We start from the raw sequence: 71263 nt of genomic DNA, 5'->3' as shown, positions 1-71263 counted from the left end.
GGCCACCAAACAGTGACCATGACCTTTGTTTCGTGCATGTTTGGCTTTGGAAAGTGCTTGGGAGCTTCTTCTTGGTCTAACCACTGAGGTGGTCATCACTGTTTATCATATAAAATACACTTTTTGGTTGAATCAAGAAATGGCTCATTATTGCATAGACTAAGAGAAGACGATACTTCAAAATGACAATTTTTAACCTTTTTGCTCAGCTCATGAGGCACCCACTTGTCGAACTTTTTCACCTTTCCCATTTGCTTCAAATGCTGAATGACGGCAGAATAGTTCACATGCTGAATTATTTGGCAAATTCTCGAGCCATTGTAGGAAGATCAGTTTCAATGACTGCTTTCAATTGGTTGTGGTCAGCTTCCAATGGCCTGCCTCTAGGGTCCTCATCTTCAAGCCTCGTCTCCTATGCAAGTCTTCCTGAACCACCAGTGCACTGTACGCTCCTTAGCAGTTCCTGCGCCAAATGCATTACTGATGCTGCGAGTTGTCTCTGTTGCTTTATGATCCACTTTGAACTCAAATAAGAAAACCACTTGAATTTGCTTTTTGTCTAACATCATTTCCATAGCCTAAAATAAATATAAAATAAACAGCAAGTAATAAGTCATTAGCAAAAAAAATAAAATAAAATAAAGTGAGGAATGCACATTAAAATAATGTATAACATAACCACATTTATTTAAGAATGTATTCCGCCGGGCGCGGCGGCTCAAGCCTGTAATCCCAGCACTTTGGGAGGCCGAGGCGGGTGGATCACGAGGTCGAGAGATCGAGACCATCCTAGTCAACATGGTGAAACCCCGTCTCTACCAAAAATACAAAAAATTAGCTGGGCATGGTGGTGCGTGCCTGTAATCCCAGCTACTCAGGAGGCTGAGGCAGGAGAATTGCCTGACCCCAGGAGGCGGAGGTTGCGGTAAGCCGAGATCGCGCCATTGCACTCCAGCCTGGGTAACAAGGGCGAAACTCCTTCTCAAAAAAAAAAAAAAAAAAAAAAAAAAGAATGTATTCCAATATCAAACAGCAAATTTTAACAATGCAAAAATCAGAATTACTTTTGCACCAACCTAATAGCATGGATCTGAACCCAGGTCTAGCTGAAAAACCATACTTTAACCACTGCACTTAGGATATCTAGGTGACACTATGGTGTCCAACAATGACTGGAAAGCAAAGCACTGGACTCTCAAAACTCATCTACATCACAGACTTTGCCCTTGGAAGCTCCCACACTAACAAGCAAGACCACCCCTTTTTATTTTATTTTATTTTATTTTATTTATTTATTTATTTTTATTTTTTTATTTTTTATTTTTTTTATTGCATTTTAGGTTTTGGGGTACATGTGATGAACATGCAAGATTGTTTTTTTACTAATTAACGATAACAGTTTCCAACTTCCTTGTCTTTACAGTTTCCTCTCTTTTTCCTTCAGCAAAAAGGATCTTCCAATGAAGGTTTATAGGGAGCAAGAGTCTTCAACCCACTCACCTACTCTGGTAAAACTTCCAGTTTGAGATGACTTTGAAGAAGGGTCTACCCTTTAGACCACAGAGGAAGCCAGTGCTCTTGAATGGAGAAGGGCCACATGAACTGACAGGTCCCTAGGAGGAGGCAGCATGGAACACAGACCACGTGGGCTTCTAGCACACAGAGCTCTGATTATGGTTTAGTGCCCCAGTTGTACATGAGAACGGAGAGACCAGGATCACCAAACACTTGAGAACACATCTACCATTACAATTTGAGACCAAAACATCATGGTGATATTACCATATTGTGGAAATTGAAGTGGATAGGATTGAATTGTGTAGGGAAGCTCAGCTATGAGAAAGCTAAAAAATACTCTTCCTCCATAGAAACAAGTCAACAGAGAATGTATAACTGCCAACAACAAGAAATAGCAGTCAGTAAAAGCATATTTTTAAAAACAAGGACACAAAATTAGAAGAAAAAACTAAAATATTTGCAAGTGGCTGCCTCTGGAGAGTGGGATCAGAAGTGGGAAGGAGTCTGGCAGGAGCCTTGAGTTTTTATTGTGAGCCTTCATAGAGTATTTGATATTTATATTTACCTTCAAGCTTTTCCTTAATTAATGTAAAAATGAATCTACAAGCAAAAATGAGTAGCACGGAATGATGTCAGCAAAATGCTGGCTTGAAAGCTCCAAGCCCTTGCTCCCCCACAAAAGTATTGAAAGAGAAAAACAGAATCCATGCATGCTAACTTTTTAGGAACTCAGGCAAACAGTGATCAAAGATTTACTGCAATATACCAGGTGCCCAACTAAGAAAAAGCTACCTTCAAAATCACAGGAAAGTTTTGTGGTGTTTTTACACACCCTTTCCTAAATACTTTCACAGCATATTGGCAGTTCTGGCTTTGAGCAATGACCCAGTTCCAAGTGGTTGTCTAAGAACTAGAAGGAGTAGTATAGGTCTTACTTGCACATTTCTGTCTGTGTCTGTTCTAACCTGGCTGGAAGACACCCAAAAGACTAGCTCCCTCTACCCTATCTCAAATAGCTCAGTCAGAACACATGTAGAAAAAGTGGTGGGCACTTCTTGCAAATGTCATGACAAACCTACAGAGGACCAAAAAAAAAAAAAAGAAAAAATGAAAAAATGAAAAATAGAAACCCATAGATGCCTGAGGCAAGAGAGTTTGGGTGAATACACAGTAGACATTAAAGACCCTAAGGAGAAGCTAGGTGTGACTCTTTGGGGATTAGGATGTTTATAATAAGCTATATACACAGGGGAATTTAGAAATTCATGCACATGCCCAGGCAAGGTGTGTGCTCAGAGAAGTCCACACTTTAAGCTTTCCATAGACTTAGAGCAAGTCTAGCTAAGTTGTGAAGGAGTGCCCCAGAGCAAAACCAATCTGCAAAGACAGGGAAATGTGGTTGTTCTTTCTGTTAAATTTTTTTAGTGGTTTTCCTTCTGTCTTAGCTCCTGGCATTCAAAATAATCTGTCAAAACATCACCTGAACATGAACTACAGAAAAAGAAATTCCAGTGGTCTTACGTAACTAGGAATGGTCTTTCAATAATAGTTTGAAAAATTTTCAAAATGAACAAACTGCTACAGGATTCTACAATTAAAAAACAAAAAAATTAAAAAACCTCATTAACCTATGAGAAAGTGGGGGTAAACATAATTATTTAGAGTTATTACATTATAATAATCAAACACCCAACTTTCAACAACAAAAACCAAGTGAAAAAGACAAGACTTAAAAAGAAACAGGGAAACATAGCACATTCAAAGAAACCAAATAAATTGATAAAAACCACCACACAAGGAAGTCAATACTTTAAACATACTGGACAAAGACTTAAAACATCTATCTTAGATATGCTCAAAGAAGTGAGGAAAAACAAGAGTAAAGAAATAAAAAGGCAAGGCATGGTAGCTTATACCTATAATCCTGGCACTTTGGAAGATCAAGATGGGAGAATCTGATTGTAGGAGTTTGAGACCAGCCTGGGAAACATAATGAAAAAAAAGACAAAACTGGGTTTGGTGGTGCATCCCTTTAGCCCAAGACACTTGGGAGGCTGAGGTGGGAGGATTTCTTGAGCCTGGGAGGTTGAGGCTGGAGTGAACTATGATCATGCCACTGCACTTCACCCCAAAAGACAGAATGAGACTTTGTGTGAACCAACAAACAAACAAAAAATAAAGAAAAAAGAAGTAAAGGAAATCAAGAATTATTGATTTGTTTAAATAATTGAAATAAAAAAGCTATTAACAAAGAATTCTATATTCTGCAACACTATCTTCCAAAAATAAAGAATGTATTTGAGGCATTAACAAATTAACAAAAGCTGAGGGACTTCATTACTACTTGCCTTATAAGAAATGCTAAAGGGGATCTTTTAGGTGAAAATTCAAGGGCACTAGACAATGGCTTGAAGCCATATAAACATAGATTTCTGGTAAAAATAAATACATGAGCAAATATAAAAGTCAGTAATATTGTAATCTTGGTTTACAAAACCCTACTAATTTCTATAGAATTTAAAAGACAAATGTACAAAAATTACTATAAATCTGTTATTGGGCATATAAAACATTGATAAAGAAGGACGCAAAGCTGTACATGGGCACAAAGCTGTACTCAAGACTGCTGTTTACAATTAAAGTTAAAGTTGGTAGCAATTCAAATTATATAATTATAACTCTAGTATGTTACAGGTAATCACATGTAATAAAAAGGAAATATCTGTAATACAATATGCACAAAAGGAAATAAGAAAGATATCAAAATGTGTCATTGCAAGAAATCAACTAAACACAACTGAAGACAGAAATAGAGAAAATGAGGAACAGAAAATCTAGAGAATACAAAGAGAACAAATATAAAATGACAGAAGTAAGTTCTTCCCTATCAGTAATTAATGATCCAACTACATACGGTCAAGAGACTTATTTCAGATTGAAAAGCACAAATATGTTGAAAATTAAAGGATAGAAAAAGACACCACATGCAAATGAAGACCAAAAGAGAGTGAGGATGGTCACACTAATATTAGACAAAATGGAATTTGATTTTAAAAAACTGGCATAAGAGACAAAGAAGGACTTATATTAATAAAAGGGCCAATTCACTAAGAAGATGAAACAACCATAAACAGATCTGTACCAAAAATCAGAGCTCTGAAATTTATTAAACAAACATTGGCACAATTTAAGAGACAAATAGAAAGATCTACATTAATAGTTGGAGACTTCAGTACCCTGTTTTATTCATGTAAAGAATTAGAATGTAAGGAAAAAGAGAAATAAGAAAATAGAGGACTTGAACATCTCTTTTAACTAAGTGTACATAACACATATATAGAAAACTTTCTGCTCAAAGTTAGCAGAATACATGATTTTCTCAAGTGCACATAGAATATTCTCCAGGATAGAGCACGTTAGGTTACAAAACAAGTCTTTAAAAATCTAGAAAGATTTAAATCATACAGAGTATCTTTTCCAGTCGCAATGGAATAAACTAGAAATCAATACTAGAGGGAAAACTAAAAAAATCACCAGTGTGAGAAAATTAAACAAAATACTCTCAAATAAACAATAGGACAAAGAAGAAATCTCAATGCATTTTCATTAGAAAATACAAATACTTCTTGGTGTACAATGGGGGTACATCCCATTAAGCCCACTGTTAAGTCAAAAAGTCATTAGTTGAACAATCATAAGTCAGGGACAGTCTGTACCTTGAGATTAATTACTATGAAAACACAACATACTAAAACTTATGGGATGCAAAAAAAGCAGTGCCAAGAGGCAAATTTATAGCTCCAAATGAATAAGATAGAAAGCTCTTTAATCAATAAACTGATCTTACATCTTATAAAACTAGAAAACCAAAAGAAAATTATACCCTAAGATAGAAAAAGAAAAAAAAAAGATGATAGCAGAGATAAATGAAAAAGAGAGCAGAAAAACAGAATATCAGTGAAATCATAAGTTTGTTTCTTTGGAAAGATCAACAATATTGACAAGTTTCTATCCTGGATGACTTAGAATTAAAGAAAGATTACTCTAATTACTAAAATAAGAAAATGAGAGTGGGACTATGACTACCAATTTAACAGAAATAAAACAGATTATAAGGACATGCAATGAACATCTGTATACCAACAAATGGAATTAAATAGATGAAATGGGATAATTCCTAGAAACACACAGCCTATCAAAACTGAATTATGTTCTTTATGAATTTGGGTGCTCTTATGAGTCTGGGTGCTCATAAAGAATATTTCACTCTTTATGAATATGGGTGCACTTGAACATGATTCTGTTTTGATAGAATGTGTGTCTCTAGGAATTATCCCACTTCATCTATTTAATTCTATTTGTTGGTGTACAGATGTTCATAGTATATTCTTATAATCTTTTTTATTACTGTTAAATTGGTAGTCATATCCTCACTCTCATTTTCAGAAATAAGACTACACATCTATAACCATCTGATCATCAAAGAGACTGTGAAAAACAAGCAATAGGGAATAAATTCCTTATTTAATAGATGGTGCTGGGCAAACTGGCTGACCATATGCAGAAAATTGAAACTGGATTCCTTTCTTACACCTTATACAAAAATTAATTCAAGATGAATTAAATACTTAAATGTAAAACTCAAAACTCTAGAAGAAAGTCTAGACGATACCATCCAGACATAGGCATGGACAAAGATTTCATGACGAAAAGAGCCAAAGCAATTGCACCAAAAGAAAAATGTGACCAAAGAAACTATAATCAGACTGAACAGACGACCTATGAAATGGGAGAAAATTTTTGCAATCTAGCCATCTTACAAACTTCTAAAATCCAGAGTCTACAAGGAACTTAAACAAATTTACAAGAAAAAAAAACCAACTCCATTAAAAAGTGGGCAAAGGACATGAACAGACACTTCTCAAGAGAAGACATTGATGTAGCCAACAAACATATGAAAAAAAAGTTCATCATCATTGATCATTAGAGAAATGCAAATCAAAACCACAATGAAATACCATCACACCAGTCAGAATGGTGATATTAAAAAGTCAAAAGACAACAGATGCTGGCGAGGTTGCAGAGAAAAAGAAATGCTTTTACACTGTTGGTGGGAGTGTAAATTAGTTCAACCACTGTGGAAGACAGTGTGGTGATTCCTCAAACACCTAGAGGCAGAAATACCATTTGACCCAGCAATCACATTACTAGGTGTATGACCAAAGATATAGAAATCATTCTACTTTAAAGATCCATGAATGTGTATGTTCCTTACAACAGTATTCATGATAACGAAAACATGAAGTCAACCTAAATTTCATCAATGATAGAATGGAAAAAGAAAATGTGGTATATATACACCATGTAATACTATGTAGCCATGAAAAAGAATGAGATTATGTGACTTCCAGGGACATGAATGGAGTTGAAACTATTATCCTTAGCAAACTAATGCAGGAACAGGAAACCAAACACCACATGTTCTCACTCATGAGGGGGTGCTGAATGATGAGAACACATGGACACATGAGGGTGAACAACACACACTGGGGCCTGTTGCAGGTGTGAGGGAAGGGACAGCATCAGGAATAATAGCTCATGGATGTGGGATTACTATCTAGGTGATGGGATAATCTGTGCAGCAAACTACCACAGCCCACATTTACCTATGTAACAAACCTGCACATCCTGCATGTGTACCCAGAACTTAAAGTAAAAGTTAATGAAAAAAAATTTTTTTTGGCCGGGCGCGGTGGCTCAAGCCTGTAATCCCAGCACTTTGGGAGGCCGAGGTGGGTGGATCACAAGGTCGAGAGATCGAGACCATCCTGGTCAACATGGTGAAACCCCGTCTCTACTAAAAATACAAAAAGTTAGCTGGGCGTGGTGGTGCATGCCTGTAATCCCAGCTACTCAGGAGGCTGAGGCAGGAGAATTGCCTGAGCCCAGGAGGCGGAGGTTGCGGTGAGCCGAGATCGTGCCATTGCACTCCAGCCTGGGTAACAAGAGCGAAACTCCGTCTCAAAAAAAAAAAAAAAAAAAATTTTTAAACTCATGAATAAACAGAAAATCAGAACAGTCCTGTAATAGTAAGAAGATTGAATCAGTAATAAAAAACTCTCAACAAAGAAAAGTCCAGAACCAGATGGCTTCACTGATAAATTCTACCAAATATGTAAAGAAAAATCCTTTGCAAACTCTCACAAAAAACTGTAGGTGATGGAACACTTCTAAACAAAATCTACAAAGGCCAGCATTACACTGATACAAAAGCCAGACAAAGACATTGTGAGAAAAGAAAATTATAGACCAAATCCCTTATGAATATTAGCGCAAACATCCTCAACAAAATACTGCAAACTGAATTCCACAGTTTATTAAAAGATTTGTATATCCTCAACAAATGAGATTTATTTCCGTAATTTTAAAATGATTCCGAATTTAAAAATTCAGTGTTATACACCTCATTAGTAGAATAAAGAAAGCTGCATGATCTCGATTGATAACAGTATTTGATAAAATTCAATACTTGTTTTGATTATAGCACTGAAATTAAGAACAGAGAAAAGTCCTTCAACACGAAAAAAAATATGTGAAAACACACAGCTAAAATAGTCAATGGTGAAAGATTGAAAATGTTTCACCTAAGATCAAGACCAATACAGGGATGTCCATTTGCATTGTGTCCATTCAACACAGTATGGAAATTTAAGCCAGAAAATAAAAATAAAAGGCATCTAAATTGCAAAAAAGAGACAAAATTGTCTCTTGTTATGAATGATATAGTCTTACATGTAAAAATCCTAAAGATTCCACAAAAAATTATTAGAGGTAATAAACACATTTAGTAAAGTTGCAAGATAGACAACTAACATGCAACATTAGTTGTATTTCTATAGACTAACAAAAAATCAAGGGAAATTCAGATAACAATTCTACTTACAATAGCATCACACAAATAAAATACTTAGGAATAAATTAAATGAAGGAGGCAAAACCAGGTGTACTGAGAACTACAAACCATGGTTAAAATAATTTAAAGATAGAAATAAATTGAGACATTTTATATTTAAAGATTAGAAGACTTAATATTGCTAGACTGACAATACTAGCCAAAGACATATAGAGATTCGGTGTAATTTTTACCAAAATCCCAACAGCATTTTTGTTGCAGAAATAGAAAAATCCATATGAAATTCACATGGAATCTCAAGAGATTACAAATACTACCCCAGCTCCCCCACGCCCCAAATATTCAAAAGGAGAAAATAGAGTACTTGTATTTTCTGATTCAATATTTAGTACAAAGCTACAGCAATCAAACATTGTGGTACTGGATTAAAGACAGATATATAGGCCAATGAAGAGTATAGAAAGCCCAGAAAGAAACCTTTATGTATATGGTTGATTGATTTTTAAAAATGTTGCCAAGACCGTGTAATCTGGACAAGGACAGTAGTTTCAACAAATGGTCTGTAAAAACTGGATGTCCACATGCAAAAGAATGAAATTGCACCCTTACTACACGCAATTACAGAAAGTAACTCAAAATGGACCAAAATCTCAATATATGAGATAAAACTACTAAAATCTTAGTAGAGAACATAGGAGAGCACCTTTATAACATTTGATTTGTTAATGATTTTTTGAATATGATACCAAATGCACAGATAATGAAAGAAAGAAGACAAAAACTGAACTTTGTCCATGCCAATTACATTTTTATGCATCGAAGAATACTATCAAAAAGTGAAAAGACAGTCCACAGGATGGAAAAGGATATTTGCAAATTAAGTATCTGATAAGAGATTAATATCTGTAATATATAAAGAACTACAAGTCAACAATCAAAATAAAAAAAGTGCAACAAAAACTAGACAAAGGACCTAAGTAAGTAGACATTTCTCCAAAGAAGATATACAAATTTCCAATAAGCACATGAAAAGATGTTCAACATCACTAGTTATTAGGGAAATGACAATGAAAACCAAAAGGAGATATAACTTCACATCCATTGGGATGGCTATTATCAAAAAAGAGAAAATAACAAGTGTGGGAGAGACTGTAGAAAACTTGGACCCATTGTGCATTGTTGCTAAGAGTGTAAAATGGTGCATCCACCGTGGTAAACAGCTTGGCAGTTGCTCAGAAAGTTAAACATAGAATTACCATATGATCTATCAATTGCACTCGTAAGTATGTATATACCCAAAAGAAGTGACAGCATAAACCTAAACAGATGTGTGTATGCCAATATTCATAGCAGCATTATTCACAATAGCTGGATGGTAGAAGCAACCTAAATATTCATCAGTAGATGAATGGGTAAACAAAATGTGGCACATCTGCATACAGAGAAACGTTATTCAGCCATAAAAAGGGATGACATTTGGTAGATGGTATAACATGTATATACCTTGAAAACCTTTTGCTAAATGAAATAGGTCAGACAGAAAAAGACAAATATTGTATGTTTGTATGAATCTATTGTATAATTCTACTTACATGAGATACCTACAATGGGCAAATTCATACATACAGGAAACAAAATAGGTATTACCAGGGGTTGGAGGAGGGAGAAGTGGGGAGTAATTGTTTAGTGAGTAGACAGTTTCAGTATTTGAGGATGAGAAAATTCTGGAGATGAATGGTGGTGATGGGTGCAAAACTGAATATACTTAATATCACAGAATTATACACTTAAAACTAATTAAAACAAGTTTGTGTTCTATATATGTTGCATATATTTTATCGCAATTAATAGCTTTAAAATCCTAATAGCATGGATCGTGGATCAGGCAGACACAAATTAGAAGACCCAAGTTTGAGTCTGCTGAGTGTGTCATGCTACTTAACCTCTCTGAGCTACTTCCTCCTCTTTCCAGGGATAAACATAGTCCCCACCCCTACTTCATGGCTAGCGGTAAAGATAAGCGGGACACAGGGACTGGTGCAGGGGACCCCACAGCGCAGGCCCCGGTGTACTGTCACTAGGTCAGCCTGAAATCAGAGACCCACACTGAAGGAAGTGAGCAAAGAAGCCAGCAGGTGAGGAAGGTGTAAAGACCGAGGACTTGTCAGCATGGAACAGGAAACGTTCCTGGGGAACACAACAGTATTAAGCAGAAAAACAAAACGAAACCAAAAGGAAACTTGCTGCATTGCTAAGAGGACAATGGAGCCTATTTATTATAGATGAAGTAATTTTGGGGGAAGTATAAAAATGGTGCTTTATGCAAGGAAGTATTACCCGAAATTCAGTTTTCCCCAAAAAAGTGGGATGGGTCAGGAGGTTGTGTTCCCCAGGTCACTGGGTTGTGTGAGCAGAGATAAGGGATCTCTGCCCCAAGCAGGATGGGAAGAAACTGGACTTGACCAGCTCTGAGGCCCTCAGAGTGTCCAGGTTCTAATCACTCTGAGCTGTGAATCCTGAAACTCAGCAAACAAAGCAGAGCAGAGGGAACACGATTCAAGCCAAACCCACAGCTTCCCCACCCCATCTTACCATCACCTGCATTTACTGAGGTCGAACTACAAAAGCCCTCTGGGGCCACCACGCAGCTAGAGGATCCAGTGAGCTGCTGGAATCCTGAGCAGTTTGGGAAGAGGCCCCTGGATTCTTGTGGGCAGCAACATCTGGTGCAAGGGCAGCCTGGGGCAGGCTGATGTGTGGGGCAGGCTGATGTGTGGGGCAGTCAGCCAGCACCTGCCGCCCAGTGCCGGAGGCCGGGAGCGCCGGAGAATGGAAGGACAGCAGGGCTCAGCCAGGACCAGGGGCCCATTCTGCCCTGACCCCATGCACAGGCTGGAATGTTCTGTACCTCCCCACCTAGCACATAAGCATGGCTGGGTCCTTGGGCTCTGGATGTGCTCAGCACCTTGCTTGGCACAAGGTAAGCACTGAATATGATCTCACATTCCCTACCTGTGTCCAGAGATCTTACCCATCCATCCCAGGCCTGAGTTGAGCCCTCACTGGGGTCTCCAGCAGAACACTAGGGGAGTGGGCAGGGGACATGTAACAGGGAGCCGCTGAGAGGACCCTCTGGCCCCTCACTGCCACTCTGGAAGAACAGACTCAACAAGGCTGCCAGCCCCCCATGATGTCCATCTGTTATCCAAGTCCAACCCAGATGCCCAAGAGGGAAATAACCACCCCTAAGGATCAAGGGGCAAGACCTGTCCAGGGCATCTTGGAAGTCCTTAAGATGAACATGGAGGAGGAACTTCCCTGTCAGCAAGGAGGAAGTCTCCTTCATAGCTGGGTTTGTTTAGGAACTGGTGGGTTGGAGTCTGTGTTCTCCAACATCAGCATACAGCAGCGATGAGAAAAATCAGAAGGAGTTCAACATGTGATCCTGGAAACAGCTCAGTACAGGAAGCCTGAGTCTTGTCCCACCACCTGCCTCTGGGTAATTCTCCAACTTCCAGGAGTCAGCCCTGACCAGGAAGCCAGACAGAAAAATACCTGAGCTATTCACAGTCCAGGATTGTAGTGAGGTTGCTGGGAGTGCAGGGGAAGGGTTTTGGAGACCAGAAAGGGCTTCAGCGTTCTCCTGCAGATTGCACCACTGATACTGGTGAATAAGCACAGAGTATATTCCCACCCAGCAGGAGGAACTGGAGAGGGAAGCAATACAATTTCTCCAAGGCTCAACACTGGCCCTTTTCCTTCTTTGAGAGCCAGAAGGTGCCTAATGCACAACCTAGCTTTCCCAGGGCCACCCCAAGACAGACCAAACTTCCTAAAAGTGCAAAGACTGTCACATGGCTCTCCAAGTTGTAGAAGTGCTTATATGACAGTATTCTAGAATCTTCTCCTTGTGGCCTTCGCCATGGATTGCACTCTGGTCTTGGTAGTCTTGGAAGTTTATGAAGATTGGTGCAGGTGGTGGCGGAAGTTTCTCCAGCCAGGGTTGTCGAAGCTTCCCCAAATAAGTAGCCGAGAAGGCAGCAGCAACTGCAGGAAGCGTGCCCAGAAGGGCTCACTGTGGCAGGAGCTCCCCATTTCCTGGCTACTCCTGTGACCCAACCTCACTCTTGGGTCCCTGTGCCAGGGCCCGGGTAGGCTGAGCACAGGCTACCTCTGGCCACCTTCTCTGCTGCCTCCCTCTGTGCCCAGGGGCCACAACCCTCCTCCTCTGTCAGCAGCACACACTGAGGCCCTCCACCTGGAAACTGCCCAGGTCGCAGGGACTGGAGTCAGCAGCTGGCTCTGGGAGACCTGCCTCCAGTTACCTGCCTGGCCCTTTCCCTATGCTGGGGACAGAATTTCTTTATGACTGCCAGAAGGGTGACAAGGTAACTCTGTGACCTGCAGCTCTGCCCAATGCCCTGCATGTTGGCAACACCAGGGGGAGTCATAGGACCTATGGAGGGTCTGGAAGACAAAACCTCTGTTTCCCTTACAACAGCCCTCACAGTGTCCCTTAAAACCCAAATTCTGCCTTTTTGTTGTTGTTGTTGACTGGAAGAGTTAGCCCAAGTGACTTAGGTGTGGGTGAGAAGGTCAAGAACTGGGAGGCCAGAGTGTTGGCAGTGAGAGGTCATTTGTGTGATACTGAAGCCCCCCAGGTGATGGCAGACATGGAAAGAGGTAGAAACTGCAGTGTTAGCAGTGTCCTTTGAATGAGGAACATTCTCATTCTCTACTGCTGTGCACCAGACCATCCCACACTTAGGGACACAGAACAAAGCTCATTTTATTATGCTTACAGGTTCCGAGGATCAGGCACTCAGGGCAGAGTCAGGAGGGCTCCATGTGTCTGGAGCACCCAGCGGGAAGGCTTGAACAGCCCAATATTACTTGAATGATTGGGCACTGGAATTATCTAGAGGCTTCTCCACTCACAAGTGTGGTTCCTGGGCAGGAAGACTCAAAAACTGGGCTCAGCTGGGACCATGAATGGAGGCCTTGCCTGTGGCCTCCCCATGTGACCTGGGCTTCCTCCCAGCATGGCAGCTTCAGGGTGCTTGGGCTTTAACAGGTGGCTCAAAGTTCCAATGGTAAGTATTTTCAGTGAGCAAGGCAGAAATTGTACAGCCTTTTACGGCATCACCTTGGGAATCACACAGCACCACTTCCACTGTATGCTATTAGTCCAAGCAGTCACAGCTGCCAAGAGTCAATGGGAGGGAACACAGGACCCAGCTCTAGGGCAGGAGTGGGAATGAGTTCACACCCCAGTGTCAAAGCTGCTGTATGACCAAGGCTTAAATGGCAGAGAGGGTATAGTGTGTGAAAAAATATGGGCACAACCAAGTGGTATTCAAACAGGACTCAGAAGTTAGATTGTTACTATAAAACATTTTTAGAAATACTGTAATCAATTTTATTTTCTCCATTTTTGTATGCACAAGAATGGCATATAATTTTTGAAAATTTATAGCAAGTGTATGATATGGTCTGGCTTTGTGTTCCTACCCAAATCTCACTTTGAATTATAATTCAAATTGTAATCCCTGCGTGCTGGGGGAGGGACCTCATGGCAAGTGATTGAATCATGAGGGTGGTGTGCTGTTCTCGTGATAGTGAGTGAGTTCTCATGAGATCTGATGGTTTTGTGAGGGTCTTTCCCCCACCTCCCTCTGCGCTTTTCTCATTCTTCTCCTTCCTGCCATCAAGTGAAGAAGGACATGCTTGCTTCCCCTTTTGCCATGACTGTGAGTTTCCTGAGGCCTCACCATCCATGCTTAACTGTGAGTCAATTAAGCCTCTTTCCTTTATAAATTGCCCAGTCTCAAGCAGTTCTTTACAGCAGCATGAGAATGGACTAATACAATAAATTGGTACCTGGTAGTGGGGTTGCTGCTGTAAATATACCAAAAAAATGTGGAAACAGCTTTGGAACTGGGTTGCAGGCAGAGGTTGGAACAGTTTGGAGGGCTCAGAAGAAGATGGGCCGGATGATGTGGAAAAGTTTTGAACTTCCTAGAGACTTGTTGAATCGCTTTGACCAAAATGCTGATAGTGGTATGGACAATGAAGTTCAGGCTTAGGTGGTCTCAGATGGAGATGAGGAACTTATTGGGAACTAGGATAAAGGTGACTCTTGCTATGTTTTGACAAAGAGGTTGTTAAAACCTCTTTGGCATTTTGCCCTTGCCCTGGCTATCTGTGGAACTTTGAACTTGAGAGAGATGATTTAGGGTATCTAGTGGAAAAAATTTCTAAGCAACAAAGTGTTCAAGAGAAAGCAGAGCATAAAAGTTCAGAAAATTTGCAGCCTTAAGATGTGATAGAAACGAAAAACCCGTTTTCTGGGGAGAAATTCAAGCCTGCTGCAGAAATTTGCATACATAATGAGGAGATGAATGTTAATCAACAGGACAATGGGGAAAGTGTCTCCAGGGCATCTCAGAGACCTACAGCAGCCCCTCTCATCACAGGCCCAGAGGCTTCCGAGAAAAAAATGCTTTTGTGGGCCAGGCCCATTGGCCTGCATAGAGGCTCCTCTATGCAGCCTCGGGACATGGTGCGCTGTGTCTCAGCTGCTTCAGCTCCTGCCATGGCTAAAAAGGGCCAAAGTACAGCTTGGGCCATTGTTTCAGCAGGTTCAAGCCCCAAGCATTGGCAGCTTGCACATGTTGTTGGGTCTGTGGGTACACAGAATTCAAGAATTGAGGTTTGGGGCCAGGCATGGTGGCTCACGCTTATAATCCCAGAACTTTGGGAGGCCAAAGATGGCAGATCACCTGAGGTCAGGAGTTCAAGACCAGCCTGGACAACATGGTGAAACCCTGTCTGTACTAAAAATACAAAAATTAACCTGGCATGGTGGTGGGTGCCTGTAATCCCAGCTACTTGGGAGGCTGAAGCAAAGGAATCACTTGAACCCAGGAGGTAGAGGTTACAGTGAACTGAGTTCGTGTCACTGCACTCCAGCCTGGGTGACAGAGTGAGACTGTGTGTCAGGAAAAAGAAAGAATTGAGGTGTGGGATTCTCTGCCTAGAGATTTGAGAGGGTGTATGGAAACACCTGGATGCCCAGGCAGAAGTTTGCTGCAAGGGCAGAGCCCTCATGGAGAACTTCTGCTAGGGCAGTGCTGAAGGGAAATGTGGGGTTAGAGCTCCCACACTGAGTCCCCACTGGGCACTACTTAGTGGAACTGTGAGGAGGGGACCACTGCCCTTCAGACTCAAGAATGGTAGATCCACGGACAGTTTGGATTGTGTGCCTGGAACAACCATAGGGACTCAATGCCAACCTGTGAAAGCAGCTGGGAGAAGAGCCGTACTCTGAAAAGTCACAGAGCCAGAGCTGCCCAAGGCTGTGGGAGCCCACCTTTTGCATCAGCACCACCTGGGTGTAAGACATGGAGTCAAAGGAGGTCACTTTGGAACTTTTAAGGTTTAATGACTGCCCTATTGGGTTTCAAACCTGCATGCGGCCTGTAGTCCCTTTGTTTAGGTCAATTTCTCCCGTTTGGAATGGGTGTGTTTACCCAATGCCTGCTCTTGCACTGTATCTAGGAAATAACTAACTTCCTTTTGATTTTACAGGTTCATAGGTGGAAAGCACTTCCTTTGTCTCAGATGAGACTTTGAACTTGGACTTTTGGGTTAATGCTGGAATGAGTTAAGACTTTGGTGGACTGTTGGAAAGGCAGGACTATGTTTTGAAATACGAGGACATAAGATTTGGGAGGAGCCAGAGGTGGAATGATATGGTCGGCTTCTGTTTCCCCACCCAAATCTCAACTTGTAGTCTTTATTGGAATCCCCGCGTGTAGGGGGAGGGACTTAGTGAGAAGTGATTGAATCAAGCAGTGGTTGCCCCCTGCTGTTCTCATGATAGTGAGTGAATTTTCAGGAGGTCTAATGGTTTTGTGAGGGTCTTTTACCCTCTTCACTCTGCTCTTCTCTAATTCTTCTCCTTCCTGACACCATGTGAAGAAGGACCTGTTTGCTTCCCTTTCCACCATGATTGTTGTGGGGCACGTTGGGAGCCCAATGTAAGGCTAAGTGCCCCACAGGGTCGTGGGTTGAGCCTTATGCTGTGCTGAGGTGCAGGATCCGAGAAATAAAGAGACAGGACACAGAAGTACAAAGAAAAAGCAGCTGGGCTCAGGGCGCCACGCCACCTGTAAGCAGAGACAGGCGAGGCTGGCTGGTGAGGCGGTGAAGCCCCAAATGTCCAGAAGCGTGAGTATTTATTGTGTATAGGTTAGAGGGCAGGGCAGTGAGTGAAATCATCTTTAAGGATAGTGATAGAGTCGTGAGCAATAAAACATTGGGTCCACCCCCACTAGGTCACCTAGGCCAGGAGGTGGACAGCGTGCAGCAAGGGGCCCGTTCCCATGAAGGCGAGGACCCGGTTCCCACGAAGGCAAGGGCCAGGTGCAGTAAGGGGGTATAGTGTGCAATACATCTATCTATGGGAAACTACTTCTAAGAAAATTTATCGGAGGATGCTTAAATCACATAGCAGTGACAGAGCTGTCAAGGTTACCGCCACCTTCTGGCAGCTTCCAATGGCTTCTATGGGAAGATGCTTTTCAAGCAGCACAGTAGCAAGAGCTGATAAAGTTCACAGTCACCAAGGTGGATTGCCGTTCTGAGGGCAGCCTTCCACAAGAACTGGAGCAAGGTCCTACAACTCCTTTATCAGGAGTGGCTCTCACTCCAAGCCTGCCATACAGCGGGTATCTTTACGATACTGAACGCTGCTGCCTGGGCCATGGATTCTTGTCCTGGTATAACTGTCTTCCCTTAAACCATGCTCTGCATTGTGTTTGCTCTAGGCATTCCTCCGATTATAAGCTGCTTATTCCTTAATTCATGCTCTGTACTGTGTCCACTCTAGGCATTCCTCCAATTATGAACTAAGATATCATTATAGGTATATATGTAAGGAAATATTCTTTAGGCACTCATACGATCAACTACTATATGATTATATCTAGAGGATATATAAAGGAAGCCTACAAGCCCTATTTCTATAAACTAATATATGATTATGTAAAGGATTACATAAAAGGAAATAGCTGAGTAGTAACACTATAAAGTGAGATATTCCTCAAACCCTAACTGTGCCAGGGCTCTGCTTAGCTCTCATTCCTCGGTGCCCATATGGGGGGGTTACCCACAATTGTAAGTTTCCTGAGGTCTTCCCAGGCATGCTGAACTGTGAATCAATTAAAACCTCTTTTCTGTATAAATTACCCAGTCTCAGGCAGTTCTTTGTAGCAGTGTGAGAATGGACTGATAATATATACTTTATATTACTTAAAAATTACAAGTGATGAGAAGCATTGAGTTGGTTCGTTGTCAGTTCCCCCCTCCCCTTTTGGAGTTGTATTTAGTGTAATAGAATATCTTAAATTAGTGGTGTTTTATAATTAATAAAATTGGGTGTACTTCTCCACCCAATTAGGATTCTCTTGCTTCATGCCTTTCATGGAACTTGTTATTGTTATATTTTAATATTTATGCCTAATGATTAAATATCTCTCTGTGGTCTTAATTTGCATTTTCTAATTACTCTAGAGACTTATCCGTTCACATGATTTTGGTCATTCACGGTTCCTCTCTGAAGTGCCTATTCACGGCTGTGTCCATTCTTTGCTTTGAGTGTTCCTCTCTTTCACACTATTTTATTAAAAGTCTTCACATATCCTGGATACTAATCCTTTATCAATTGCTACAAATATCTTCTTTCAATGTGTGGCTTGCTTTTTCACTCCGTCTATTGTTTTTTAATCAAAGCCTGAGTTCTTAATTGTAACGCACTTGAACTGTCATTTTCCACCCTGACCCCCTTCCACCCTCCAGGGGCAGTTAAGTTCCCTGACACCTTCGCGTTCAGGGGTCGCCGAGCCCGCCTTCCCCGCTGAGCGCTACGCGGTCAGAACTGGAGCCTAGAGAGCAGAGGTGGCCAGGCACTCCGGGGAGGAGCTGGGTGATTCCAGTGCTGGGGAGGTTCTGCTCTAGGGGCCGCCAGGCTACGAGGGGGAAAAGGGCCAGGAGGCCGCAGGGGTCCTCGGTGCAGACGGGAGCCGCAGGCACCGGGCACAGCCCCCGCCCGCATCGCCGAGGCCCCGCGGGCCCAGTAGCTGGAGGTCGGGGCGCCCAGGACTGGGTGGCGGCGGCGGGAGCGGGTGATACCGCCAAAGGACGCCCTAGCTCTCCCGCAGGCGCCGGAGCGGGGTTCAACCGGAGCCAGACGGGGGCGCCTCCGCGGGGCCGAGCCCGGGGAGGGCCGGGTCGCCCAGCGGATAAGACCGAGTTTTCTCCCGCTATTGCGGGTTCTCGGATCCGCTGCGCCCGCCCCCGCCAGGGCCGCCCACTCGCAAGCCCCGCCCCGAAGGCTGGAGCTTCCCTGGGGGTTGGAGACGCTGAGGCCACGCCCCGAAGGCGGGAGCGGCTGTGGGGCGGTACCTGGCCACCCTCAGGGCTCCAGCGCCAAGTTCAGAGCCGCGCGCTGGGCTCTGGGCCCGGAGGAGGCTGTGCTGCACCAGCGCCCCGTGCCCCACTTCTCCGGAGAGCCCAGGTGAGGCGCCCCCTCCTGTCTGCAGGGACGGAGCCGCGAGCGGGCGCGGGCGGCGGGGTCCATCTCACTTCCACTGCATTAAGGACGGGGCTGTTGAGTCCTGCCTTTGACTGTGGGGTCCTTTCTTTCCCTCTGCCGCCAGCTTCCTCCAGCTCTCTCCCACGTCCTCTCCGAGTCCCAACCCCGTTTCTGTTCCCTTTCTTTTTTCCCACTTTTTCTCCTCTATCTCCTCTTTATTGTCTTCCTGTTTTCATTTCCTTCTCTCTCTCTCTCTCTCTCTCTCTCTCTCTCTCTCCCTCTCTATCTCTATCTCTCTCTCCCCCTTCTCTCTCCCGCCCCCCGCCCCGCTTCCCTCTCTTTCTTTATTCTTCTCCCCCACCTTCTCCCTCTCCCCGTTGGTTTTTCAGCACTCAAGAATTCTGCCTATGATTTTTTTTTTTTTTTTTTTTTTTTTTTTTTTCTGCTCGGTGACTTTCAGGCTGCAGTTCTTTTTATCCCTCCCTCTGTCCCTCCCTGGGTTTATCCTGTATTGCTCTTTTATTCTCAGCCCAGACTCGGGCTGGGCAGTAGGGTAAGAACCATGCATTGGCCCCAGATCCTTTCTCCAACAGATTATATCCAAAGATTGGGGCATGTAACCTGTTCATTGCTTTCCTGGGGGGAAAAATACCAATGGTCTCATTATAATGAGTTTTTAGAATGAGCTGAAAGAGCATACCTGGTTTTAGAGACAAGGGGTTGACTGAATCCTTTCCTGAATCTTTGCCTTTACTAATAGACACAGACAGCACAGCAGGAAGCTAAGCCTTACGGAAGCGTTTAGGGGACGTTCCCACCCATACCTGCCTTCTGGGCAGGGTGTGCAGTGCCAGGTGCAGGGGAGGAAAGGGACAGTATTCAGAGCAGAGTTGTGGGAAGACAGTGGGAGGCCAGGACTTTGCACTTGAAACATTTGAGGGAGCTTGGAAATAAGAAATTAACAGTAAATCTCTAAAATACGTAGTTGCCAATGCCACTGATGTGAAGAAATGAAGTTACTTAATTACTCCTGAGGGAGACATTAGACATTTTATGGCAGTAATTATGGCATTTTGAAATTAATGATTTTATGTACATTAGGTAGGAGGGCCAAGGGGAAGGTATTTCATGTTAGTGTCAAAGATTGTTGTAGATGCAGAAGTGATGAACTCTAGAAAATCAAGCCTCATTCATTTTTGAGGAAAAACAGAACTACATCGAGACGATTTTTCATTTCTTGATTAAAAACGTAAACTTGTCAGAGAGATGTGATTTAATTTTTAATATTTTATAACACATATATTTATATGTGCAAATACACACCAATACATAATATATATACACTAAGTTATAAAAGAGCCATTATTTGTTGCTAAAGATCTGAATACCAATCAAAGCATGAAGCTTTTGCTTCTTGGAAATAATTTAACCTGATATTGTAGCTTATTATGATCTTTAATGAAAATTCAACTAATTTAACTTTTGATTGATACAGAAATGGAAATTCCATCATAGATAAATCACAAAGAATTAAACAGAAATTAAATTTGATGAAGGAACACATTGCAGTATGTTCAGTGAAAAAATTTGCATATGCTAGATTCGAAGAATTTTGGACAAATTTGTAGGTATGTGCATGAAACTGTGATTTGTGAGGCTTTTTTTTTTTTTTTCTAGCTTAAAAAGTTAAATTGTCTGCTGGGCATGGTGGCTTGTGCCTGTAGTCCCAGCACTTTGGATCATGAGGCCAGGAGTTCGAAACCAGTCTGGCCAACATAATGAAACCCCATCTTTAGTAAAAATACAAAACAAAACAAAAATTAGTCAGGTGTGGTGTTGTGTGCCTGTAATCCCAGATACTTGGGAGGCTGAGGCAGGAGAATCACATGAACCTGGGAGGCAGAGGTTGCAGTGAGCTGAGATCCCGCCATTGCACTCCAGCCTGGGTGACAGTGCGAGACTCCATCTCAAAAAAAAAAAAAAAAAAAGTTAAATTGTCTTTTATATTTAATCCCTGATCCCCAGTGTATGAGGATTCTGGGGGGAGGGATAATAGGCCTTCCAAATGATTTAGAATCATCATGTCTGCTTTGCATGTCAGATTTCTTTTCAGACATCCAAGAGGTGGCAACTTTTGTTTGAAACAGATATTCACACCCATTATTTAAAAAATAAGACAAGTTTCAATACTTTTAAACTTATTTTTATTCATTAGTGGTCTGTGTCTCTGTAAGAATGTCACTGTGTTTTTATCCTTAGAAGATGCTATTGCTGGAATCTGGGAAGGTCAGAAGGAGCAGCCTAAGTAAAATCATGGACTTTTTTCCTGAAGGCTGCCAGTGAAATTGGGACCACCCTCTCAGGCTCCACCTTTATTCTCTAGTTGTATTAGGAAGAGAGCTGCCGTTCCTTGTGCTCTTGCTACCTGGCATGCACAGAGCCCTGCTGAGTCCTGTCCGCCAGCCCCTGAAGTGAAGATCGCCGTTCTTGCTTTACTTATGAAGAAACAGAGGCCCAGAGTGCTTGTCCCAGGTCAGGCAGGTAGTGAGTGGCAGGGCTGACTGGAACACAAGTTGTGCTCTGGAGCCTGAGTGACCAGGGCTAATTCAGTCCCATTATGTGACTTCCATGTTGCTGCAGCCTCGGCACATATAATATCTAAAATATCACTCCACACGGCACCAGCCATTGCTTATCGGCATTGTTTGGCAGAACGCAGCTCCCTGTTCTACGTCCTGGCCATCTTCAGCACATTCATGGCCGGCTCTCAATCCACACAGCAGGGCCCCTTGAAGCACTGAATGTGCCCTCTGCTGTCACTGGTCCCGCTTCTGCACAGTCTCAGGCATCTGAGTGGGTGATGGGATCACATCCACTCCATGAGGGTCCACGTGGCCAAGTTATGTTGTCCTAGGGCCGCCCTCCCTGCTGCCATGCGGGTGGCCGTGTCCTCAGTCTCCTGCACTTGGCTTTGCTGGAATGCAGCAGGTGTTGCTGCTTGAGGGGTCCAGGCATAACCGGCCACAGAGCCTGTAAGGGCTGGCCAGGAAGTGCTCCAGCCAGCCTCTGGGAAAGCCTGGATCACCTTCAGTGTTGAATTTCCTCAGTGTGCCAGAGCCAGGAGGATGCCTGGAGACAGGTGTATTCCCTTTCTTAGGAAACCCCAGGACCTCACAATCCAAATGCAGAAAAGGCCGGTAGATGATTGTCCCTGGAATATTCCAAAAGGATCTGGGGAGCTTCTCCAGAGACTAGGGACACCAAAGGATTGGAAGACGAGGTGTTTTCTGCTCTTGTGTGTTTTAGCTGAAGAGAAAGGCAGATCCAGCAAAGCACTGCATGGGGGTGGGGGTACATGGTGTCTCTGAATAAGATCTGGTGCCTGACCTGCTGCTCAGAACAGCTGGAGGCTGGCCAGTTGGCTTGGGGCAGGAAGTGCCTTCAGACATCTCAGGAAAAAGAGGTCATCCAGCTGTTTGCCAAGAGTTTTTTGCTCTGTAGGTAGAGTGGGAAGGAGAACAGTGCCCAGGCTGCTTTTTCATTCATTAACCACTGTTGTGTGCTGGTCCCTGAGAGCTCAGGAGTAACGGGAAGGCCGCCATGGGGTGGACTCTGTCCATTTGCACTCAGTGTGATAAGAACTGATCTCTCTTACGTTTACTGAGCCAGGCTGCTTGGCATTTTCTCTGCATCAAACCTTCTAATCTTTCCAACAACCTGGTGAAGAGAGCACCAAGGTGATCCCCTTTGCAGATCAGAAGACAGAGGCATGGAGAGGATCCATACCTTGCCCAAGGCCACGGGTTGGATAGAGCAGAGCTGGATTGGAGTCCAGGCCTCTGACCCTGGAGCCTGTGCACTTAATGTCTGTTTTGGATGGAAGGCTTGAAGGTTACATGAGATAACCTGGTTAAGGTATAGACAGACAAGTAATGTGGGAGAATGTGGCCAGTGGTTCCAAAATGAGGGAGTGATCGGTGTACAGTCAGGGCCCAGGGGATGGGTAATAAACCGAGAATCACAAGCTCTTAACACCATGGGGTTGTGAGGCTTCATCTCCCAGGATTCAACACCTGCTGAGCTCGGTAATAGGGGACCCTGATTGGTGACCCAAATGGGTCAGGAGCCTTGGGGAGATATGTTCTGTGTTGGTGGGGAGGGCCAGCATAGTAAGATCCCCTGTAGACTTGGAGAGCTCAGTTTCAGTAAGTTTCGAAGATCATCACTCATTCCCCATGATGCGAGAGCTCTGAAAGCAGTGGGAGAGTCCTGAAATTAAATCTGTTTTTTTCAAGTAGGAAGGACATCAGTGGCAATGAGAGACATCTGTGTGGCTCAGAAAGATGTCTTGCTGAGGTCAGAGGGATGAGGGCCAAGGAGGACAAGAGGAGCCCTCCCCAGGACACTCACAATGACAGAGTGAAGAGGACCACTAAAGAGTGTCAGGGGGTGAGAGCCCGGGCATGCACTGAGCCTACTGAGGAGAGCTGACGACCACAAAGCATCTTTTCATATCATGTTCGGAGCAAGGAGAACAAGGGCTGTGTAGATCCATCGCCGTCTGGGGCAGCTGGTGTCTGTAAAGGGGAGGAAGGCGCAGCTCCACTGTGCCCACAGCGGTCTGGATGGAGGAGGGTCTGCAGGTGCGAAGGGCGTAGGTGGGTCCCCGGAGGAAAGCAGGAGTCAGGCAGTGCTGGGCTGCTGTGTGTGCGCTCAGGGCCCTGACTCAGAGAATGCCCTGGCCAGGGCATGGTGTGACCTGGAATGAGATCCTGCATCTGAGGTGCTGTGTGACAGGTGCTGGACATGAAGCCTGGAGGTGGATGAGACTCAAATCTGACGTTGGCCCTGAGAAAGATCCTAGAGAGAGGAAGGCAGTGAGTCTGTAGGCAAGGGAGAGATGGGCATGAGGAGCTGGCAGGGGCTGCCTGGGGTCAAACCATGCCAGACTCTTTTTCTACCTTTCCGGGCTTCGATCTGGCCCTTGTTCTGTTGGGGTTCTGGAGGACATCCCGTGCCCTTGCGTCACTGACCTTACTCCATGCAGTGCTGATGCATGCGACAGTGGTGACCCTTGGGGGTCCCAGATGGGATGAAAGGTCCCCAGCTAGTTCCTAATTTCCTCTCCTCCTTTTCTCCATCCTCCTCCTCCTTCTTATTAAGATGTGGGTGTTAACATTGTTGGAGCATGAAGCCGGGTGGGATATTTAATTCATCAGGTGGTGGTGTCTGGATCCACAATGGTCTCTAAAAGCTGGGACTGCCCTGAGTTTATCAGGATGGCATTTGGCAGATTGGAGATAAATGCACCTGGATTGAGACACATAGCTCCCCTCGTGGTTTTTATGAAAATGCAATGAACAAGGTACCTTATTTCATTTATTAATACTATTGTTTGTCATGTCAACACTTACGTAGCCGATAAATGGTGACTCCTATTTTCATACCATGAAGCATCCTGATAGCAAATGATCTGTCCTGCTGTAAAGGTGTTACCCTTTTTAGTGCTGAGAAGGGGTTGTCGTGTCCCAGCTCAGGGAACTACACACCGTTCTCATGTTCAGGCTATGTGGCTGTGGACAGCAAATGTAGCCCAGGGAGGCACCTGCAAAGGTGGTTCCAGGCACAGCAGGACCAGGAAGACTAGGGACAGTCTTCTGTGCTTGGGAAGGACATTGTGTGGGTTGCAGCTGTCCTCTAGAGAACTGTCTTTGAGAGAGAAGGAAAGAGCGAATGTGAATGCAAGTCGGCATGTGTGTATTCATTTGTGTGTGTGTGTGTGTGTGTGTGTGTGTGTGTGTGTGCATGTGCGTTTGTCTGTAATGTCTATATGAGTGGTGTGAGTTTATGTGTATGTGTATGTGAGAGTGTATGTATGTGTGTGAGTTTGTGTGTATGTATGACTATATAAGTGTATGCGTTTGAGTGCATATATGTCTGTGTACACATACTCTGTGTGTGTGTGTGTGTGTGTGTATGTGTGTCTTTCTGTGTGAGATCATGGAAGCTCAGCAATGGGGCTTCAAGCAGACAAGTTATTCCTGGAGAAAGGGGGAGAATTGGTTTCATCCAATTAGTCATACATGGGTAGGTCTGGGATGGGCTGGAGAGACAACTTAGCCTGAGCCCATTTTACAGATGGAAACCTGAGGCTCAGAGAGGTTGAGTGCTTTGCTCAGGGTCACTGAGAGGAGTGACGTTTCTGCATCTGCCTCTTTGGGAGACACAGGTCGACATTCATCTCTGATGTCAGGCACCCCCTCTGAGGAATCTGCTCGGAAAGAACAGCAGGAGTGGCGCAGAGCCTGCCGAAGCACGTGGTTTGCGTTCTCTCCATGCGACAAAGGACCTGGACTTCCAGGAGTCACACGGAGTGGTGTGCAGGGCAGGGTGGGGTGGCAATGTCCCACAGGAGCTGGTCCAAAGCTTGTGGCAAAAGGACACGCTGAGGTTTTGGGTTCACTTTTCCTGCTTTCTCTCTGATTGCTCTTGTGCTTTCACTCCCTAAGAAGGTTGCCTTCTCTGTCTCATCTCCTTGAGAGCTCTTACAAGAAGGGGCTGGACGCAGGTACCTCTTTTCTTGGGTGGGCAAGAAGCAGGGAGAGGAAGGAGCTGGTTTGGCCCAGGTTATATTTATGAGTAGCAAGCTGGGGAGGCCCCAGTGAATAAGGCACTCACCCACTCCTAGATTATCCCTGAGCCCTGGGATAAATATTTTCTAAGGGTGAAAATTCTGGAATGCTCAGTGGAATCTGGTTCTGCCAGTATTGCTCACCAGCGGTGGGGGCACTTGAAGAATTGGAGTTCTAGCTTCCAGAACTTGGGGGTGGGGCTGGTGAGGGCAGGTAGAGATGAAGGCATCCCAGCAGGGCTGATGCCACCTCCCCATGGGTGCCACCTTCACATGTGGTCACTGCATGTCTTCCCTTCTGCACTGTGGGCACTTCCAGGGTGAGGTTGAAAGCTGGTCAACCCATGGGTGCCCAGCAGATTGGCACAGGCAGACAGTTGGTAAACCTCTGCTGGGGAGCAGAGGAGAAGTGAGTGGATTTATGTGTGGGGAGAAGTAAGCGTGAGCACTTCTCGTGAGTGGAGATGGGGTTACCTATGATCTTTCCAGGGGCAGGGCCAGCTGGTGAGGTGGCTGTCCCCCAGTGCGGGGGTGGGGCCAGGCACAGCCAGACCCATCCTGCCAAGGCTGCATGTGCATTGCTCCAGCGATTGTCCCTCTGTGCACCTGTGCCTGCAGAGCTTCTATCCCCAGTGCCTGAAGAGGCCTGGCACTCCTGAGGGTCAGGAGAAAGTGGGCATGGCAACCAGCAAGGAAGGAAAGCTGCCCTCAACCAGGGTGCAGACACTGTCAGATTAAGTCAGAGCTGACAGGCGGAAGCCCTGTGTGCTCTATGAATGTGGCAGCTGCTGTTAGATGCTGACAGGTGCAGGGGCAGGGCTGAGCCGGCACCTCTGGGTGGCAGCCGTGTGTGTGTGTGTGTGTGTGTGTGTGTGTGTGTGTGTGTGATTGTTATTGTTCCCTGGGAGAGTCCTGGAGGCATAGCACTCTGAGATGGGGTGAGTTGTTACATCCATAGCAATCAGTTACAGACTCTGGCCAACTTTGTCAAGAAGGAATTAATTAGAAGGTTATTGTGGCAGGTAGATCACAGTGTCAGAAGGAGAACTGCAGAAATAAGCTCAAAAAAAGACCAGGATTGAGCTATTTGGAGAGTTCCAGTAACAGACACACATAAGCAGCTTCTCAAACTGAAAGTGGGTTTGGTTAGGAAGGATGCTGAGTAGCATAAAACAGAACCAAGCCATCTGATGCCTGCTCTTGTCATAGAGAGCACATATTCCTCCCTTCCTGCCAGCTGGTTTAAGAACCTGGGTCAAAGGGGGACCACCCTGCTCTTCCTGAGATACCCTGTGGGGGCTACAGAGATAGATCAGACACAGGCTCTCTCTCCGCAGGGGCCAGCAGTCCAGTGGGTGGTAGGGGTGACACTGATCCTGGCCAGGCCAGCTGCTGAAGGTGGTCTCTGTGCCCTGAGTCTCAGCACGGCAGCCCTGATGGTGTTTCAGTGTGAGCAGGTCACAGATGCAGCTCAGTCATTTTTCTTTCTGGGCTGCTTCTTGAGGGTCATCTGAAGTCTGCACACAGGGCAGAGCTGCAGGCTCTGGAGGGAAATAGCACTGTGTTATAATTTCCCCTGGAGGACATCTGTCATCTCAGGTCTCTGAGTGTGAGTTTGCCAACAGGCTCCAGAATTGTGGATGGAACCTCTGTAGGTGTCTGCGCTGGGGAACCAGCAAGGACCCTGAGGCTTGAGTGCCCATTCTGCTGGACCTGATGGTCTGGAAGGCTGGGCATAGTGTGACTGCTTCAGCCCCTCCATCTGTGCTAGGGCTGGGGGAGAAGGAGGGTAGGGTGGGGAGTTCTCTGACATTGCATTGTAAGAGTACACTCTCCATGGAGGATATGAGCGCTAATGGGTGTCAAAGAGCCCAGAGCTCTTTGGAGAAAGGAGCTGGGCAAATTCCTGGCTCCCACTCTAACTCTCTCCCCTTATTCTCCCATGCCTCCCTTGGCAGAATTGAATTTCACAATTGAGTCTGACTTGGCTTAGTGCAAATGAAAAGGTGTCATTTACAGGGGTCTTTCTATCTGGCTTAATTCCTGCCCCTCTGCCTTTTCCTCACGACTGAAATATACCCAGCCTTTCTTTGCCACTATGATTTTGCCTGTGCCATTTTACCATCTCCGATTGGTGAACTAGTATTCATCCATCGACACCCAGAGATAATATCACCTCCTCAATGGAACATTCCTCAGGCACCCCAGGCAGCACATGGTCTATCTCCAGTCTTGAGGCATTTCTCCCAAACTACTCGCGTGGGCTTGTCTCTATCCCAGGTCCTGTTACGACGCGGTGTTTTTCTCCCTCACTGAATGTGGAGCAGCCCTTCCATGGTATTCATCCTGCTATCACAGAATAAATGAATGACTGTCTCCCCTAAGAGATATGGTATAGGTCCTTGTAGCTAGGCCATGTGATCTTACCCATAAACAGTCCTCAGAAACACTCTCGATTTACTTCAAACCCACTCTTGTCATTACCTGGCGTTTGTGTGTGCCGTTCCCTCCGCCCTCTTCTTTCTTTGCATCTGTCTGCCCTTTGGAGGCCTCCTGCCTCTTCGAGGAAGGTCTGTCTGATTATTCGGGTGCCCAGAATTAGAAAATATATGAGGTACACACTGTGGTATGCTGGTAAGTGTTTAACCACTGGTTCTCAGCATGTAGTTCCAACATGGATTGCCGGGTGATATTTTCATATTTTCATCTTATACAATAAAGTATAAGATGGAAGTGCAACAATGAACATATGTCAGAACTTCACTTGTTTGTCAGTGATTTAAATAACTCCTACATCACATAATAACTTTGGAATACTAGAAGAATAGTCCTTCCACTTTTCGTGAGCTATTCGCAATATAGCAGCCATTGACAAGACAACAGTTTCAGTTTAGTCTGCATTATTGACAATTTTTCCCATTGCCTTCTTAAGTCCAGACAGTGAGCAAAACAAGATAGCATTTCCATAAATGATCCCATTCTGGCTGATTTCCAGCCACTCACGACATCGCTGGATGTGGCGTGAGGAGGAGTGGACCGTGGCAAGCCCCCGTGCCCGCAGGAGGAGCAGCGTCCACAGCGGAGGCAACGGGAGCGTGTCGTAGAATGACTAGTACGTGATGAGTTCAGAGTATGTGTTGCCTTTGTTTTTAATAGAATTTCTTTGAATGTAAGTTTGTATAATTTAGTTTTGAATAATGTCTGAGTTAAAGCAGCTAACTCAGAACATTCCTGATCATCTCCCAAGCCGCCGTGAGCTGGCTCCAAGACACCAGCGGCCGCATGCCAAGAAAATCAAGTGGCAGGCAGAAAGGAAAACCTGCAGACAGAGTTGCATGCTGAGTCCTCTCAGTTTCCTCACCGGGTGAGCTTTATCAAGTGCTACAGTAACAGATGCTGTCATTGGTTCAATCAACAACCGTTTCTAACCCATCTCACTTGGCTTTCCTGCACTGCAGAGGTTGGAAAGCTAAATCCATGTTTCCCAGACTTCTTTGCAGCCAGGGTGCAGGCCTTTGACATAGATCCCCCCAAGCAGCCAGGTGCATCATCCGGCCCTGGATGTGCAGGCGAGTCCCGTGAGCTGAAGTCTTTGGCAGGCAGGTGACATCTTCTGTCAGTCACAGTGGCAGGGACATCTGGTCTTGTGGGGTGGCTGTAGCGGAGTTTGTAGGAGTTTGGTCTCTTGTGATGGGTGCTGATTCCAGGAGAGTTTCTAATAGACAGTGCTAGGGTGTGGTTAGGCACTTTTCTGGCTATTTTGACCCTTGGAGAGCACCCAAGCTTGGTCTCTGGCTCTCACAGAGATTTAATGAGCTACATGATACCCTTTAATGAGTTTCTTGCTGTTTAAACTACCTGGGTAGAGGCCGCTGTCTGCAGCAAGGAAGCCCTGACTGCTGGAACCTAAGGGATGTGAGAAATCACTGTGGAGTGTCACGGTATCCAGGGATCTGCTCCTGGGACCTATTAATCACCTCCTTTAGAGGGAGGTGGATTAGTCCTGTTTGTGTTTGAATATTCATGAACATTAGAAGAGCAGCGTAGTCTGGGTATGGCTATGGCTGACAGAAGTGTCAGGCTGTGGCACGGTTGATTATTAGATCTGTCATGGATCATTACTCTATATTTTGCCCATTAAGCTTGTCAAAGTAATGCCTAAAAAACCAGACTGATCACAAAAGATGCATCATAATGTCACATAAAAATATCACTTGGCGCTTTTTGGCATTAGGACCATAGGGGCCACCTGGTCCAGCCTGCTCATTTTGCAGCTGAGTGAGGACTTTGAAGGAGAGGGGCTTGCCCAAGGTCACCTAGAAACCTTGAAGCTGAGACTCTTACCTGCGTCTTAACCTTCGCCCGCCCTGCGCTGTTTCTGTCTCAGACAGCAAGCTTTCCTTGCTGTTTTGCTTTGTGTTACGTCTCCGTTTGACTCGGCAGCACGTTTTGACATCTGGTGAAGGCGTGGGAATGACAGTGTAGGTGCGTGGAGCGCCTAAGAGCGGAATGTTTGCTGTTTTCTCAGGGTGCACTGGGCAAGGCCTCTGGGCTGTCCTTCCCCACCATCCTCCCTGCATTTATTCAGTTAAAGCGGCATATTTTGTATCTTTGAGAATGCAGGTATTTTAGTCATGAGGGTGATGCCCCATCTATGGAAACCTTTGCCTCTCTCCATCGTGAGCTTGGAGAAGGTGCCCCAGCAGCTTCTGTGCAGTCACTGATTCTTTTGTTTACCTCTCCATGCCCTTCATTTTGTTCCTGTCCCTTGGCCACAAAGAAAGAAATGAACATTCCTGAGGAACTGACATAGGCCGGGCGAGGTGGGAGCCTCCTTCTGGATATTTTTATCCTTTTAAATGCATGATTTTTCCACTTGTTTACATGATTGCTCAGTATTCAGAGAAGTTACACTACACACCTGCAGCTCCATAATGAATCTGTGGATGTGAGATTCGAACCCACGTCCTTCCCATTCTACTTTTTGTACCTTTCTGTTTTATTTTGCTTCTTGGTATTTCTGTGCATTATTAATCGTCTAAAGCTTGGAAGTAGATGCAATAGCCATTAGAGTAAAGCACATACAGTATTGTGCCCTCTGAAGGATAACAGGACATTTTTACTGTAATTGCTATTTTGAATTTTCTTTTAAGAATGTTGCCGAGGTAGGAAAACAGAGGGAGAACCAGCAATGCTCACTGTGTCTAACTTTTGCCACATGCGTGGACCTAATTTCTTCTTTGCCAAGCAATAGAGGCTTTCTTTTTGAGATGGTGTGAGCGTGGCTGAGTTCTGCATGCTTGCTGGGGTTGGGAAAATCTGGTGTGGTGGGGGTCAGTGGCCCCATGACACGCCAAGGCAGAGTAAGCCACGGAGCTCAGTCTGCCATGTGTGTGGCCTCCTTCCTTCCTCACATTTGTGTCAGCACCAGGCAAGAGGTGCCTAATTCCAGTGGGGATGAGGCAGTCTCCGCCCAGCCCTCTCCTCCATCAAGAGCTCTGGACACATGTGAGGTTGAACCCCCAGATGGTGGCTGCCCTGATCTGATCTGATCTAAGTGCCCAGGCATTTCACCCTTCTTCCAAAGCTCACTTTTGTTACTGTGGCCTGGGGAATGCTCAATTCCGGGCTTGGCAGAGGTGAGGTCTCTCTAGGTGGCGTGAAACAGACCATGAAGCCCCCATGAGAAGCAGCCCACCCACTGGACAGGCCCCTCCACTCCCAGGAGACTCCAGCCGGAGCACTCCAGCATGGGGGGCTAGCACTCCTCTTTTCCGAGGGAGAGTAGACAGTGGGAGGAATTCAACTCAGAATTATTTCCTCGAGTGGTTAGGGAAGTAGCGTCTCCGAAGTCACAGAGGCTTCACTGTGGGAATCCCCTACAGAATTCCGACCCTGACCAAGCAGAAAAGGGCACTGCCCCCTTTGAAACAATTGACTTCTGAACAAAACAACATGCTAATATAAAACCAGAATAGTTTGAAAATATTGGAAAGTTGAGAGAACCCCCCCAATTCCATCATACTAGCATCATCATAGTTTATAGTATAGTACACATACGGCATATTATATGGTATATTATGTATGCATACTGTGTATACTGTATATTATATAGTGCATGTATGTAGTATAAATTACTTTTCACATATATGTTGCTTTGGTATATTTTCTTTCATGTTTTTGTTGATTTGGTAGATAGACTTGTTCTCCTGTTTTGTTTTACAACATATTTATATTGAACACTAACATTGTATCATAAGCTTCCCCCCCCCCATACTATGACATAGTCTTTACGGCCAAACTTAAAAAATGAATCATTTATTTCTGAAAACAGTCAGGTCCATTTTATTCCAGCTTCTGGGTTCCACCCCACTGCAGAACTGCCTTAGGCTCAATTCTCCGGAGAGCCCTCAGGTCCTCCACACCACAGGCCCCACGCAAGCTTTTTGTGAATCTTGGACAGCCCCTCTGGGTCTTCAGGGCTCCGTTGGGATGCCACCATTGCCGTTTGCAACACTGGCACATGTGCAGGTCCCTGTGCTCTGTACAGCCAAACTCACGACTGCCTCGTCACCACTGTCACCACAGCACCTCGCACAGGGCCGGCATGCTGGACGCTCTCAGCGCCTGCGTACTGAATGAATGGAAGGGCGAATCATGAAAAAATGACCTGGTGGTCATTCTCCATGCTTCCTCCTGGGGTTTTTCCTTTGATGTATGCGTCTTGCGTGTGTGTGCATAGAATAGGCAACAGGAAGTCTATAATGTTGTCCTTTTGCCTCCTCAGAGTTCAATCATAAGCACAGCAAGCATCACTGTCCAAGGCTGTACTGTGCTCCTTCGTGCGTCTGTATCCTGCTTTCTTCACCATGTCTCTGGAGAGACGCATCTACTTGCGTGTTGCTTTCACCGCTCTAAACCACACTTCATTTCCTTCTCCTGTTAGGCAGATCTGACCCCTCAGGCTGCCTCTTCCAGCCCTGGTCAGACTGTTATTAGTTCAGCACCTGAGACAGAGTACTTCAAGAGTTCCGGGCCCTTGTGTGACCCCCACCCTTAAAGTGACTCTCAGCACCCATGGGCCAATCAGCTGTATTCATAATGAGTTCCTATGGCTGGTGGGCTATTTCCCTAAGGAAAAGCTGGGTGGGTTCTCACTGGGGTTGGAACTAGGGCCAAGGGGAGATGAGGGAATGGGAGAGGCTGGATGCCCTCGGTGGGGCTTCACGGTTTGATCTTACATCAGAGTTGGAAAGCAAAGCATGCCCTTCTGCCACAGCTAGCAGTTTCCCCAGCTGTGCCTGAGCTGTGAACTGGGCAGGGGCCAAGTGCCCGCTGAGGAGCACAGGGTAGGAGCAGGAGGCAGAGAAGCTCTGAGGCAGGCTGCGGCTGTCTCCTCCCTTGGCCCTGTGAGAGCATGGGGGGCTCACATTCTCCTCTCTGTGCAGGAGCAGGGCATGGGCCACACTCTTTGGGAGAATAAAGTTGACTTCTTTTTAACAGTTGCTGTGCTGTCCCTCATTCATTCATTCAGCAAAGGCTTCCTGAGCTCCTGTGCTGTTGCAGGCATGACCAAATGCTGCAGATGTGAAGGTGAATTGACATATTTGGGTCCTTAGAGTTTGCCTTCTAGCAGACCACAAACAAGTAAATATAATGTTGTGTGTGGTGCATGCAGGTGTTTGGTGCCTGGGACAGTTGTGGTATGGAGGAAGGAGTGTTGTCTGTGTCTGAGAGCACTGGGGAAGCCTAAAGGGGAGGCTGTGCCTGAGCTGCATTTTGGAATGAGTTCACAGGTCCAATGGGAATGATGCTGTTCACATGTACTTGGGTGTCGGGAGGAGAGTGGGGACACATGGCTCTCACAAACAAGAAGAGTGGCTCTGAGAAAATCGGAGACTGTGCAGAAGCTGACAGGGAATGTGATATGGACAAAGGGGCCGCCATGCCGGGAGGCAGGTCTGGTAGCCTGAGGAGTGATGGGTTGATGTTAGGGCCAAGACAGAGAGGGCTGTGTGAGGAGCAAAGACCATGAAGTCCATGGTCCTCCAGTGCTGTGACCCTCATGCTGCCGCCTCCCTGTGTCCTCAATGCTCGGCCAGGGCCAGAGGAAGCTCGAGCATGGAGCAGGGGCTTCCACATGAAGGAGTCTACTTGTTGACAGATGACCCAGAAACTTCTAATGACCCAGAAACTTCTGTAGTGTCCGCAAGTCCCTAACGCAGCCCCCAGAGCAGGCTCTTTCCCTTCCACTCTGGACACTCTGCTTCATGCCTGGTTAATGCCCAGGAACTGCTTCTGCCAGGGGAATCCTATGTTTCTCTCTACTGGGCTATAGGGGTAGCTGCCCATGGGCATTTTCAGCAGAGACCCCTGTCCTCACTCTGCCTCTGGGAGGTGGGCCCTGGAGGACGGTGCCGTCCACACTCCTTGTCTCCTCAGAGGCAGTGCAGTCAGCACACCCATCCTACAGACAGTGGAGGAGGCCTGAGCATCAGGGTCCTGTCTGATGCCACCTCATGGTGTGCTGTGCCTGACTGCCAAATGCCCGTCTTACTGCTTGTTGCTTCCTCTCTCCGCAGGGCCCCATAGCCGTGTGTCCAGTCCAGTGTCACAGCGAGCTCTCCCATCTCGTGGTTCCTTGTTGGGCCAAGCCCTCCAGAACCCCAAACTCCCGAAGACTGATGGCTGCCAGAGCAGCCACCTTGCTCGTCCTGTGGCCCTGGCCCTGCTGATCACTATGGCAGGGAAGGGGGCCCCGTCGAGCCCATTGGCTGAAAACAGGCGGCAATTTAGCGAACCTGAGTTGGGCCGGGGCCGCAAGCCAGTGCTGCTGGAGAAGACGAACTGCCTGGACCCTGAGGCCGCTGTGGGCAGGGCGGGCTGGGATATGGGCAGTGCAGAGCCGACAGTGTCGGCAGCCCCAGGCAGTCCCCGATCCGGCCAGCCGCTGCCCCCGAAGGCATGTGGGGAGCAGAGGCAGAGCGCCTTCGCAGAGCTGCCGAGGATGAAAGACCGGTGCGGGGATGCTCAGACCCAGGAGAGGGATCATGATGACCCTGCAGGCCAGCCTGGCGCCCTGCACCTGGCCCAGGCTGTCCCCAGAGACCCAGCTAGAAGCACAGTCTTCTCTGTGTGGCCCAGCAGAGTGCGAGACGAGCAGAGAAGCGCCTTTAGCAAACCAACCAAGAGACCCGCAGAGAGGCCGGCACCAACCCTGGTCTTCCCTGCAGCGGAGTCTGCAGACACCCTTGGGGAGCTGTCTGGACTCTTCAGCACCGCAGGCCTCCCTTGTTGGGGTCGACTTTCAACTCCCAAGCTTTTGGTTGGCGATTTCTGGAACTTGCAAACGTTGCCACAGAATGCTCCACTCTGCAGCGCTTTCCTGGGTGCTCCCACACTGTGGCTCGAGCACACCCAGGCCCAGGTGCCCCCACCTTCATCATCCTCCACCATTTCGTGGGCCCTCCTGCCACCCACCCTCACCTCCCTGGGCTTGTCCACCCAGAACTGGTGTGCAAAGTGCAACCTGTCCTTCCGCCTGACATCCGATCTGGTCTTCCACATGCGGTCCCACCACAAAAAGGAGTATGCAGGGCCTGACCCACATTCTCAGAAGAGGAGAGAAGAGGCCCTTGCCTGCCCTGTGTGCCAGGAGCCCTTCCGGGAGCGCCACCACCTCTCCCGGCACATGACTTCTCACAGCTAGCAGATGGCCGCAGAATGACCTGCTGCATGAGTCGGCGAGCCTTTGTCAGAGGGGGGCTCCCTGGGCTTGCCTTGAGGGGGCTGTTGCGGTCCTCTGTGGAGTTGCTGCGTTCGGCATCCATAGATGAACAGTTCAGGCATAATTTGAAAAAGCCACACCTGAGTGATATGTTTTGAAGAAAATGAAGTCCTGAAATAAAGGGATGGGCTTTGCAAATCCAGGGTAGAGGCCCTAACAGGCAGAGAGTGGGGACAACTCTGGTGCACATGATGGGCTTCGGAGGCACAAAAGCCTGGATTCGAATCTGGGCTCTTTTCCATACTATCTGCGACCTTGGACAAAGACCTGCTGAGCCCCCATTTTCTCATCTGTGAAATGGAGACGATAGCACTGTGTCTTAGGTTGGCATCTGGGTCACATGAACGGTGTGTGCAAAGTGACCGGCATTCTGCCTACAGACCCTGAGTGCTGAGTCAACAAGGTTTGTGATAGTGTCCATACGAGTCAGCTATTGTTATTAACAAGACCTCCATGGCAGACAAGCTAAAGTCGTGGGTCTGTGGGCTGGCTCAGGTTAAGCTGAGCTTGGCTGGGCTTGGCAGCAGGTCTCACATTTGATCATGTCATGTCCTTTTGCTTCTTTTACTGAAGGGCTACCCAGAGCAAGACTGCATCTCTTGCAGTTATGCCAGGAACATAAGAGGGTGAGTCTAACAAGCACACCTCAAGCCTCTGCTTGGGTCACATTGCCAGCGTCCTCTCAGCCCATGCAAGTGGCAGGATCAGGCCCAATACTGAGGAGCGGGAAAGCGCAGGCTGCCCTTGGTGCAGCTGTGGCAAGGGAGTGAGCATCCATTCCCTCCACAGGAGGGTGAGGAACTGGGACTGGTAATTCCACCCACCACCTGGTCTATCGTTCTTCACATTGTGAATATATGAATAGGGGGAAATAGAACCCCCTCCCCACCACCTACACGCATGCCCTTTTACCTTCCAAGAATAGGGCATGCGCAAAAACTCAGCTTCCAGATCGCGAGGCTGGGGAGCATTCCAGGTACCATGTACTATCTACTGTGTTTCAGTCAGTAGCTGCTGTAGGTACCCATGTCGGCCCTTGTGCCTAAGGATGTGTGGGGCCCAGGCCATACTCTTGGACATTACACAGGTCAGTCTGATGAAAGCCCTTTGTGGGGAGTTTCTGAGCCAGTGTCATTTTTGCACTGGTTTCCACCTCACTGTCAGGTTTTGGTCTTTTGATGTGCAGTATCCAGCCCTCCAATGGGGCCCCCAGCGCAGAGCTCAGGCTTGTGGCTGGGAAGAAATCAGAGTGAGAGGGTGGGGATCCCAGGCAGCCTCCCAGACTGCTCCTCTTCTCTCGCTCTCCTCTGTCCCCGCTTCCAAGCAGCAGCACTCCCTCCTGGCTGCTCTGGTGTCCTCGCTCCCTCCACTCCTGCCTTTCACCACGCACTCATCCATTGTTTACAGGCACACAACCATATTAACTTCTGAAAGTGTAAGTAAGATGATGCCTCCAACCTCGTGGCTGCCCTTCACACTTACAGTCCTAACCCCGGCAGGACCTGCCAGGTGCTTTATGAACAAGTCCCTGCCTGATGTTAATTGCAGGCACTCATTTCACTCTCCCTGTGTGCCAGGCAACAGCATAAGCACTGGAAGAATTTAGTTGTTATAGCGAGTCCTACAACAGCCCTGGGAGGCAAGAGCTGTTTCCTTTCCATTTCGACAATGAGTCAATTACAGACAATGCTATAGCACTTCCAGGGTTTCTGATACTCCTCTCTATACCTACTACCTTCACAGGCTGAGCTTGCCCTTAGGAGGCCCATAGGTGGCAGTGGGCAGAGGGGACTCCGCTATACCGCCTCGCTGCTGTTCTGCTGTCTGCTCCCGTGTTCTGACCGCAGCTCTCGTGCCGTTTCTCAAGCCTGGGCTTCGTCCAGCATTTGCTGTCCAGCTCCTGTTGGTGCTGCTCCCGCTATGGTGCCACAGGGCTTCTTCTCTCAGGTCAGCTCCTTAGAGAGGCCTCCCAGATTCCCCGTAAAGCAGCCCTGCAACCTCTGTCTCTCAGCCGCGTGTCCCTGTGGTTTCCTTCACAGCACGTCTCACCATCTGCAAACATATTTATGTTTGTCGTTTTGTTAATTTGCTGTATCCACACTGTCAGCTCCTTGGGAGTAGAGACTGGTTTGTTTACTGTGCATCCTCAGTGCCCAGAACAGGGCATTGCATATTGTCAGTGCATAATAAATATTGTGGAAATAATGTCTGTGTGAGAAGTTGGGTCTGAATATGTGTGTACTCTTCCTTTGGCTATGGAGGCTAGCGGGGGGCTGCTGTGCAGCTGGAATGCTCCATATGTACTAAGCTTCCTTCACTCACCCTGTCTCCCTGGTCTGGCAAGGGACTGAGTGAGTGGGTCCATTTCCATTCACTTCTTCAGCATCCCTTGCTCAGCCTCAAAGACAAGCACATGCTGGTGATTTCGTGATGCAGGCAGCAGAGCAGTGGCTGGGGAGAAAGGCCAGTCCAGAGTCTGCAAATGTGTCAGGGTGTCAGGAGTAGAAAACGGAGGGGCAGGGATAGGAGGGCCTCACAGGAGAGTGGTTTGGATGAAGGGTACTGAGTGCTTGGCTTGGAGAGGCACTGAGGATGCTCTCCAGCTGCAGTGGGGAGCGTGGTCTGGAGGAGGGAACCTGGACCTTCTGAGCTCTTTGTCTTCCACATCTAGAAAAGGGCAGATGCTCCCTGCAGGTGCCAATGAAGCATCTCCATTCTCACAGGGACACTGGGAGGTCCCTTGCTCGCTGAGAAAACACAAGGAAAGCTTAGCCTTGCCAGTCTCTTTAGGTGCTATGTTGGGGTGTAATTTACACACCGAGAGGCTGAGCACAGAAGGCAGGTGAAGCTACGAGAGCCTCCCACTGTGCTGTCCCGGGTGAGGCAGGAAAGGGCAACTCAGGGTCTTGGAATGAGGCCCCGCACTATGAATTTGACAGGCGGCAGCCGGGAGGCAGTTTGTTTTTAATAATTCCTACTGTACTGCAGATGACGTTAAGCTCCAAGAGGTCAAGGACGTTCCTAAGACCATAGGCTCAGGAGCAGCTGTGCCAGAATAAGACTCTAGGACCCCAGATTGAGCTCACGTCCTTTTCAGGCTGCCACCTGTCTGCTCAGCCCAGTGTGGTCACGTGGCACTGTAGATGGTTCAGAAACTGGGACAGCAGCAGGTGTAGGCTCCCTGTCTCAAATTTCAATTCATACCTGCTGCTTGTGAACACACATACTTTCCTATCGCCTTCTCTCCAGCACTTTCACTATCTTGCACACTAAGACTTTCACTGATTTATCTTATTTACCTTGTCTCCCGTCACTAGAATGTAAGCTCTGTGAGGGATTTTTGCTGGGTTTTTTACCTGCAGTGTTGCTGGCATCTAGAGAAATGTAGGCACATAGTAGGTGTTCAACAGACATTTGTTGAATGAATGAATGAATAAATAAATGAATGAATGAGTGAGATGCCTGGTTTTGGCCTGGCTCTTGCCACATCTCAAATCAGCTTCTCAGGAGAATTTTAGGATCTGTCAAACACTGTGCACAATTGTCCTTCTCTGGCTTCATGGATTGTTTTGTAATTTCTGTGAAATCTCTTTGAAAGGCAGAAGTGTGCCAAGACGTGATAGACATTTAGAACAGAAGGGACTTTAGATTTCTAGACCATCTCCTCACTGTATAATATTGGACTTTGAGGTCCACAGACATGAGCTGATGCGCCCAGTGTTGCAGGGCAAGTGGTAGTGAGGTCAAGGTTAGAGCCACTGAGAGGTCTGGACCTTGCCCCATCCACAATCCATGAAGAACCTCAGCTAGGCCAAGGGACAGTTTCCATTGCACATGAATAGAATGGCCTCACATGTAATTATTATGAACCCTGACCAGTTATACCGTTCCCAAGCAGGATGGGCATTTAGGAAAATTTGAAGTTATAAAAAACAAATATCTTCCTCCAACTCTGATTTTAAAGATAGAGTTAATTCTAGTAAAAATGGATGAAGATCCAAATTGCTTAAAGTCATTTAAATGGACAAACTGAAAAGTGATTTATGGAAGTGATGGGTTTACAGCTTATTAATGTTGCGGTTCCTAATTATCACTAAGCTGGGTTCCCAGAGTCTCTTTGGGAGTCAAATCCTCTCTTAGCCCTTTTTCTTTTTCTTTTCTTTTCTTTTTTTTTTTTTTGAGACGGAGTTTCGCTCTTGTTACCCAGGCTGGAATGCAATGGCGCGATCTCGGCTCACCGCAACCTCCGCCTCCTGGGTTCAGGCAATTCTCCTGCCTCAGCCTCCTGAGTAGCTGGGATTATAGGCACGCACCACCATGCCCAGCTAATTTTTTTTTGTATTTTTTAGTAGAGACGGGGTTTCACCATGTTGACCAGGATGGTCTCGATCTCTTGACCTTGTGATCCACCCGCCTCGGCCTCCCAAAGTGCTGGGATTACAGGCTTGAGCCACCGCGCCCGGCTCTTAGCCCTTTTTCATTTGTGCTCTCCTGTATCTACTGGAGAGCAAACACATTCAATCATGGCTTTGCCCAACACTCTCTACCCCTGCTATGGTCTGAATGTTTGTGTCTCCCAAAATTTATTTAAAATCCTAATCCCCAAGATAATGGAATTAGAAGGTGGGGCTTTTAAGAGGTTGGGATTAGTGCCCTTAGAAAAGAGAGCCCCCTGGTTTGGCACAGTGGCTCATGCCCATAATCCTAGCACTTTGGGGGGCTGAGGTGGGAAGATCGCTCAAGGATAGTAGAGTGAGACCAGTCTGGACAACACAGTGAGACACCCCTCTCTAACAAAAAATACAAAAATTAGCTGAATATGGTGGTGTGTGTGTCTGTAGTCCCAGCTACTCAGGAGGCTGAGATGGGTGGGGTGTGGGGGATGGTTACTTCAACTCAGGAGTTCAAGGCTGCAGTGAGCTATGATTGTGCCAACTGCATTCCAGCCTGAGCATCAGAGTGAGACCCTGTTTCTAAAACATAAATAAATAAACCACAGAGAGCTAGTTCCCTGCTTCCACCATGTGAAAATGCAGTTGAAATTTGCACCTCCCAACTAGGAAGATGGCACCAAACACCAAAGCTGCTGGTGCCTTGATCTGGGACGTCCCCACCTCTGGAACTGTGAGCAACAAATTTTCCTTGTTTATAAGTCACCCGGTTTATGGTATTTTGTTATAGCATCCCAAATGGACTAGGCATTCACTTTCTATATGGCAGTTAAGAGTTGGCATGCAATGTTTTCACAATATATCACATCAGTAGGTATGAATTTTACAATCCTGGGTAAGAATTACCACATTCCTTAAATTCTCTATGTCTAATTGAGTCAGCTCAGCAGCCCATCCCATGGTCCTGGTGAGATCTGCACCCTGTCACTATTGAATTCCTAACCTGTCTCTCAAGCTCACAGAAGCTCCTCCATGCCCCACCTCAAGATTGTACCCTGTCACTTGGTGCCCCAGGGTGTCCCCTTACTGTTCTGGCTGGCTTTGCCTCTATCTTCTACTCGCCTAGGATCTAGGACCATGGTGGCTTTCTGGCAAAGCTGTCGGAAGCCATGTGACTCGAAGACACTGAGTGGATGAGCAGGAAGCCTTGGCTGACCTTGCGGAACAGAGGAGGGAAATGATCTCCAGTAGCTGGAAACATGACAAATTCTATCTTCATAAATTATCTCCCAGTGGCAGCCATTCAGTTCAGACTTACGAAAGTCCTCCACGAATATGCCAATGAGGCTAAACTAATACATTCTGAATTTAGATTCATTTTGGTTCTCAATTTTAACAAAGGTCAAGTTTTCTTTCTGTTTTTACCTGGGAGAGAAATAAAGTCACAACAAAGGTGGGCTCCTAGAATCCAACTTCTTGCCAATTCCTGCATCTTCAGGCCAGGGATGCTAAGCTCAGATGCCTACTGAAGTAGGCGAATGAGTGGCTGGAGTTGCCCGGAAGTGGTGATGGTGGGGAGCCCAGGTGCCTGGGTGAAGACTGCGCAGCCAGGGTGGATGCAGGCCTCGAGAAAGGCCAGAGTTCAGGTCTTTATATGAAATTCGTTGTCAGCTGACTCTGGTTTTGTAAACACTGATGGATGGCCACAGTGGCAGGGATTCATAGCAGCATGTCAGTGGTGGCAATGGTGCAGGGATGCCACCGGCTGGTGACCCCTAACTCTTCTGCGTTCCCAGCTTTAGAACAGGCCAGTGTTGGGCCTGGCGTGTGTAATCTCAGCCATACAACCTTGTTCCTGTGAGCCTGGAGAGAGAGCCCTTTCCAAGGGTGAAAGTCAGCCAGAGTAGCCCCCAGGCCAGGCTTGCATCCTCATTCCCTTGGAAAGTGATGGTGCCATCTGGAAGCAGCGAGCCTTCCTGCAGGCCACCTCCCTTCAGAGAGGGATTCACATACCCTTGTCATTTGCTTAATTATGTTGTGGTTTTAGAAGTCGTGTGGTAGGTCTACAGACTGCACAGCAAGATCAGAACCTCACAGAACAAACCCTTTATTTGAAAAATAAACCATTCTCTAACATGTGTTGGGTCGTGACACTTCCTAGGAGAGAAGTTTCAGAAACCTTTTGTTTTGTCTCGTTTTTTGATTTTTTTTTTTTTAAGACAGAGTCTTGCTCTGTCGCCCAGGCTAGAGTGCAATGGCACGATCTCAGCTGACTGCAGCTTCAGCCTCCCAGGTTTAAGTGATTCTCTTGCCTCAGCTTTCCAAGTAGCTGGGATTACAGGCACCCGGCATCACACCCAGCTAATTTTTGTATTTTTGCAGAGATGGGATTTCACCATGTTGGCCAGGCTGGTTTTGAACTCCTGACCTCAGGTGATCTGCCCACCTCAGCCTCCCAAAGTGCAGGGATTACAGGCGTGAGCCACCATGCCCGGCCCAGAAATTAGTTTTGAGAGGGGGTTGGGAAGGCAGGGAGGACAGGATGGGGTCTCTAACATTTTCTTTCCATCCATCTTGCCATCTCGTGTTTTCTTGGGGCAAGACGGAGGAAGCCTGTGTCGTCTGATCCCATTGCTATTCTAAGCTGCTTGGATTATGAGGCTATTTTTAGTGCCAGCTGCTCTGGTCAGCAAAGCAGAGAGGGTGCCTAGGCCAGGTGGCAGCTAAATCCCATAGGAAGCAGGAGGAGGGAGGTGGGTGCCCCCGGGCGGGGACCTTGGAGGCAGGTTTCCTGGCCCGGTGTGTGATCTGGACGCATTGCTTTTTTTTCTGAGTCAAATGGTCTCGCTACGTCTCAGCTGTGTGGGTAGCCAGGTTCCTCTGGCACAGTCAGAGCCATCTACTGTGTGGGCCTGTGTGGGGCAGACGCAGGGATGCAGGAAGAGGAGGGTGAGAGAGAAGAAGAAGAGATGGGCTCCTCCCACAGTGCTTCAGCCCAGCCTGAAAGCAGGAGACCTGCAGGGGTCCCCACCTGGTCCCTTTGCATTCCCTTTGGATGAGGCATATCACTGCAGTACTCCCTGGTGCTTCCTTCCCTGGAGGGGGTCACCACTTCTCCAGCAAGGACTTGGAGGTGAAGGTCACCTTTTCCTTCCTCTCCTTACAGAGCCTGGCAGAGGCATGGCTTGTTGCTGACCAAGAGCACCCAGAGTCACCACCCCCATCCTGCCCCCCAGCTCTGTGCTGTCAGTTTCTGTTGAGACTGCAAAGATGCCCTTGAGTGGACTCTGCCCATGCCCTGCCCCTGCTCTAAGATCTGGTCCACAAGTCTTCTCTGGTGCTGGGGAACAGGTCTGAGACCACTCTGTTTCCACCACTTGCCCTGTGGCTGGCCTGGCATCCTCAAGATCTGCTCTTGGAGGGGACAGAAAGGCAGGAAGAGATGGGCCCAGTATACCTTGAGTTCTTTTCTCCACCCAATGACCCTGTGGCTTGGCTGCCCAGAGTGTGGCCTGGGCTTTGATGGTGAACAATAGGGAAGATCCTAAGCCTGTCTTACCCTGGAGAGCCAGCTTTGAGTCCCTGCCAGGGCCTTTATAATCCATTTGTTACACATGCTGTCACAGCAGGGCTCAGCTGACTCCTGGGAGCACTCCAGCACACCTGGATGCCAACCCCTGCTTGGTCCTGGGTGACTTACCTCTCCACCACATCTGCAAGAAGGACAGATAAATATGACCTTCCAGAAGTGTCTCCATCACCTAACAATGCCCTTCCAGTGAAGATGAGCCCCTAGCTGCAGGCCAGGGCACAGAGATGGGGCAGGAGGCTGTGTCAGAGATTTAGGCACAAAGCTGGAACCCTAAGAGGAGGCAAAGAAGATGACAGGCTGGGTGCAGAGCAGAGTGATGTTAACTCAGGTATTAATTTACCTTGGGTACTGATCATTGGTTGACACTGGGTGAGAGATGATGCGGGGGGTGGGCAGAAAGGAGGGAGTCTGAGTGGAGGGAGCTGTGGCTGTGTGCAAGATGTGAGCTGGAGGCAAGCAGGGTTGGGCAGGGTGCAGACCATGAGCCCAGACCAGGGCATAGAGAGTTGAAGGGGTCCAGGGCTCGTCTAAACAGAGACTTCTAGGCAGCTGTCGGCCATCTGGGTCTCCCACCAGAAAAGAGAGCAGATAGGATTTTGTTTTCCTTTTCCTTTTTCTCCAGTCTTGTGCCTGCAAGCAGGTAACAGTGCAGGAAGGCTTGCATTTAGGAAGGCTGAGCCTGTGCTTTGCTATGCAGAGGACTTCCGCTCCTCTCTGTCTCAACCCCCCTTTCCAGATCAGGCCCGGCGTCTCTTCATGATGTGATGGAAACAGAAGGATCTTTGGAACTGAACAGAGATGGGTTCAGATTCCACCTACCCTTTAACCAGCTACACCAGACTGTTCATTAAAGAAAAATGAAGTGCTGTTCATTAAAGAAAAATGAAGTCTTTGGTGGATGGAAGCAGGCAGGGATGTCATGAAGGAGCCAGGATGGTGCCTAGTCCTGGATGGGTGGGCTGGGGGACTTGGCTGGGCAGTGGGTAGGGACAATGGGTCACTCCATCAGGACCACAACCAAAGTCACACCAGGAAACCCAGAAGCACCTCTTGAGGATGCTGCTGCTGTCCCTGCTAAGCACAGGGCACGGCTGTGCTGTCCCTGTACACTAGGTTTCTAGTAGACGGCCACTGCCCAGGCTCCCTGGCCACTGGCTCCAGATTAAGCGTCTTGCACAGGAGCCTCTGGAGGACCAAGGCAGGGCCACATGCCCATGCCCTACTGCCAGAAGGGCTGGAAAAGTGGGCTTCCAGGGTGTTCAGCTTTGTGGTGGGGAAATTACGACAGCTACCGTTGGCTGGGCACTGGATTCATTCACTTCATTCTTACAACCCCAAGTGCAGTATTATTTCTCCCATTGAACAGATGAAGAAACTGAGGCCCAGAGAGGTGAATTAGCTGGGAAGTGGCTGGGCTGATTTCCCACCCAGGCGGGGCTGATGTCACTGTTTCCTACCGGTTCCTATGGGCAGTGATTCTCTGCACATCCAAAGGTGCTGCAAATCTGGGTGGCCCCAAGGAGAACACAGGTCCACTGTGCTGGATGTGAGACCCTGGGTGAGCTACAGAGCTTGCCTGAGTCTCAGCTGGCTCCTGGGTAGGAGATGAGAGTGGCTGGCCATACAGCCGGCTTGAGGCTCAGAAGAGACACAGCCAGCGTTATGTACGTCACCAGCAGAAGGGCTGCACCAGCCTTTTCCCTATTTAAGACCCACAGGATCTTTGCTACCTGCTGACCCCACAGCATCTAGCACCACATCTCAAACAAAATCAGTGGTCCATAGAAGCCAGCAGGGTAGATCCGGAAGACCCAAATGATGTGAAAGAAAAACCCTTGGAAAAAGGAGATTTAACAACCGCTAGTGATCGCCAAGTTACAGGTAATGGCTCAGTTATGTAATTTGTTTTATCATCTTTATTTTATATTTTGGAATAATGACAGCTGCATCTGAAAATAATAATATATGCATGTTACGAGTATTTAAGAAAAAGAGCAAAGTATGAAGAAGAAAGGTAAAAATACCAACCCAAATTCTACTACTTAGAAGGAACCTTTGTTAAAATTTAGGGGGCTATTGGAAAGGCATATATATAGGTACATATACATACACATACATATGTGTATATACGTGTGTGTGTGCGTGTGTGTGTGTGTGTGTGTGTGTGTGTGTGTACACCTCCAGCTCTAGCATAACTGGAGTTCAGCAGGCCCCTTTGCTGCCCCGGGAACCTTAGGCCAGGCCATCTTCGGGAGTACCCTTGGTGTGTGGCCCAGAGGCTCTTTCTGCCCTGGGGCTCTGCCTATGGGGCCCCTCTCTACAGGCGGCTCTGCAGGCCTGGGCTCCGCTTCACCCTCAGCTGGTTTTGCTGGAGCATCTCCGTGGCCTTGGCAAGAGCCTCTTCTGCAGGGACAACCACATGGGGTGTCACCCCCACCCCTTCCCAGGAGCTGCCATCCGAGGCCCCCACAGAACGAGCAGTGGGGATAGTGAGGTAGAGGTTGGTGTCATCCACGTGGTAGGTTTGTGGTGGCTGGCAGCCTCCGCTGGTCACCTCCCCGATGACCAAGGCCCGGCCTAGCCTCTTCATGATGTAGGTGAACTCCTCCGCCGTGCCAGCCGTCACACTGCTGGTCAGAATGACCATGCTCTTCTTGGAGCCGTAGCGTTCACCTGGAAGACAGAAGGCCCTTCAGGGTGGGGATTGGGCCAGGATCCTGGAGCACCTGACTTCTCTATCCTGCCTGGACCTGCAGTGAGGGAGGAGGCCCTGGACTTTAGGTCTGTGTCCTTGTGTCTACTTGCGAGCCACTTGGCTCCTTTGAGCCTTGATTTCTGCATCCGTAACGTGGGATCAAGAATGCGTGCCCAGTGACAAGGATTTCAGTGCTTGACAACTCTCAAGAACGGCTCTTTTATGCCAGGTAATAGGAAAGGCTTGATCTAGTCAATACTTGACCTAGTCAATCCCCCTCTTTTTTTCCCTCTAGAAAATGGACATAGTGATACACGCTTTGCAGGGATTCAGGATCATGCGCAAAACGTCCGGACTAGAAAGCCGTGTGCTCGCTCTCCATGAATAATGAGAACACCTAAACTGACTGGACCTCCTCGGTACGCTGGACTCAGAAAAGCTCAGTTTGTGATGTCACAAGAACAACCCTCCAGGACAGCGCCATCCAACATGAATGTAACGTGAGCCAGAATGCCGGCCATAGATGTCATTTTAGGTTCCCTGGTAGCCATGTTAAGCAAGCAAAAGGAACCCGTGGTATTAATTTTAATCATGTTTTGTTTAAGCTAATGTATCCAAAATACATTCATTTCAAAACGTAATCAAATAAAATATGAATGAGGTATTTTCTTTTCCTTTTTCCATAATGTCTTCAAAATCTGGAATGCTCTTTATACCTCTAGCACATCTCAACTTGGGAGAGTCACATTTCAGATGTTTGGTGGCTGCAGGTGGCTTGGGGCTCTCGTTTTGGACCTCGTAGTTCTGGGACATCACGGTCTATAGAACTGAGTCTTTAACTTCCAGTCTTGAAGATAGATTTGAATTTAAAATTCACCTGGTTCTGATTTGTGTTTACATTTTGTAATATTATTGTATGTATGTCCTAGAAGCTACAGCAAAATGCCTGTGCATTACAGAAGTATGGGCGTGAAAATGGTGGGGTGTTGCTCTGGTCACAGGCACGCCCCCATTGGCCTCTCCAGTGCTTTTTTGTTGGGTAGGAGCACAGGTTCCTTGGTTCTGCACCCTGGGCAGGGAAGATAGATGGAGGCCATCCACCCTGGAATCAGGCTTTGAGAGTCATGGTTCTATAAAGCTCAGGGCCGACTTTGCCCCGTAGCCACTGCTCTGGATCCACGGCAGGGAACAGAAGCCCCATCAGCATCAGGACCTTTCCAGGTAAGTGTGTGGCACTGTGGCTGAGAGTTCAAGTATGGTGAGCACGGGAAGTGCCTGCTGGGTTTGGTGAGGGGCGAGGAGAATCCTTCACATTACGCATTTGACCTGCAGGCTGGTGATTATGGTGCTAAGACTGGGGGAAATGTTGGTATTATACAAACTAATATTCACATTTTGGCTTCCACTTATTAGCTAGAGTAGAAAAGATATTTGACCTAGTCAATCCTCACTTTTTTTTCCCCTCTAGAAAACGTGGGTAGCGACACATGCTTTGCAGGGATTCAGGATCATGAGCATCTAGTCCTTGGACTAGGACAGAGCCTTACATTCCAGTTACTATGACTTTTACCTACACCCAAGCTGTCTTTCCCTGGTTTCCCAGAAGCTTCTAGAATGACGACAGGAAGGGGAAGGCTTCTCCACATACCTACGACCTGGGCATGTGTCCAGAGTTCATTGACGGAGTCGTCAGGCCGGCTGTAGATCTTGTCCAGCAGAACCGGAGGGCCTTCGTCAAAGAAGTAGGAGCACAAGATGGGGATGGAGGATATGGGGCCACCGATGTTGAACCTGAGGGACAGGAAGCGGAGGCTGTTCAGGGGCTGAGCTCACAGGGAGGCCCTCTGTGCCCCTTGGGGAGGCCGGGATCTTTGTCCCATGGAGGGTTCTAATTCTTGGAAGAATTCCATAGGCTGGCATTTTCCAGAGTATTTCCAAAAGCTCTAGCCTCTTGGAATATATTTTCAAATATGGTTAGAAAATACGGAATATCATATCTTTTCCTTCTGCTATATAATTAATATATGTTAATATATTAATGGCCCTGACAAGTCCTGCGGTCAGAAAATAAATTTTCCCCATTTATTGGCCATGGACTGCTCCCCTGCACCCATATCTGCCTACAAGTGGAACACATTTTGGGAAACATTGTTCTTCCTAGTTGCATTCTGTGACAGTTTTATGACACCTACTAGCTGTCTTAATGCAGGTGTCTTAACAGGGCACTTAGTGTGTTGAAGTCTTCAGGTTTGTGGAACTGCATTGGGAGTGAGGAAGCCCGGATTTCTCCCGGGCCATTTAGATTTGGCCCACTGTGTGGCCTCATCGGGCCCCTATCTCTCCCACTAGGCTAGCGATATGTCAGGGAGCCTTGTCTGGTTGATGGTCTGTGATGGCCTGACTGGGTTCGGGGTCTGTGATGTCAGTGTCTGAACCTCCAAACAAATCTCAGGAGTGGAAGGGTCTTTAAGCAACGTGCTTTTGCAGGCTGGGGCCATCTCCTCTTTAAAAAGTGTAAATGGCATATTCAGAAGAAAGGGACTTAGCATGAGTATCATTTGGGTGCTCAACAGAACTTCTAAAGAATAAAATGATCAGAGAGACCACAGGAGCCTCAAGCTCAGGCTGTGAATACGCACAAAACCGGAGCCAGGGCGACTGTTTTATCTCCCAGGGAGGAGAAGCGGCCTATAAAGGACCGAGAGCCACCTAGTGACTGCTTAGAAGCATGTGAGTGAGCTCTGAAGGCCGGAGGACTAGAACTGGGTGCCTCTGCCCTGCCACTCTTTGCCACTTCTTTCAGACAACAGGGGAGAGTGGGACTGTCCTGTCTAAGGGGGACAGACTGCTCATAGAGGGTGCCAGGGCATGTCCACCAATGGACCCTGGAGTTACAGGATGCCGGGCCTGGCCACTGCCTGAGGGTGCTCATGCACCTCCTACCCCTGGTCTATGATGTGAACTCATGACATATGAGGCACATTTTTACAGAAACAAAGGGGATGTGGCTAGCTGAAGACATCTTTCCGACAATAATTTGGTGATGCAAAGACTTCTTTTGATCACAGTATTGATTAATTTCCAAATTCTCCCTGTGTGATTTCCAAATTCTGCCTGTACGACTCATGTGACCGGGGTTGTCATGAGTTGAATTGGTATGATGTGAGGTGCACTCCCAGGTGGGGGACCTAGCTGTCCCACACGCCACTGACCATCAGAATCATCTGGGATGCCTGTCAAATACAGATTACTGGGCCTGTTCACTGGAGTTTCTGACTCAGTAAGGGTGGAGTGGGGCCCAGGAATCAGTGTTTTTAGTATCTCCTTCCTCTCCTCCCCACTGAATCCTATGATCAGGCAAATTTGGGGGCAGTTCTCAACCTGGAATGTACCTTAGAATCATTGAAGAAGCTTGCAAACACTACTAGTGCTGGGCCCCACCTGCAATGAAACCAGAACCCCTGGGCTAGCTGGCTGGAGCCCTGATGGGCAGGAGGCCGGCTCCCTCAGGTGCTCTGCCGTGTTGCAGGGTCCTTATTGTTCCCTGCAGCGGCCCATAGCTTTGATCGCCCCCTGGTGGTCCTGCGGCGCGGCTGGGAAGCAGCGAGCCCTGGCCACTGACCTCATGTCGAGGATCATGGCATCCGTGTGCATGATCTTCTTCCAGATGTGCTCCACCAGCAGCGTGGAGACCTGGGTGAGCAGCTCACCGTCCCCAAACATGTCGAACCTCAAGTAGCCGATGTTGTCCTCAAGCACGTTAGTGTGGAAGGAAAACTTGATCAGCTCTTCAAAGACTTCAGGGGAAGGGATCTGCAAGAGTTGGAGGTCCTGCTCAGTATCAGGAGGGCAGCCGGTTTTAGAGCCCAGGAAAGCAGGCGCCACGGATTGCCTTCATGTCACGGGAAATATTAAGGGCATGGGACAGGAACTGGTATTTCTGAAGGAGTCAGTAGGCACCCAGGACTTTCCCAGTGGCATGTCTGGGATGTGACATGCCACCGGGACATGTGTGATCCATGGGAAGCCTCCTTGCAGAGGATGCTCCTGTCTGCTCTGGTGTTCAGAGCTGGAAGGCCCAGGTATGGTCTCCTCTCTGATTCTTCCAACCTCGCCAGATACTTCCCAACATCTCTAAGCTCATCTTCCCCTCCACTGGGGCAGGGTTGAAAAGCTGTTAGTTACGTTTAACAGGTGCCTGGCCCTGTACTAAGCACTTTGTAGAGCTTATCACCATCCTCACAGCCATCTGTACAGGAGATAACATGATCCCCATCTTTTCCATGAAAAAACTGAAGCACAGAGAGATTAAGTAACTAGTCCCAGGTTACACAGTCAGTAAGTGGTGGAGCCAGACTCTGAATCCACATCTGACTCCAAATTGTGAACATTGGCTACACCAGAAAGGAAGGAGCAATTAATTTGGAAACTGGGGATTCTGAAAGCCTAGCACAGGCTACTTCCACGGGGCTGCAGCTCCTCCTCCCTCTCTAAGGCTGCGGGAGGGCGGCGGGACTTGGTGAGCTGGACTGGGACAAGGAGCCTGTGCTGGCAGAGACACTGCCCTCCAGGCCCTGCCTGCCTTCAGTCACGGCTCTCTGGCTCCAGCCACTCCCCTCTGCACCTCTCTGGGTCTCAGCTATGCAAAATGGGGATGGGAATTCTGTAGCAGATGCTGTTGGCACTCGCAGCCCCCTCTGGTTTCAGCTGCACCTGGCCTCACTGACAGGCTCTCCCACAGCACCATCCTGTCTTTCCACCCTCAGCTCAGGCCTTCTCCAAGAGAGGGCAGCCTGCCCCTCCCCGAGTTACATCCTCAGGGCAACTCTTGGCCAGTGCAGGACGGGAGCCCTGGGGCCCACCTGCAGAGGGCTGTGCCTGGAAGCATCCCCATACTTGTCAGCGTCCTGGCTTCGGCAGAACAGCTTTGAGGGACCTGCCTGTCACCTTCCTATCTCACTCTCCCTGCTCCCTCCTTCACACCTGCTTCAGCAACCACCTCCCAGACAAACTGCCTGCACCCAACCCTGGTCTCAGACCCTCCTTGCAAGGGATTCATGACACATGCTGCCTTGCCCAACTGCGACAACGCAGCAAAGCCACAGGTCGGAGAACAGTGTGGAGTGAGTGCTGCCTGGGCAGAGCTCTCGGCCTGCAGTGGGGCACGCGGTGAAGCCCACGGCCGCCTCTGCCACGTGCTGGCCTCTTCCCCACATTGACGATGAGAAGCCCCGCCAGCGCTCACCTTCCACCCAGCCAAGGCTGAAACTCCGTCTATCCCAGGGGCTTCCAAACTGGCTTCCTGTGAGTATCGCTTGGCTTTCAAACTGGCTTCCCGTGAGATTGATGCAAAAGTAATTGTGGGTTTTGCCATTTAAAGTGCTTTCACACCAACCTAACGTGAATGCTCTACAGAGCTTCTACAGCAGCGCCAGGGTCCCAGAGAGTGGATGGAGCAGGGTGAGAAAGAGGAAAGGACTCAACTGGCTAAAACTTAAACATGGGAACAAATCTAAAAGCCATTGTCATGCACTGTGCACAGAGCCCTGCATGTGCAAATGACAGGTCAACTCACTCCCGGGACGGGGCCCGGCCAGGTCTCCCTTGGGTCTCACCTGCATGGGCACAATTCCAGGAATGCGGTCCTTGGCATTCTCAGGGATATGGGCTGCCTTCAGGTGTGGGTCTCTGGAAAGCATCTGCAGGTCAGCCCCCAGGATCTCGGCCAGGGCCACTTCTGAGGTTACCCTGGAGTAGCGGCTCTGCAGACCGCTCAGTTCGGCAGCTACCTTGGCCCCCAGCTCGGGCGAGGCGTAGTTATCGGCCACCAGCTTCCCAGCTGTCTGCAGCACCGTGGGCACCTTGGCACGCAGAGCCACTATGTCCTGCGCTGTGGAAAGAGCTTCGCTCATGGGCACAGTGATGTCAGGCTCCACACCAGCCAGGTCCCAGGCTTTGCCCGTGGTGGAACTCAGGGCCATCTGGGTGGGCATGGATGCATATAAGGGGCTGCTGCCCACCTGGTAGATGCCCACAGAGAGTGCTCCTCCCGCTGTGGGCTCCCCAATGACCGTGGCCCGCTGCAGGTCCTGCATGGTGTGTGCAAAGGCCTCAGCCGCAGAGCCACTGGTGTGGCTCATCAGGATGTAGAGGTCCTTGTGTGAGCCGTAGCGCTGGCCGGCGACCTGGGGCAGGGTCCACACCTCCATGACCTGCGAAGTGGCCCTGTCAAAGACAGAATACAGGTGCCGGCGAGGCTCTGCCTCAAAGAAGTAGGAGCAGAGCAGCGGGATGGCTGTGGAGTAGCTGCCAGGGTTGTAGCGCAGGTCAACCACCAGCGCAGCCGTGTCTACGAGCTGCTGCCACACCAGCCGCACCAGCTGTGGCCCGACGGCCTTCACTGTCTCCAGTTCAGCCATGGCGTCAAAACGCAGGTAGCCCAGCTGGCCGGGCAGCACTTCTGTCTTGAACAGGGCCTCAATAAGATAGGTGAGCTCCTCTGGTGAGGGGACAGCCGGGGGTGGTGGGGGTGCCTCTTCTACCACCAGCTCATCCGGGCTATGGAACACTAGCAGGCGGTGGTCCCCAGACACCTCCTGCAGGTCCGCCGTGAGCTGGGAGGCCAGAGACTCCAAGTCGACAGCTGTGCGGTAGGCGCCCTGGGCCAGCTTGGCTTGCAGCAGGGCAGTTGTCTGCCCCACGACCTCTGGCTGACCATAGTGGGCCTGCAGCAGGTGTCCCGTGCCCTCCACCAAGGCCCCCAGGCTCTGGTGGAACTCCAGCACTTCCTGGGCTTTGTCCAGGGCCTCCTCGGCCAGCACGATGGCATCAGGCACCACTCCACCGCCCAGCCACGCCTCACCGTGATTGTCGATGAAGGTGAGCACCGGCACGGTAAGCGTGAGGCTGCCCTCGGGTGTGTCCAGCAGCGGCACCGTGCGGGTGTGCAGCAGGTTGCCCGCGGTGATCTCACCCACCAGCGTGGCCCAGCCCAGCGACTGCATGAGGAAGGCGAACTCCTCTGCCGCCGTGGCTGTGCGGTGGCTGGTGAGCAGATACACCCCACGCTGGGTGCTGTAGCGTGGGCCCGGCAGTTCCACGTGGCTGAAGTGCTCCTGTGTGACATTAGTGCGGCGATCGTAGGTGGTGAAGAGGTGCACGGGACCGGCCTCAGGGCCCTGGAAATAGGAGAGGAGCAGAGGCACAGCTGAGGATGGCCCTCCGGGGTTGTGGCGCAGGTCCATGATGAGGTGCTCCGTGTCCTGTAGCGGCTCCCACACTTGGCGCAGGACATAGGGGGCCAACACCCCCAGCACGGAGGCGTCAGCAAAACTGTCGAAGCGCAGGTAGCCCACATTGCCCGGCAGCACTGACACCTGGAACACGGAGTTCACCAGTGCTTGCCTGATAGCCTCGTCCTCAGGCAGCTCTGGGACTGCCCCTGGTGGGTCTTCAGCTGCAGCATCGAGCCCAGAAGGGGTTTCTCTGGGCCCAATGGCTCGCACCAGGAGCCTGGGATCCTCGGATGCAACCTGCAGGCCGGCATTGAGCTTGGTGACTAGATCTTCCTCAGAAACCACCGTGGAGAAGTCCATGCTGGCCAGGTGCTGCAGCAGGGTGGGCACGCGGTCCACCAGCGTGTAATAGTCCTTCAGTGCCTGCTGGAGGCAGTGGATCACCCCTGGAAGGGCACTGCGCAGAGTGAGGATGGCCAGGGCTTTCTCCAGGGCCTGCTCGGCCGGCGTCCCCACACAAGGCAGCACCCCGCTGCCCTCCCATGTCTGGCTGCCTCCGCTCAGGGGTCCCAGGGACCTGGACACGGGCACGGTGAAGAAGAAGTCGGACTCACCTATCCTCAGCTTCTGGAGGTCCAGGGCCCCCCCAACAGTCCGCTCGCCCACCACGATTGCCCTGCGCATCTGCTTGAGGATGTGCGCGATGTCCTCGGCCACGCCCCTGGTGTGACTGCTGGTGAGGACCACCACATCCTTGTCCGCACCATACCTTTCTCCCAGGACATGGGGCAAGGTCCAGATCTCTGTGGTGGTGTTGGAGGGGCGGTTGTAGATCGTGTCCACGTGCAGGACGGTGTCCCCTGAGTGTAGGTAGGAGATGATGTAGGGAATGCCGGAGACCTGGCCGCCCACGCAGTGCCGGAGATCCAGCACTAGGGCATCTGTGCTCATCAGCTTCCCCCAGACGTGGGCCACCAGGAACTCCCCCATCATGCTCAGCACCTCCTGGCCGGGGACGCTGTCCACCCGCAGGTAGCCCACATTACCCTCTAGAACCTCATGGCGGAGTCCCCTTTGCAGCCAGGCTAGTAGTTCCTCTTCTGAGAGGCTGGAGAGTGCTGGGATTTGCGGGGGAGGTTCGGGGGTGCTGGGCTCATAGGAGATGACCAGGCGAGGGTCGTTCAGGGAGTTCTGCACCCCGGCTGTCAGCACACTGGCCAGCGTCTGTGGGTCTGAGATGCTGAGAATCTCGTCGCTCTTGATGGCTTGCTGGATGGCTTCCTGCATGCCCACCAGGTTCTCCGGGAAGCAGTAGTTATCCAAGAGGACCTTGGCCATGTCCAGCACCAGACTTGGCTGGAACAGGTGTGTGGGGCCAGCCAGGCCGCAGAGCAGTGTGGACAAAAGCAGAACCCATTCTCTCATCATGGGGTCCCAGAGGGAGGTCTGGCTCCTGCACAAAATCTCCCTGAACTGTGTGCAAAGCTGTGGCCCCGCTCTGGGCAGCTGCCTTCCGCCCTTGTCCTTCTCAGCTGGTGGACAGAAGGTCTGGGGCTAAACTCCTGAGTTGGGGGCAAGGCTTCCCGTGCTAGTAAGCCTTTAATCCTGTCTAATTCAAGCACATCAACCCTGGGTACCGGGGAGGCGTGGCCGGGGTGGTTTGACCCAGAGGGTATATTGCATCTTATCTTGCTGTGCTGCGTCTGCATATCACATATTAATAACTGCCATTGTTTTGAATTCCTGCCTCATGCCAGGTACTACTCTCCATCCTTTACAAGCTGATAGTTTCCATCAGTGCCTTGCAAAGTCCCGTTATTAACCTGCAAGTCCTCCTTGGAGGACTGGTTCTACCACTCTCTCTCCCGAGGCCTCAGGGAAGTTATCTTAATTGCTTAATGTGTAGATTAAATGAGGAAATATGTGTAAAGTCCCAGTACCCAGCAAGTAGGAAGCACTCATTACTGGTAAGTTCTCTGCAAAGGATGTTATCTCTGTTCCATAGCTCAAAAAACTGGCCCAAGAGTTCTGTAACTAATAGAAGCTCATTGTTTTCGGAGGGGCAGATGCAGGGGCAGCAGGAAGAAGTCCTTGGGGCTGCAGTTGGCCCATACAGTGCAGAGGCTCAGTCTGAGGCTGGCATCAGCCTCAGGGCTTGAGATTTATTTCTGTGTCCTATTAATGCCTCCAGGGAAAGGATGGGTCCCCCTACAGCTTTCTAATACCAGGAATGATATGTCTGGACCACCACATACATGTGGAGTATAGAGGTGCCCACTTTCCAGACATCATGGGGCTAGTGTTCCCACTCAGATGAGGTTAGCTCTGAGAGTTAATGGCTAAAGGGGACTCCTGCTTCTTGAGGTCTCAGCCCACAGCCTGCAGTTTGCAGGGAGAACCAAGCAGGAAGTCTTGGGTCTCTGTGGTCCCAGTCTTTAAATGGAATCTCGATCATTCCTCTCGTCTGCGTGGAGTACAGTGGACTGCAGGACACTTCAGATCTCAGCTCCTGCCATATCTCATAGAAATTATGTGGGTGCTGCTAGCACCTGACTGGCTGTAGAAATCCAAGAATTCCTGCTGTGGGGTGGGAACTTGGAAGCCCTGCTTTGCCTCTGAATGTCTCTGTAGATGGGCACTTCCCTCACTTAACAGACAGACAACCGAGGCCCAGATGGTGGTCACAAGGCCAGGGCGGAGCGTCGGGAGAACTGTCCCAAGCTGGCTCCAGCAACACCGCCTTGGCAGAGTGGGCAGCAGGCAGATACCCCTGTGTGCCTCCGTAGGCAGCTGGAGAAGGTGGTCTCAGGGACGTGGGCTTTCCCTGCACAGCTGAGACCCACAATCCGCTCTTTAGAAATCATTATCTGAGGATGTTTACCAACTGCTTTATGAAGGCCAAACAGGTCAATTAGCTAAAACAAACATATTTTTAGCTCATTAGGATTTGTGTAATGCTCAAGTGACATATGGTCACATCACTCCACCGTATGCAGCCAATGGAAGTGAGCCTGATTTACTATGAGAATGGGGCAGGGCTAGGGTGCCGCTCCTGATGAATGCACTCCTTGCATATCCTTAGGCCTGCTGGGAAGGCTGGGCCTTCTCCACTTGGGAATCACAGTTCTGAGCATGCACTTCCATGTCCTCAGCGGGCACTTGTCTGCCATTGCTTGAGTCCCGGAAGAGCTTCTGGCCCAGAAAAGGCTGGGGATAGAGCAGGACTAAGACTGTCTTTGGGGAAAGGATCCCCTGGAGTCTTACTAAGATGTAGTTTCAGGATAGGATGTCCGGACCTGTCACTGGGACTTGATTTGTGTGGCTAGCCCGGAGCCTTAGGAAGGACATGAGAAAAATCAGTCTGTTGCCAGTCCCTGAGGTGCCTGAGTTGCATGGGGCATGGGTAGAGAGGCAGTGCTTCCCACACAGAGGGAGGGGCAAGTTCTGTCCTTCGAGTTGTCTAATCTCTAGGGGCCACAGTGTCCTTGCCCCCAGGCAGTTGGCGGAGGTAAGCAGATGGCAGCCGGCCTCCTTAGCTCATGCAGAGAGTATGTTCTGAGTAAGTCCCCAGAGTGAAAGCCAGGAGCTCTGCATCTTCCCATCCAGGCCCTGACAACTGTAGGCCCAGGGTGGGTTCAGAGAGTACACTTGATCTTGGGGGCTGAGTTTTGGAGTTGGAAGGGGACTGGAAGGTCCGGCACACCCTCACTTATAGGAATCATCCTGTGGGCAGAGCTGTGGAAGGTAGCCTAGAAGCCACCCTGAGCTGAACTGGTGAGAACTGAATAGGTGAGTAGGTGAGACCTTGATGAGGTGACATGAGTCCTTGATGAGGTGACATGAGACCGTGATTACGTGACTTGACTGCTGGGAGTCTCGCCTGCTTCAAAAGGGCAAACAGAATAAGGGGAAAAGCCTCAGTATTGCTGGAGGATTAGGTGTTACCGTCCTAGAGGTTATGAAAGGAAGTTGAGGACGTAGGAGTTGGTGAGGGGCAGCTTGGCTCTGCCTGGGATTCGAATGCCCCTGTGGTATCGGGGAAAGTCATTCCAAGATGCTGGGGCTGCCCTGGGCACCTGGAGTCCTGGGGCTTCTTAGGCTCCAAACCTTTCGTGGGCCTCTACATATATAGGGAGAAATGCTCAGACCCAGGCTCCAGAGCCCAGCCCTGCAGCACCCACAGCGCAGGTTAAGAGGGGGACAATGGCACAACAGGGCTGCTGCAGGGCTGGTCAGGGAGCATGCGGAGGTGCGCTGTCCAGGAAGGACTGCCCTGCCTATTGCAGCACAGATGTCTTTTTAGTGCCCAAAGCCCTCGGCTGTCTGCCTATTGTTTCATGTTGGTTTTCCCCTCAATGTTTTACAAGGGAAATGTTCAAGTGGTACGGCAAATGTCTATATACTATCATTTAAAGAAATGCTTGGACTTGTTAACCTTTGAAAGAGCTTATTTGAGTCGACAGCGATTCATGAATTTGGTAGCTCCCACAAGAGGCGGTTTGGGGCTCTGCAAGTGAGCACACTGGGAGGCTTCTGAGGGTGAAGGCGGAAGTGGGGTAAATATTACAGATGCTTGGGTTGGTTAGCATTCAGGCCCTTGCATGATTTGGAACATCCCGGTGGAAAGTTCCAGACCATATAACTGATGTCCAGTGGGCCCTCTGTGATTGGCTGGACTTAAGCTTCTGTTTCTTTTAAATTAGCTGCTTACAGAAAATGAGTCTGAGTTAGGTTTCAATTTGCTCTTGTAGGAACTCAGTATGTTAGGGCCATCTTAGTTTAACACCTGCTTCTCTAGATTCTACTGCTGATAATTTATTACTGCTTTATCATCTCATCTCTGCCTCTCCAGCCTCCTCTACCCTGCAAGCCAACCCATTCTTTAATGCATTTCAAAGTAATTGAACCTTGACTTTTTATTCATTTTAATATATTTTCATTTTACTTTTTTCTTAAATCAGGGTAGTGAAACAGACTCATTTTTGCAGAAATTTGCAAACAACCTTTTCCCAAAGCTTTAAAAATCCAGCCTCCTTTAGTAACAAATGATCAGCATTGAATGTCTAGCCATCTCCATCTGTCTCTGTGTTCCCATAGGGAGGTGCACGTGTAGGGGAGATCCATCCACACATCTATGGGCTCACCATCTGTTTGTCCATCCTATTATCAGCCCATTATAGCATAGGCAGTAATTTGCATTTTGTTTACTCCCTGAAACATACAACATAAACATCCTTCCGAGTTGAAGCATACTCATTAAATTCATCCTTTTAATGGATACATATAGTCTAGGCATTCCTAATCCAAAAATCAGAAATCTGAAATGCTCCAAAGTCTGAAACTTTTTGAGCACTGACACAACACCACAAGTGGAAAGTTTCACACATAAGTACTTAACACCAACTTTGTTTCGTGGGCAAAATTATTTAAAATATTGACATAATTACCTTTAGGGTATGTGTATAAGGCATAAATGAGACATAAATACTATGTTTAGGCTAGGGTCCCGCTCCCAAGATATCTCATTGTGTACAAGCAAGTATTCCAAAATCCAAAAAGAATCCAAAATCTAAAACACTTCTTTCTCCTAAATTTTCAGATAAGGGATGCTCATCCTGGAGTAGTTCTTGATGATTTACTGATCTATTCCCTTTGTGAGGCATATTAAGTTGTCTCTGTTTTTGCTTCAATACTGCTTCAGCGATATTGCGATACATGGTTTTGAACACATGTGATTAAGGGCCTAAGGTGCTTTTTGGCTTGTGTATAAATTCCCAAAAGCTGGCATGCTGAGTCAAAGGGCATAAGTACTTGTTTTCTTTATTGTATTTTTCAGTACCTTTTAAATTATCTAATAAATGTGTCCTTTTTTTCCCAATTTAATGGATGTGTAATTAACAGCTCCGATTTGAAGTGTATCATTTAGTCAGTTTTGACACAAGCATACCCCCCAAAAACTCTCACCACCACCTGGGCGGCATATATTGCTGTGACCCTCAAGTCTTCCCGTCCTCCCTTGCTCCCCAATCTCCTCTGCATTCGCATATCCAGACAAACATGGATTTACTTGCTGCCAACACTATAGATTAGCTCGCAGTTTCTAGAATTTCCTATAAATGGAATGGTACCATGTGTATTATTTCTTATCCGTTTTCTTTTGCCCAGCATAATGATTGTGGGATTCACTCACATTGTTGAATGTACCAATGGTTCATTTATTTATTTATTTATTTACTTTTTGCTGAGTAGGCTTCCATTGCACAGATAGACTACAATTTGTTATCCATGTCCCTGTTGATAGCCTTTCAGGTTGCTTCCAGTGTATGAATATTACAAAGAAAGCTGATATGAGCCAGGCGTGGTGGCTCACGCCTGTAATCCCAGCACTTTGGGAGGCGGAGGTGGGCAGATAACATAAAGTCAGGAGTTTGAGACCAGCTGGCCAACATGGTGAAACCCAGTCTCTATTAAAAATACAAAAATTAGCTGGGTGTGGTGGTGAATGTCTGTAATCCCAGCTACTTGGGAGGCTGAGGCAGGAGAATTGCTTGAACCCGAAAGGCGGAGGTTGCAGTGAGCCGAGATCACGACACTGCAATTCAACCTGGGCAATAGAGCGAAGTTGCTTAAAAAAAAAAAAAAAAAAAAAAAACCTGACGTGAATATTTGAATGCAAATCTTTGTGTGGATATATGTCTTTCTTTTGGCTGGAGTAATATAATACCTAGGATAGGAATGTATGTTTAACATTTTAAGAAACAACTCAACTGTTTTCCAAAATTTAAATTCCTACCAGCAGCATGAGACTGCCAACTCTTCCATATCAATGCCAACAATTGGTAAGGGCAGACATTTAAATTTTAGCCATTCAAATAGCTATGTTGTGGCATCTCATTGTGATGATACTTTGCATTTGCTTGACAATTAATGATGTTGACCATCTTATTATGTACTCATTGGCCATTTGTATATCTTCTGTGGTGAAATCACTGTTCAAATCTTTTGCCCATTTGTTGGGGAAGGGAGGCAGTTGTTTGTCTTATCATAAATAAAGTAAAAGTTATTTTTATATACTGGATGTAAGTCTTTTGCCTGATACATGTGTTGCAAATATTTTCTTCCAGTGTGTGACTTCTCTTTTCATGCTGTCAACAGTGTCTTTTGAAGATTAAAAGTTTTTCTTTGATGAATCCAAATTTATCATTTTTTTCCTTTACAATTCATGCTTTTAGTGACACAGCTAAGAAGTCATTGCTGATCTCAAGGCCACAAATCTTTCCTTTAGGATTTTGTTCTAGAATTTTCATACTATTAGGTTTCAAATGAGTCTATGATCTGTTTTAAGTTAATCAGATGTTTAGTTGACCCCAGGCTGGCTGTTGCAAAGACTTTCCTTGTTCTAGTGAATTGCATTGTCATCTTGACAAAAAAGCGATTGATCCCACCTGTGTGGGCCTAGTTCTACACAGGCTGTTCTGCTGCGTTCATTAATTTGTCTGTTTTCTATTCACATCACACGCTCTTGTTTACTATGCTTTATAACATGTCTTGAAATTATGTAGTCCGAGTCTACCAACTTTGTTATTCTTTATCAAGATTATTTTGGCTATCCTAGTTCCTTTGATTATCCACATAAATGTTCAATTCAGACCACTGACTTTACAATCAGATAACTGATCGGGATTGAGTTGAAAGTATAGATCAGTTTGGCAGACAATTTACATCCTAACAACGCTGAGTCTTCCAACCCATGAGTATGTTATACCTCTTTACTTACCTAGGCCTTATTTGCTTTATTTATCAGCGTTGTGTGGTATCACTATATAGATCACATAAGTATTTTGCTAGGTTTATATCCATGTATTTCTTGGGATTTTTTGGTGCTGTTGTAAATGGTACTTTTATCTTTCAATTTTAACGTCCATATATTCATTGTGTTTTGATCATGTATCCTGCAACTTGCTAAACTCCTTTATTTGTTCTAGTATGCATTTGGAAGATGCTTGGAATTTTCTTTTCTTTTTTTTCTTTTTTTGAGAGAGAATCTCCCTTTGCCGCCAGGCGCCAGGCTGGAGTGCCGTGGCACAATCTCGGCTCACCGCAAACTCCACCTCCTGTGTTCAAGCAATTCTCCTGCATCAGTTTACCAATTTCTTGGAATTTTCTAAGTGGGTGTTCGTGCTGCATTTTTTGATTGACAGCCAATGGATGCTATTTTATTCTTGCCTTACTGCCCTTGCTAGATGGCTTGTTCATCATCTTAGGGGAAAACATCCAGTTTACCATTAAGTATGAAGTTAGCTGTAGATGTTTGTTTGTTTTTTTTTGGTAGATGCTCTTTATCCATTAAAAAATCTTTTCTATTCCTAGTATTTTGAGAATGTTTTAAAAAATCATGAATGTGTTTTGAACATAGTCAGATGCATCTGTTGACATCATGTTTTTTCTTTAGTTCGTTAACATAGTTAATAATATTGACTGGTTTTCTTATCTAGAGCCAGCTTCTCATTTATGGGCTAAATCTCACATGTTAGTGGTGTAATAGCCTTTGAATATGTTCCTGGATTTAATTTACTGGTATTCTGTGGAGGGCTTTTGCATGCTTATGAGGAATATTGCTCTGAAGTTTTCTTTTCTTTTGGTTTTGGTATCAAAGGTAATGTCCACTTTATAAATGAGTTGGAAGGTATTTTTTTTCCTCCTCCTATTCCATCCTCTTTCTATTAGCTGGGAAAAGTTTGTATGGAATTGATATTATTTCAAATAGTTGAGGGGCTGAGAAGTATTGCATTAGCATGAAAGGAGGGAGGGTTGTGCTTATGTTATTCCTACTTTTCTACTGAGAATTTCACAGTTTTGTGTCATCCAAGGAAAATGATAACTAAAGTCTCAGCTGTTAATCACTTATGTTAGATAGGATTCACAGCCTCAAAGATGACATCACTTGCCTGATGTAAAAGCAGGAGCGGGAGTCATGGGGGCGCATTACCCACTACTGCCTCCAGGGGGTGCTGTGCGCCAGGCAGCGGAGCCCAGGGCCTTTGAACCTGGCTGAGTTCTGAGGTGTGTAAGGGGCTCCGAATAGTGACCAAGTGCCATCAGCCAGGGTCCCATCACCCACACACGTTCTCTGCAGGAGCGAAGCCCCTCAGAAACACATGGCTGTCCTGCTCCTCCCTGTGCCACACCTTTTCTGTGCAGTGAGGACAGGAATTCAACTTTTCAATTAGAGTAAATTTCGGTTAGAGAGATCCTAGAGAATATGCTCAGGAGGGCGGGGCCGTAGGCGGTTTGGAAGGCTGGATTCACACCAAAAAATGCGAGATTTGCATCTGGAGAGAATGCATGCATGACGTTAACAGGAAGGTAAGACCTCAAGGCTGGCGACCGAGGGTCGGAGTCGCGTTCCTGCTGCCTGCATCTGCAGGGCATGTGCAGCGTTTGCTTATGGATGATGCCTCATCACTCCTCACCCAAAGGCGTTTCTCCCAAACCACTGCTCCTCCTACTTTGCGGATGAGGAAGCTGGGGCTCAGGGAGAGCACAGAACGTTTTCAAGAGCACAGAGCCGAGGAGCCAAGAACCAGCAGAAGGGAGAGACGATTCCACACACACGTCCCTGAGCTTTGATTCCCGTTTGTGTCATAATCCCAGGCACAGATTTGTGGCAGGAGGTGGGGTGGGGAGAGAGGCTCCAGCAGGGACGAGGACCTGTGGCCCTGGCAAGGCTGTGTCTCCAGTCACTGCGGGGCATTAGTCTAGAGGAGACGGAGGAGCTATACCCTGCACTGACAGATGCAGGGGTGAAGCCTGAACCCAGCAGGCAGAGCACCCCGGCCCGCTTCAGGAATCCAGACCATCAGATGGGATGACACAGGGGGTTGGGAGTTGTTAGTGGAGCACAGCCTTGGGAATCTAAGAGCAGGGCATTGCAGGGTTTGGGAAGCAGGGTTCACCTGGGAAGCTGAGAGCAGGGAGCAGAGCTGACCCAGAGGGCTCAGGGCCCAGGGTCAGCTTAAAGTCCAGGGAGCAAGGCAGGGTCCACTCATTGGGATGTGGGCTGGACGTGAGGACGGTCTTCTGGGCAAGGCAGAGGTGTAGGGAGCAGGGGGTGCAGAGCGTGGCCAGGCAGCAGGAGGCAGCCTTCTCTCTCTCTCTCTCTCTCTCTCTCTCTCTCTCTCTTTCTCTCTCATTCTCTCTCTTGCCTAAGGTATCTGATCCAGGGAAGTGGGGATGCTGGTCCAGGGGCTCAGGATGGTATAAGGCAAGGAGACCCCTAGCAAGCACTGGCAAGAGTCCTCCTCCTCCCTGAGTGTTCTCCTGCACCAGCACCCAAGGCACTTTCTAGAAGTTGAGCAGGGATGCCGGGGTAGGTGTCTCAGCAAAGCACCACAAACACGAAGCCCAGTGCCGGGCACTGCCCTGAGAGTCCTGTGCTTTGGAAACCTGGGCTTGTGTGTCCTGAGCCTCGCTGCAGAGAGGTTGGTCTGCAGAGGGCATCTGGTTCCCCGCTGGTGGGTCTGTCTCTGAGAAGAAAAGCTTGGACTCTGGCATCTGAGGACAGCCTAACCACGAGGGATTGGAGGAGGCGCTTTGACTCATAAAAGGGAAGCCAGACAAAGGCGGAATGACTTTTGAAGGCAGAATGGATTTGGAAAATACTGTTTGTACCCTGTTGTATTACTGTCATTAAGATTGTCTCACTTAGTCTTTTCTAAAAAATGCCTTTCTTGATATACAATTCACTCATTTAAAGCATATAATTCAATATTTTTTTAGTATTCACAGAAACGTACAACAATCACCACAATCAGTAATATTAGAACATTTTCATCACCTCAAAATGAAACCCTGTAACCTTACGCTCTTACCCACTATCCACACCCACATCTCTGCCTCCCAGCTCTAAGAAACCACTCGTCTACTTTTGATTTCTATAGATTTTCCCGTTCTGGAAATTTTTCATGTGAATAGAATCATATAATATGTGATTTTTTGTGACTGTCTTATTTCACTTAGCAAAATGTATTCAAGGTTCATCCATGTAGCATGTTTCAGTACTTCATTCCTTTTTCTTTTTTTTTAAGCAAGGTCTTCCTCTTGCCCTGTCACCCAGGCTGCAGTACAGTGACATGATCATGGCTCACTGCAGTCTTGACCTCTCAGGCTCAAGTTCATCCCTTTTTATGGTTGAATAATATTCCATCCTATGCATATACCACATTTTGTTTATTCATTCATTAACAGATGCAAATTTGGGTTATTGCCACCTTTTGGCTAGTATGAATAATCATGCTATAAAAATGTCTGTACAAGTTTTTGTGTGAGCATACATTTTCATTTCTCTTGGACACATGCCTGGGCATGGGATTGTTGGGTCATATGGTAACTCTATGTTTAACTTTTTGAGGAACTGCCAGTTTTCCAAAGAGACTGTATATTTTGCACTCCCACCAGCAATGTGTGAGATCTGATTTCTCCATATCCTTGCAAACAATTATTATCTAACTTTTTGATCCTGGCCATCCCAGTGGGTGTGACGTAGTGTCTCATTACAGCACTGATCTGCACTGCCTGATGGCTAATGGTGTTGGGCATCTTTTCATGTGCTTATTGGCCATTTGTGTATCTTTCTTGCAGAAATGTCTATTTAGATGATTTGCTTATTTTTAAAATTGGGTTATTTATCATTTTATTATTGAGTTGTAAGAGTTTTTTATTTATGCTAGATTCAGGTCCCCATCATATTTGTAATTAGCAAGTGTTCTCTCTCACTCTGTGGATTATGTTTTCACTTTCTTGATGATGTCCTTTGAAGCACAAAAGCTTTTCATTTTGATAAAGTCCAGGTTATCTAATTTTTCCTTCATTGCTCTTGCTTTTGATTTTACACCTAGGAATTCTTTTCCAAAGCCAGGGTCATGAAGATTTACCCTTACGTTTTCTTCTAAGGGATACATAGTTTTAGCTCTTACATTTAGATCCTTGGTGCATTTTGAGTTAATTTTTGTATATGCTATGAGATAAGGAAGCAAATTTATTCTTTTGCATATGGAAATCCAGTTGTTTCAGTATGTTCTCATTTAACCATTACAATCCAGAGATATCATGAGCCTATTCTTTAAAATAAACATCTCCGTTTTACGTCTCCCAATAAGACTCCTTAAAGGGGAGATGTTAAAGGGAGATGCTTATTTTAAAGAATAGGCTCACGTGATTGCGGGAGCTGGAAATTCTGAATTGTATTGTGCAAGCCCCAGCGACTGCAAATGCAGGCAAGAATTGACGCTGTAGTCTTGACGGCAGGCAGCTGTCTGGCAACTCAGGCAGGGTTTCTCTGTTGCAGTCTTGAGGCTGAATTGCTTCTTCCCCAGGAAACGGATTAGATGAGACCCACCCGCATTTTGGTGGATAATCTGCTTCATGCACAGGCTGCTGATAGCAAATGTATATCACATTGACTAAATACCTTCCCAGCAGCATCTAAACTAGGTCTGCACCGAACAACTTGGCACCATAGGGTAGTCAAGTTAACATAAAATCAGTTACCACAGGTAGTATGGTTGCTGTTTCTTAGAAGAAACTGAGGCTTGGAGAGGTTAAAAGCTTTCTCCAGGAGCACAGTCAGTAGCAGAGTCTAAACATAAACTGGATTATCAGGTGTTAGGCGGGGAGTCAAGAAAGGGAAATGAGAAAATGTTGGGGAAATGGTACAAAGGATACATAAATTCCAGAAATCTTCTGCGTAGCTTAGTGACTGTGGTTAATAATGCTGTATTGTACACTTGAAAATTACAAGAGAGCTGGGTACGATGGGCCAGCACTTTGGGAGGCCAAGGCGGGTAGATCACAAGGTCAGGAGATCAAGACCATCCTGGCTAACCTGGTGAAACCCTGTCTCTACTAAAAATACAAAAAAAAAAAAAAAAAAAAAAAAATTAGCTGGGTGGGGTGGCACACACCTGTAGTCCCAGCTACTCAGGAGGTTGAGGCTGGAGAATCCCTTGCATCTGGGAGGCAGAGCTACTGCGCTCTAGCCTGGTGACAGAGCGAGACTCCATTTCAAAAAAAAAAAAAAAGAGAGAAAGAAAATTACAGGAGAGTGTGGATTTTAACCATTTTCATCACATAACGTGTAAGGTATTGGATATGTTAATTAGCTTGATTCAATCATTTTGCAATGTGTACATAAACATCACATTGTACACTGTAAATATATGCAATTTTATGTGTCAATGACACCTCCTAAAGCTTGCAGACAAAAACGACACTTGGCCTGGAAGCTGGCTCCTCGTCATTCCATTCTTACGCCCATACTAAGTCTTCCTGTTCTGAGAACAGTCCAGGCTTAGAGAGCACTTGACTTCTCAGAACTCCAAGTAGATTCCAGAAAAGAATACCATTTCATTGATGGCGGACACACACACTGTGTAAATGACTAGAATTTCTCTAAAGCATACATTCCTCCTGTCACTGTGCCTCAACTCTTAGTCACAGCGATGTCGAGCCTGCTGGCCGGGTGCCATCCTCATTTAGGGAAGTTTTTCTATGATGTGGCCTCTCTCCTTGTGTTCCTTCCTGCTCTTTCTCCTAAGCCCATCAGACATGTGCGTGTGTCTGAACCCCAGCAATGAACAGGCATCAGGATCTTTTCCCTGAGAGGCAGGGGCACTTGGCTCGCCTTCGGGAGGCTGTGGCTGCCAGGTGGACGGAGGGCCTGCGGGTTTGCGCGTGCGATAACTTCCAGCCGGCGGCACTAGGAGAGCATGGGAAAGATAATGAAGAGGAGGAAGGGAAAAAAGAATGAGGAACAAAAAGAAGGTTTCAGGTGACAGAAGACTGAGTAGCTCTAACGTTTTCCTGAGCATGGCACACGAAGAGAAGCAGGCAAGGATGGAGTGCAGGCTTCCTGAGAACCCACGAAGCATTTGTCTATGTGGCACTTTGTGGATGATGAGCAAGGACCCAGTGAGCCACGTTGCCTGGCTGTGACCATGCAGCCGGTACATGACCTGGTCGGGATTTGAACACAGTTGGGGCCAACCCTCCCCGCCACGCCCTGCCAGCTACCGCACTGCTTCCAGTTGGCCTCTGCTTCTGAGCTTCCCCTAACTGTGGATGCTGCTCTGCATCATATCGTCAGTGCCCTAGTACTCGTTCCACACACAGGAACAGCAGGCATTAACCAGAGTCATGCCAGGCAAGCAAGCTAGGAGGATGGACGCTGAGCCAGAGGAAGAGGTGGCTCAAGCACTGCCTGGTGGGAGCACTGTCCAGGGAAGGAAAGAATGGTCCAGGCACTCACACAGATGACCTCAAAAGGTGCCAGAGGTTAGGGTATAGCCTGGCCTCCAGGATTCGAGGGTGACGCGGGGGTCCTGAGCACTCACACACTCACCGCCTGGCTCACATGAGGTGGTCACACCTTGGGCATTGTCGGGGATTTGAGAAATGTTTGCAGCTTCATGTCCTTTGAGCTAGGTCTCCCTTTGGTGTCCACTGCTGAGCCTCAGAGGTGCCTGGGCCGAGTTGGCCTGGGACAGCCTGTTGCCTCCAAGAGTCGTTTCCAGGGTCAGCTTCATTTTACTTATGCTGAGACCTCCAAATGCCCTTAGTACTAGGGATGTCACCCCCTCCCCAGCTGAGGACAAACGTCAGTGTGTGAGTTCAGAACAATAGGAGACTGGGAGTGCCTGGAATTTGAGACCTCTCTCCCCAGCTTTCTGCCTAAATGCTCTCCAAAGAGTTAACAGGTCAGTAAAACACATCAGGTGTGAAGACATCAGTGCAGTGGCGGGGAGGGGGCACCATCACCCAGAACCACCTGCCCTCAACAGCCGTTCATTCACTTCCATTCTGGTTTCCATGTAGGGAGTTTACAAAATCACAGTAGAAAAGAAGACCGTTATCAAGAAGGCGACAGGTTTTTTTGACATTCTTCTCCTTCCTGACATTTGCTGTGTGTCTTTCTGGTCCTTTGATGAACTACTTCCTTATATATATGCATATCCTTGGAACACAGACATTCTGTGCATTTTTATTTATGTGCTAGATAGCACATACCAGTCCGCAGCCTGCTCGTTTTGCTCAGCACTATATTTTTGACATCTAGCCATGTGGGTGTGCCTCAACTAGTGTGATTTCCCATGGCTCTACATTATGTCACCATAGGCATGTGTCACTCTTTAGTCAGCTCTTTGCTGACCGGTGGATATTTGGTCTGTCACAGTTCTGGTTTCCAGTGAAAGACACTGAGATGGGACTGACTTCAGGAAGCATGCAGGTGAGCCTAGGGAGCTGCACGTGTCAGGAGGGGAGGGCCTTGGACTGCAGAGAGAAGGAAAGGTTGAGGGTGGTGCAGCTGCCGCGGGACCTCAGCCAGTTCCAAGAGGAGTGGGGTTGTCTCTTCACAGTCACCTCAAGTTGAAGCCAGAGCCAAGCCTCCATGCCCCTCATCACATTCTCGGAGGGAATGGATGAGACCTGGGCAAATTGCTCCCTATAGACTGCTGAGGGCAATTCCAGGGAGAGAGGTCCTGATCTGGGCAGGTGCTTGGCACCCACTCTGAGGTCATGCCAGCCTTTCATGATTACAAGTGCTGCTGCAGTAATCTCAGTATTCTGCAGCTTATCTCTGAAGTGCCTGTTTGCTCATGTGCAAGCGTGTCTCCAGAACACGTGTAAATAAGTAGACTTTCTGGGTCTTTCATTTCTATTTGATGCTGCGAATTGTCCTCCAAGGTGACTGAAGCCATGACAGTCCCACCAGCCACTGATGATAATGCTCATTCTTCCCCTTGCCAGCCAGTGCCACTTTGCTGTGTTGTCACCTGCTTTCATTTTTGCAAATCCAGTGACTATAGAATGGAGTCTTGTTTTCATTTCCATTTGCTTTCCCATAATTATAAATGAGGCTGAGCACACACACACACACACACACACACACACACTGTTGCAAATTCTCTCTTTTGCATCCTACTTTGTCCCTGAATGTAAACCATAGCATCCTCAGACACCGTTTCTTCTCTTCCCCCCTTTCTTTCTCAGTTTATCCAAGAAGAGGGTGTTTCCTTTGAGTCTTTTAGTAGTTTCAGAAGTTGCCTAATGCATCAGAAAGTCCTGCTGCGCATGTGTGAGCCTGTGCAGGTGTGCACATGTGTGGTGCACATGTGTACACATGTGCTCATTGCATGTGTTAATGCGTGGTATGTCCACGCATGCACACATGTGATGCATATGTAATCAATGAGAAGTTTCTGTTAAAGAGTCTTGCCATGCACATACTCATAGAAAGAGGAATCCTGACTCGGAGTCTCTATCTTAAAAAATATATGAAATATGGAAAGATTGAATATATTAAGTTATAATGTAATACATTAAGTTATAGATGGTGTGCCCATGTGTGAACGTGTCCATGTGTGATGTACAGTATGTCTATGTGCACGTGTGTATCCAGCTGTGTGTATAGTGTGGGTGAGGGAACTGTCACCCCTGGTCAGGCTCTGCTTCAACTCAAACCAGTGTTGTTAAAGGCTTAAAAAGAGGCTGGTCTCTGGGATAACTGGAGAAACACAGTCTTGTTATCTTCTGTCTCCTGCTGCCCCTCAGCCATGTGCCCCAGTGACTTCTGGAGAAAAACCGGATGCTTTCCAACCTTACCCCAAATCAGGTCCAGGAAGAAAGAGGAAGGGAACTAACCACAGTTCATTAAATTACTCTCCTATTGTCTCCTATTTTAGATAGTTTCCTGTTTTCACTAGGAAAAACAATGTTCAGTTAACATCAAATTATACTAAATTAAAGCTAAACTTATTTTTTTAAGTGATTTAATTAAAATTAATATACTGAATCTTTCCACATTAAATTTTGATTTTTAAGATACAGACACGGAGTCAAGATTTCTCTTTCAAAGAGTATGAGTATTGGGAAGCTCTTTATAGAAACTTCTTGTTGATCTGATCTTGAATCCCCCAAGGCACTGATGCACAATGTCACAGGCCGGCCTTTGAGAGATGAACAGTTTTCCTGCCCTTGGTTGACCAATTGGAGAAACCTCAGGGATTCCTCATCCTGCACCTGGGGAGGCGGGCAGGGCCGTCTTAGCAGCAAAGTTCAGACTCCTGTCTTCCCAGGACCAAGTCACTCCTGAGGCCTGAAATAGCTCCCGAGTATCTCAGGGACTTGAAAAACCAAGATGCCGCCCTCTGCGTGCATTCAAAATTGGCTGTGTCGTTGGTGGGGCTGAGTGCAGAATGAAAACGTCGGCCCCTTGTTCAAAACTTATTACACATTTCAAGATGGCAACAGCAGACCATTCAACCAAGCCCGGAGCCTGAGCACCTACTGGGCCACACACCGGAGCCTGTGAACACTGGAGCGCTCTCGGAGCCAGGTCCCTTGTAGGTGAAAGGCCAGCGTGGCCCTACTGGCCTCTCCTCTGTCTCTTTGCACCGTCGCAGCTGGAGGCCGGGCCTGCTGCAGGGGCTGTCACGGAAGGGAGCGCACCCCCAGAGGTGAGGGTGGTCCAGGCTCGCTGCTGCCTGCCCGGCACTGCCTCCTCCACCTCCCTTCCTCGTCTGTAGAGGAGCAAACCCATCTTACTGAGGGCTACAGTAAGGATGACCGGAGGTGATGGCGTGCAGCCTTCCAGGTCCAGGCGGGCCTATTTTAGGGGCCCAGAATAAGAGTTCCCAGGGGCAGGCATAGCAGAAACCCTAAGGAAGACTCTGAGGAGGAGCTGATGTCCAGGGCAGAGAGAGCGAATCAGAAGAGCTGGATACAGAACGAAAGCCTTGGTGTCCCACAGGGAAAAAGAGCTTTGGAGTTCAGTGGAGTGGGGCCTCCCATTCCACCTGTGCTGGGGAGTTAAGCCAGGCTCAAAAAAGGCCAGGCTGCACACTCTCA

The 71263-nt window shown here is 47.6% G+C and overlaps 2 protein-coding genes across 2 annotated transcripts; one reads left to right on the top strand and one right to left on the bottom strand.

Annotated features, from left to right (window-relative positions):
• Positions 1-18912: 18912 nt before the first annotated feature.
• Positions 18913-37651, top strand: ZNF488 (zinc finger protein 488). The gene is made up of 2 exons (XM_003929966.4): positions 18913-19010; positions 34242-37651. Exon 2 carries the CDS (start codon positions 34400-34402, stop codon positions 35366-35368), a length of 969 nt encoding a protein of 322 aa, XP_003930015.1. The 5' UTR covers positions 18913-19010; positions 34242-34399; the 3' UTR covers positions 35369-37651.
• A 7660-nt stretch (positions 37652-45311) lies between these two features.
• Positions 45312-54909, bottom strand: RBP3 (retinol binding protein 3). Its single transcript, XM_003929968.3, has 4 exons — positions 51740-54909; positions 49747-49937; positions 47773-47915; positions 45312-46102 (listed from the first exon to the last, which is right to left on the bottom strand). Exons 1-4 carry the CDS (start codon positions 54785-54787, stop codon positions 45747-45749), a joined length of 3738 nt encoding a protein of 1245 aa, XP_003930017.3. The 5' UTR covers positions 54788-54909; the 3' UTR covers positions 45312-45746.
• Between the last annotated feature and the right edge of the window lie 16354 nt (positions 54910-71263).

Source organism: Saimiri boliviensis, chromosome 12 (assembly GCF_048565385.1).
Source record: "Saimiri boliviensis isolate mSaiBol1 chromosome 12, mSaiBol1.pri, whole genome shotgun sequence".
Taxonomy (NCBI): Eukaryota; Metazoa; Chordata; class Mammalia; order Primates; family Cebidae; genus Saimiri; species Saimiri boliviensis.
This window is presented reverse-complemented; position numbering and strand designations above follow the sequence as displayed.

Excerpts from the sequence above, each read along its gene's own strand:
- ZNF488 (XM_003929966.4), top strand. The coding sequence starts at position 34,400 with ATGGCAGGGAAGGGGGCCCCGTCGAGCCCATTGGCTGAAAACAGGCGG.
- RBP3 (XM_003929968.3), bottom strand. The coding sequence starts at position 54,787 with ATGATGAGAGAATGGGTTCTGCTTTTGTCCACACTGCTCTGCGGCCTG. Across the intron at positions 47,916-49,746 it reads GCCATGATCCTCGACATGAG|GTTCAACATCGGTGGCCCCA; the intron begins GTCAGTGGCCAG and ends CCTGTCCCTCAG. Across the intron at positions 46,103-47,772 it reads GACACATGCCCAGGTCGTAG|GTGAACGCTACGGCTCCAAG; the intron begins GTATGTGGAGAA and ends TCTGTCTTCCAG.